The sequence below is a fragment of the Aythya fuligula genome, chromosome 15 (genome assembly GCF_009819795.1).
Source record: "Aythya fuligula isolate bAytFul2 chromosome 15, bAytFul2.pri, whole genome shotgun sequence".
In the NCBI taxonomy this organism is placed as follows: domain Eukaryota; kingdom Metazoa; phylum Chordata; class Aves; order Anseriformes; family Anatidae; genus Aythya; species Aythya fuligula.
This window is the reverse complement of record NC_045573.1, coordinates 1,777,377-1,844,561: the sequence shown is the minus strand read 5'-3', so window position 1 is coordinate 1,844,561 and position 67,185 is coordinate 1,777,377. Positions and strand designations below refer to the sequence as shown.

The following is a 67,185-nucleotide window of genomic DNA, read 5'->3' as shown; positions in this document are numbered from 1 at the left end:
ATGCAGCCTCTCCTATTCAGCCCTCTTGCTGCCTTCATAAAGAATAACAGCAGCAGTTGTTTTTCCCCTGGAGCACGGGCTGCTGTAAACCAACGGGAACCTTCTTGCTGAAAGGGGACAGAGCGGCCAGGATGCTGCCATGGCCATTTCCACAGCTGCCCTGTAGCCTGGGCAGATTGGCTTTCCCAAATCTGCATGGAAATCAACAAATTGTCCTGTAAAAATTATTTTCTTGATTTCTATTTTTCTAAGGAGACAGGCCCAGCTTGTAAACTTGGGACTGACATTTCCTCCTTCTCAAATGGGCAGCCGAGTCCAAGCTGTGGCACTGACATCTCACAGGGGTCTTCAGATTCTGCCCCTCTCCCTCCCTAAATACACGCTTGAAGCCTCCTTTCCTGGCTGTGGGAAGTGCATCCCAGGGGCTTACCAAAGCCGCCGTCTTGTGCAACCCCTCAGCAGCTGTCAGACAGCAGAAAACCATGCAAGGACATTTCTACTGATCGTCCAGCTGAGAAGGGACAAGAGCTGTGGGCCCAAGTGCCAGCACTGAGTCCTTCCCCCATCGTCCTGCTGCTGTGGTGGTTTCCAGTGACCATGAGTGATGCTGGGAGCAAGAACACCTTGTGACAATGTGTTGCCCTTGAACCTTGGGCTGGGAATTGTGGATTTTAAGGCATTTGAAATCTGTGTCTGAAATCTGTGACTCCTCTCATGCCCTAACCTTAGAGAAGGGACATTTTGGGGTGGGGTGGCCAAATGAGTGAACAAGAGCAGCTGTGTGGGACCTGCACCACTGCCTGGGGACAGCACCTAGGGTCCATGCCCAAAAATGCCCATCCCGGCTCCAGCTCCCACCAGCTGTCAGTGGGGTCAGTTGATGCCAATGTACCCATTGTCTGAGACAGCTGAAGGTCTGGTTCTTCATGCCCAGGTGAGCACCCAAACCTCTTCTTTTTTAAAATACACCCATTTCTATTTGTCTGGGGCTCCATGTCGCATGAAAGTGCACCCAAGGCTGCTCTGATTCTTGCCGCCTGCTTGCAAAGGGGCAACTGAGGGATGGCCAGCACCATCCCCAATAACGGGCTGCCAGTCCTGCCCTCCAGGCAGCCAGGGAGGAGGCAGAGGAGGCTCCAGCCCCACATGTCTCAGCTGTGCAGAGCACCGAAGACAAATGAACTGCAGGAAGCATTTCCTCTGCCGAAGGCTCGCGCTCGGGAGGTTTCTGTTCACAGCGTAGGTCAAGAGTTGAAAAACGAAGAAGAAAGGAAAACAGATAGGAAGATCCATCTTCCCCTGTAAAATCCCCAGAGCGGGGGGCACTGGGAAGTAATTTTTCACTGAGCTGAGAGCTGTTTCTGGCCCTTCAGCAGACGTTATTCTCTGCTCAGACCTCATGTTTTGGGACATCCTCCTGGGTGTGGGAAGAGCTGGCTCGGGGGTGAACACGGTGCCGGGAGCAGCTCAGGTCAGGCAAGGCAGGTCAGGTCCAGCCCCAAAACAGGCCTTATAAAACGTTCCTTGTAGTGCCTTGGGATGAGGGAGGAATTTTCCCTGCAGGAGGATTGTCCTGGGCTTGCCGGGTGAAATGCACTTTGCACCTTCCTCTTTGCACTACGCTGCTTTGGGATTCGGGGCAGTGGGGCCACAGCTCCACACGCGCTGGCAGCTCAGTTCCTCAGCATGCAAACATTTTACAACAGCTAGGGCTGAGAGGCAAGGAGAAATGAGGGGCTTGGATTTGCCAGCATTAATGCACAGGTTAAGAGGGACAGCTTTTAACGGGGAACAACCTCTGCAACAAGAGGAAGGAGAATTTCAGTACAGTTGAAGCAAATCTAAATAAAATTCCTTTCTGGAAGGAATTCAAGAAAATTATTTTCCTTCTGTGTTTCTGTCTCTCTTCTTCTGGCTTATAAAAACACCTTGGCTTGGATATTACATCAACTCTGCCTTTTATTAAAAACCCCTGCTCCAGTTGTGCAGATATCATGCTGTTACATGAAAGTAAAATTTTATGACCAGAAGCTGAAATTAGGAAGGAAACTTTTGTTGCTGTTGTCGTGGGCTGGATGCTGTGGGTAGTCACGGGGGCCTGTTTATTTTTGTTGTTCCTGAAAGGCAGCCAGCCCTGGGGCTCGGCACTCGGGGCTTTTTGGGGTGTTTGCTCCAAGCAGGTGCTGGCAGGGGGCAGCTGCGCCCTGGGCCATGCAAGGAGCTGGGTGCTGGCCTCCATCATGGCTTTTGTCACCTTCAAGTGAGCAGGGTTTTGTGTTTTTTTGCCATTTTTCACCTTAAAGGTGGTACTTCGGGTCGTCCATGAATTCCTCCCTCCCCTGATAAAAAAATAATATGTATATAAGGGCCAAAATAATGTTTTGAAGGTGAGGCCACTCCACCAGCCTGGTGGTGGCTCAGAGCTGGGGACCTTTGCGGCTTCATCTGCAGCACCCCGGGGATGAGAGGACACCTCGGGGGACTTCAGGCCTCAAGGACAATCCCTGAATGCGGCCAGCTGGGAATGGGGCTGGGCTGTCCGGAGACACCGTGGCGGGGATGGGGGCTGCAGGTCAGGCCCAGCGGCCCCTCCGTTTCCTTCCAGCCCCAACGTCTGCGCAGCCGACTGCTACCCTGGGAAGATTTACGGAGCAGCAGTAAGTATTTCACCAGCTCTTTATTAATAACGCGGCAATAAAAAAGGTGCAGCCTTTCTTCCCAAGGACTCGCAGAGCCCCTAATAATCCAAGGAGGGATTTGGCTCCCCCCGGTAGATGGCTCACCGGTGGGCATGCTTTACAGCCCCTTTGTTGGAGAGGGGCTGTCCCCCAGCATCAAAGTGCGAACTGAGGCTCGGTGATGGGCTACCCCATAAATCTCTCCTCCCTAATCCTTTCCTTTCTACCATTTGCAAACTGGGGGAGGTGGGGGTGGACTGGATGAGGCAGGCCGGTTTTAACCCTTTGTGCTTTTGGGGAATCTTCTCCTCCTGAGCAGAAGAACTGGGTGTGCGAGAGGGAGACTGGTGTGTAGCCACCTTGTAGCAGCAGGTAGTTGTGTTCTGCAATTAAACCCCAAATGACAGCTTAAAGAGCTCCTTTGGAAGTTTAATAAGCCCACCACTGTATATAAGAAATAAATCTGGCTGCATTACAATCATTTCCAACTACTTAAGCAATAAATGCAGAGCTCTGCTCCTATTCACCCATTACGTGGGTAGGGTTGCTTCACTCCTCGCTTGGTTTCCAGGTTTGGGATGCCAGAGGAGGACCCAGCCCCAAATTCGGAGACAAATCAATGCTGCAGAGACTACAGGCCTGTGGTAGGGAGGTGGGGCGATCCGGGGCTTTGGTTTGGGGCCACCTTGGATCTGGGGCCAAAACTAAACCCTTGTAGGCTCTGTGGAGGCGAGGAAACTGTCTGAGTCAAATCCCAAAATCTCCTTTTGCTTTGTGGCTGGTGATGTGTGGGGCTCTGGAAAGATGTGTGGCATCCTGGCTACTCAGCGCTGACCCTAGAGGCAGAGGATCTGGGTGAAGAGCAAGAGGAAGGATGGTGATTTTGGTCTGCGGGTGTTTGTGCAAATGGTGCCTTCAAGGGCAGGTTTTACAGGCGGGACTGTCACTGTCATGTTGTGACACCAAACCACTTCTTGGTGGCTTTCTGCCCTCCCCGTGCCCACTGGAGGAGGGATCAGGTATGAGGGCCATCGTTGGTCACCCGAGCCTCACGCAAAGTCTGCCGGCAGACCTTGTGCAGCCTTCAAGCTGCCACACGGAGCTTCCCAACCTCTCCTGGCCCTGTTAGCCAAAATCTGCCCATTGAGGGGCACCTCCGTGCCCAAGAGAAGTGGGAACCATCCCAGAGCAGGATGGAGCCACAAAGGGCTGCTGCAAGCACCTCATCACCTGCTCCCTGCAGCTGCCGATGTCTCCATCCTCCAGGCGCTGCGACGGTTGAAAAATGAACTCTGTGTCCGCTTTATCATAAAAGATCCCGGGCTTTTTAAGCCCAGCTTTATAAACAGTGATGAAAGGTCCTGCAACGGGCAGAGGTCTGCTTTTGAAATTGAACAAATTGTCGTTTTATGGTTCCCGTGTGGTGGGGGGGCTGTAAATCTCCCAGCATTTAACGCATCTGTTCTTTTCCAACCACGCTACCAGCATCTCGAGGAGGAGAGGGAGAAATATCTGACATTTCCTGACATCGGCTGCTCTCTCGGCCCCCGGGAGCTCCTCGGGAAAGTTTTTAAAGTAATATTTATGGATGATCATGGTGAATCAGGGCCTGAAAGGTACAGAGACAGGACTGGTGTTCATTAACATTTGGAAACTGTGCACTGAGGATTTCCCTGCGGAGGGGCAAAAGGAATGGAGTGAAAGTGAAATAGCTTTCGAGGTAATCCAGGTCTTTCTGAAAATTATTGTTGTTGGTAAAAATCAGAACCGTATTTTGGATGAAGGAAAAAAAATACATTTTGGGGATGGTTTTCCTTAAAATCCTTTTCTTTCTAAAAGTCCATAATGAGTTCCTTAGCAAAGACATTTGTTCTTACTGATATATGGATACACAGTTGGTCTTGGTCTTTGTTCATACTCATCTCCATATTAAAACAACAGTATATCTGCTCCAGCTAATTACCTGGGAATAGCTTCCATTTGATATTTTTTGATATCCCTCGTTGCCACAAACCATTTAGTTCCCACTTGATAAAAACGTCCTTAAAGCGTTGCTCTCACGCTGGCTTTCACGTGATGTTCTCCGAGGTGAACTTCCACGCCTCAGTAAATAACAGATCTTTGACGGAGACTTGTAAAATCCCTCGGCGGTTACTCAGCATTAATTACTGGGGTTTTATGAACAGGAAAACTATGCACCGGAGGACGGCCGGTTTGGTAGAGCGCGAGTAGAATCAGGTCCGGGGGTTTTGGCTTTCAGTGCGTTTTCCTAAGGGCAACAGCGGTGCCCTTGTAAGTCAGTTAAAAGCCTCCCCACAGCCCTGACTGATAACACGGAGTCCCTAGAGGTGAGCCAACGTTTGTCCTTAATGTATTTATGTAAAGTATCTTTGGAAGGATTTATTCAAATGAATGCAGGGAGGAGATAAGGCCACACGTGTCCTTTGAGCTAGCTGTTTCTTTCAGCACAATGCCTTGGGGCTTATCTGAGTGTACCTAAGATCAGAATTAGCCAGAGAGGGAGAAAATTAGGGGATATTGGCAAAACAACATACAGATTGCTCCGTAATCCCCAGGGTTTGAATTTCTTGGGACTCCTGCTGTGTCCCTGCACATCCTGATCCCAGCAAGGACCACATCCCACCTCTGCAGCACACCGAGTGGTGGCATCTCTGGTGGTCCTGTGTGGGGCCATCGGCAGCCCTGCAAGCACAATCCTCCAGCTACGAACTGCTCCTGGCTCTCTGCTCAGCTCCATGAGCTTGACACAAGGTGAGGAGCTCAGCCTGGGCATCCCACACCTCTCTCTGGGGACACTGGAGCCCCGGGGAGGTGACGGGGAAGCAGAGGAGGGATGCTGTGCCTGGTGCATGGAGCTGCAGCTGCTCTGCCCCATCCCCTGGGAGCAGGGTGGGTTTGGGGTATGAAGCCACGATGAGTTCAGCAGCAGCACGACGGCTCCCAGCACCCAGCCGACCCTTGCAAAACGCCACCGAGCCGCCACTCATAGCCCAGTGCTGGATTGTTACCACAGGCAGCAAAAAATGGTGGTGTTTTTTTTTTGTTTTGTTTTTTTGCTTTTCAGTGACTTCATGAATCCAAGACACTGCCAATTCTCTATCATCCGCGGCATTTAAAATGTCAACACCTCCCTCCCAAATGGAAATGGAGTTAAAGGTCCTGTGCTAGCCTGTGCCCCTTGCTCTGCTCCTCCTGAAGGACTTCATAGCAAGCAGCCAAATCCTGCCCCTCTCTGTCTCTGCTGAGCTGAATTGTGCTTGCACAGTGCTGGGACCTTGCTAAATTGCAACCAAGTTCGGGCTGCAGCAAGCTGCCCCCTGCCTGTCCATCCCCAGGGTATTTGACCCCATGGTAGGTGCCGCAGCTCATTGCTTCCATGTCTTCTTCCTTCCATGTCTTCCCAGCATCTCCCTCTTAAAAAGAAGCCTCCATCTCTCCCCCTTGCTTCCTTTTTGCTGAGACTCTGCTTGGAACTTGCGTAAAGCTTGCCCAAAAATAACACTGGCCGCTCTCCCAGCTGTGGGCGTCGTGACTTCTGTGCAGGGAAGGCTGCGCTCTCATTCGCTTCGTGGCAGATTTCGGTCAGCTTTGGCCCCCCTCCATCCTTGCTGGTACCAAATTTACAAGGTTCCTCCTTCCAAGCCTTTCACTCTTCTCCTGGGCTTACCTTTGCCTCGCTGAGGCCTCGTCTCTGGGAAGCCGCAGTGTTTTCTTGGCGCGGCCACCTGCGAAACGTGGCACAGACAAACCAATAAAACCAGCCAATAAACCCCGCGACGCTTCTTTCCTCTGCTGCAAGTGGCCAAGGCAGCGCCGCTTCCTTTGGGATGACATTACAGCGCAGCAGAGAGGATGAGACTCGGATCCTTTCCTATTTGGTTCCTGGCCATTGGATAATTTTTCCACCAGTGCAAGAAGGTGAATTATTTTAAAGGGAAAATAGTTACAGAGACAACTGCTGCGGGTGCTGGCGGGTCAGCCTGGGGTCCCTGCTCTGGTACTAGCCTCTTGGGCAGTGGTTGCTCATCAAAACTGGAGTGAGAGCCACAGGCCTGATGCCCAGCTGATGCTAATTAGTCAAACTCTTATCATTTTAATGAGCTCAACATGCAAAGATCACCTGCGCTGGTAGCTCACTTACATGCTCCTGGCAAGAAGCACAGTAAAGAGAAGAAGGGTGCTTTGTCTCTCTCAGAAATCCTTCCTCCTTCTCAAAGTGGCCAGCCAGTGCCTTTTGGGGTGGGGGGAAGCCTGCTGCTGGCCTCAGCCCTGCTGGGGACAGGGGACATCCCCCGAGGGATGCAGGCAGAGGCAGCAGGGGACCAGCCCTGTGCCCTGGTCCAGCCCTTGGCTCTGCCCTGCATTCATTTAAAATGCTGTGAAGTGAGAGGGATGGGGTGGGGAATGCTGTAGAAAACTTGTTCGGAGCCTTTGTTGGATAAATCCCCATGGAATTTAACTTAAAGGAGCTGACACCAGTATGAACCATGCCAGCACCACCAGCTCTTGAACACATCCTACCAACTGCCCGCAGGGCTCTTGCTTTCTTATTTAAAGCGAAGACTAAAAGCAGCTACAACTGTTTAAAACCTCTGTGCAAAAAGAACACTTTTTTCATCTTTTCACTGCAGTAGGAAATAGCATCTGCTAGAAGAATCTGGGACGGGCAGCACACGGAGCCTCGTCTGCCGGCCCCGCAGGCTGCAGAGAGCCAGGGCAGAGGGAGAAGGGAAATAAAGATTTCCAGGAAAGGGAAGAAGACAACCCTGTGTTTACAAGTGTGTACCTGTGCTTAAGCAAAGTCCCCAAAATGCTACTGGAACGCAACATCAGGCTGCTTTGTAGTAAAGTGAGCTCCGTGAGGTTGTGCGTCTGCTCGTGAGCCTCAGCTGACGAGTGACAGCTCTGAAGAGGCAGGAAAGTGGTCAGGAGTAAGCATGAAGCATGTAAGATTGCAGAATTCAAAAGGATAAACATTATTTGATACCTTATTTATAGGGCACCACAGGGGAAAGGTAAAGGTTTCAGAAAAGAAAGAAGCACTTTAATTTTATCTGGAGATTTTCCAACAATAAAATCTAATCCATCATTCTCTCAGTGTGACTGCTCTTAATGAAAATTTAGAGGCTGTGACTGAAATTTAGAATTCACAGGGGATACTATTAGGAAGATGTCTAGCAGCTATGCAAAACCTGTTATATCATAGCCCCTGCCAAAGGCCGGGGGAAGAGTGGGGTGTGAAGCGGACAGCTTTGAATTTGGCGTGCCGAGGCCAAGCGACGCCGAGCCTTCCTCGCCGGGTGGCAAGGGGACTGCCGGGGCTGGCAGGGCTCATCCCGGGGCTCAGCACACCGGGGCTCAGCAGCCAGGCCTTGTTTCCTATTTATGACTTGGTCTGAGACCCTCCAGGTTCGTTTTGTGCCGCGCAGCCTGGCTTGGTGGTGGTTATTTCAGACGTGCAGTGCCCGGGAAGCATGAGGACAGAGCATGGAAGTAGCCCGAGGGGAAGGCTGGCCGTCTCTAATCGTTCCCAATCCTCTGCACTTTATTTTTAATCAAAGCAGATCACTAGGCTGTTTCCAATAGTTTTTAATGGGCAAAAAGGAGCTTCGATTATAAAGACAATAAGGGTAAATTATTTAAGGGCCTGGATGTACATCATGAATCAGTTTAATACCAAAGTCACTGCCAATTACCCAACTGATTCAAAATGAGACTCCATCACAAAATGTTAAATCACAGGATAAATCTGTCCTAGGAAGGGCTTTAGTAATCAAAATTCTCTCAAAGCAGAAAAACCTTTTCTAAAAGCAGGGGGAAAAAAGGGTTACAGCTTAAGCCAGACATTATATAGTAATGCCAGATGTTAAACAGTTGACTTAAATTATTGGCAGCTATCAAATGCAAGATACTAATACTACTGGTTGCAGAGCTATGCCACCAAGTTTGCAATCTGTGGAATGGGCTTAAATATTCCTTTAATTTTCTGCCTATGGATAATAAGCAATTTGGATTAGCTTCCGCAGAATAATAACCTCCTAATTCTCAGCAGATGAGTCTAAGCCTTCTGCAACATCAAAAAACCAAGGCTGTGCTTAATATGTAACCTTTAATAGCATATGTTTTTAAATTATATGACTCCACTGGACACGTGTAATTAAGCCCAAGAAATGCCTATAACCACTCTGCTTGCCTTGCAGACAGGAGAAGGCACCTACGTTGTCCCAAATGCGGAACAAAACTAAAAATCTGTTCATGGATTGGGACTCAAAGGAAAATGCTGATCTGCACCCCAAATTGGCCATTAAAACACCCATGTGTGCAGTCCCATACATCCTGGGCATCCTGCAGCAGCCCCCACCGTGGCGTCCATCCCTAGCTGAAGGGATGGGGTCCTGGGGATGGCCTCGTCCCCCGTGCTGCTCAGGCTCGCATCCTTGTCCCGTGTTTTGTTCTCACCCTGCACTGGGCTCCGGGATGCATTACAAATAAATGAAGCAGCCATAGCCAGACCTGTTTTCCAGCCGTTTGCTCATCGGTGTGCGTTGTGCAAATTATAAAAGCTCCCCAGCATGGCCGCAAGCCTACACGTCCCGTGAGCTTTTGTTTTGTCTTAATTCGTTCTTTTTCTTTCCTTCCCTGAAAAAGAGCTGCAGGCACTTGTGAGCTGGGCACGCTCCTGGTGCTGCACCACGGGAAGGTCCCCGCGGGGGGCTGGAGGTGGGTGGGGGGGCGGCGAGGAAAGGGTCAAAACATCCTCCTGGCTGCGAGCAAAGGAGGAATGTTGGCAGGGGAAGCCTTGCCACAGGAATAAGAGGTTGTCCTGGCTGTTCGGATTACTCCACATGGGGTGAGTAAAACTGTCGGTCGGACTGAAGCGTCTGATATACAAAGGGGAATAAAAACTCATTAAAGGTCTAAAAGGAAACTCTATTAAAATACCAAATATAAAACGGAGGAGACTCGATCACCCCAGTGCTAGAGAAGTGTCAGAGCTTGAACGAACCTGGCTTTTTTTTTTTTTTTCCCTGAAAGCAGAGGAAATGTGTTTTGTGGAAAGCCAGGTGGGATGAGGGGCAGGTAGGGTGTCAAAGAGCACTGATAATATTTCAGGGTCTCGCTAGGAGCCTGGAATACGAAGGGGGTTTATTCAGTTTTCGGCAGGGAAGAGAGTGCTAGCAGATTTTTGAAGGCTTTCCAATGCAGTTCATGTTCATCTGTTTCTTAAATCGCGAGCTGCTGGCTGCCGTGGAGGGGAGCATCTCCACCTCCTCTGTCCCCACCCCGCCGCCGGCACCGACTCAGCGCCGGTGCGTCCCTGTGGTCCCCCTGCCCTGGTCCGCTGGGGTCCCCCCAAAAGTCAACAAACCAGACCGCTTTTACAGGGCCCGAAATACCCCGGGAGCGGTCCTTCTCACGGCATCTCGTTTCTGCTTTATTTGATCTTGGGGAAGGGAAGAAATTACGATGGGAAGGAGCTAACCGAACCGTTTTCTTCCAAGCATGAAAACACCAGGTCAGCCTGTGAGTGCTGGAAGCAAGGGAGCCCGGCTTCCAACACATTCATTCCTCGTGCCTGATGGGCTTAAAAATCAAACAGTGTTAGGGCTGTCCCCCTTTGTAGGGGACACCACTCTGCTGGCTTCTCCTGTGTGGGGAGACCGGTGGCACACAGGCATGGATGCTACCAAGGCTTCTCCACGGATGGGGAATTTTGTCCCACCTCTTCCCAGATTTGAAGGTTTTGGATCACGGTTGAATTCAGGAAAGGCATAAACAGAGGGTTCCTCTCTCTCACACACACATATCTCTTATCACAACATTTTTGGGACTTCTACCTGCCATCTATTTGGTTGAAATCGGCACCAGAGTTCAGTAATTACCAGGGCTGCACTCATACGTGGGCTGTCACCACACAAATCTTATTTCCTCACAAAACCAGGGTTCAAGGAAAAGCTTGGTCTGGTTTAGACAGAGGTACAGAGCAGCTAACGTGTGTTTCCCTTGCTCTGGTACCATTCTTTTTCTCCTGCACCGTGAGGCTTGTTTTTCTTTTCAGCGCTCCCTCTTGGATCCTGGCTTTTGGAGAGCAAGGATGGCTCCCTCCCACCTCGGTGACTTCTGGACACGAAGAGGGCCCGTCATTCACTCAGGCACACATTATAACCACGTAAGCCTCGTTTCCGTACGAAACCCGAGCAGCGCTGCTGCCACACAACAGACGACACTTCGTCAGCCCATTGCAATGCGCTCGGAGGCACTTCAAAGATCAAGGGGAGGGGGGGACCGCCTTCAAGTCACCGCGGAAAGTTTGCCCGTAACAGAGGCGACGGCTCTGCCGAGACGCCAAAGGTAGCTGGAAATGACCACAAGCCTTTTCCAAGCAGCTCCGTTAGGAGAATCTCTTTCACAGCTCTAGCACTGAACATCCTTTTTGGGGCCAACGAGCGCGAGGCAGGAGTCAGCTCGCGGTGCCGGCAAGGATCTGCGGCACCTTGCTTGGGCGCAGCAGGCTGATGGATTAGCACTCGCCCGAGGGGAATTGTAGGTTTCAATCCTCTGAGCCTTTTCCAGCCGACTGATCTATCCCAAGCCTTTCATCGGATACAAATGGGCCTTTGACTTTCAACAGAATGAAGCAGCAGTAAATATAAATGGGACGTGAATATATATATATATATTTGGAATGGATGTTTTAATGGTCTGTTTGCTCTACAGCTCTGCTGTTGCGGTCAGAGAGGAATTCCACCTCTACTTCAGGAGCCGGTGGTAGAAATCCATTCCCCTAGTCCCCAGCAGCCCACTCCCACTGAGCTGAAGTCTTCTGCATCTTCAGTTAAACCTCGACCTGGTCCAGACTGCTCCATTCCTCCCTTAAGGTTTCACTTCCCAGCCTGCTGCTAATTGTTGCCTATATTCCACTTCTTTATTTTGAGGCTACCAGTTATCCCCAAATATACACCTATATAAATCTTTATTCCCATTCCAGGCACTGACAAACACAAGCCCACTGACAAACACAAGCAGAACAAGGTTCCTGCTGCCTTTGCACAGAAAGGGCAGGGGCAAGTGCACAGCAAAGGAGTCAGTGCTCTGAAGGGATGGGGAAGCTGCTTCTCTCATGTGCAACAATAAGAAGAGAATATGGTTGCATTTCCAGGTGTGTTGGAATTGAAATGCACTGAATACCAGCCTAAATCAGGGGTATTATACAGTCCTGTCGCTGTGGCTGTGGGAGTTCACCAGATGCTTTCTCATTGTTCTGCCTTGGCACAGGATGGAGAGTTGAGTCTGGCTTATGGGCTCAAGGAGCAGGAGAACTGTCTCTTCACCCAAAACACAAAAGTCACTGACCTATGGGATGAAGACCATAAAGCAGAAGCCTGTGGTGTCAGTCCCAGACCTCAAGCTTTGCTAGGTCTGGGCATGAAACGCTGCGTGGCAGAGCAGACTGAGCTGAGGCGATACAAAATTTAACCAACATACTTTACACCCACACCACTAAAAATAGGACGCCGACGCCAACTCTTCATCTGGAAAGAGAGGAAACACCAGTGTTGCTGTGTTTTGGATGAAACACAGCGCTGAGTCCTGACCATATTTGGCCATAAGATCATCTCCCAGGACTTCTGCATGAGAGCGGAGTTTTCAAAAAAATTCTGCTGGCCAAGTGCCAGTTCTGCCTTTATTATTTCTCCTTGCTATCTCAATACTTCATTTCATCACCTAAATTGCTGTGTTGAGTTACTTTGGGCTGCTAAAATGCTGTCATGCTACAGAGGCAACTATGTGAAGGAAATGATGGCTCCGCAGAAAGTGCTCCACGCAGCTGAAATTGGGCCACCTATTTAGGTGTCGGGTTTAAATTTTTCATTGTAAGCACAGAAACTTGAAACACTTTGCCCAAATGTGTTGAAAGCTATGAAGACGTTAAAGATTATCCATAGAATAAATATTCATTTGCAGGAAGGCATTTTTAATGCATTAATATTTCAAGCAGCATGTTGAAACATGTGCAGCCTCTTACAGAAAAAAGGTAATCATATTCCAAGTGTTGTTTCAATAGTTTTTATTATTAACAATACCAGAAAAGTACCACATTTTTATGAATTAACAGCAGTTTCAGCTTAAATTAAAATACTTCCTAGGTTTTCCTTGTACTATTAACTACTAGTAATGAAAAATTTCCATTCCATGGGTATTAGTCCTCAAATGCTCTCCTAACAGGTTCTGTAATACTTTCCGTTTGCTGATAATTTTTAACCAACAGTACTGTTATGGTTGTCCTGAAAACATGAAAAGTGTCCTTATTTCATTCATAATTACCCTATCTGCTTTTTCCCATAGAAAAGGCAATTAATTTGCCAACAGCTTATGAATATATTGCAGCTTTACATCTTCAGCTTCCCATGTATCAGAATTTCCACTTTTGAGGCACTTTCGGTCCCACCGGCTGATGCTTGCCGGGGCCTCAGTGTGGAGCTCTGGTACCATCTAGTGTTCCTGGGAAATCCCAAACATCTGCTGGATGTGGGCATCTTGCTCATCACCTGCTGGGTTTGCAGCAGGAGAAATCTGCCCTGGGATTTTTACAGAAAAAAAATATATATATACATTTTGGTGATGCCCAAAGCAGCAAAGCTCCGTGAGCAGCTGCCGTGGTGGTGGATGCTGGGCCTGGCTGGAAGGGACTGGACTTTTTCACTGTGTGTGTGGTGTTTGGGGCCACATCTGTGGGGTTCAGTCACGGAGACCCCCAAAAGGAGACACCACGGCTGTCTTCAAATATAAAGTAAGTAAATTAGATCCCAAAGGAGGCTGTCGTGAGGTGTGAGAGGCGGCCTCCCCCTTCCCTCAGACAACACCTCGCACACCACAGGGCCCTGCAGGATCACACCCTGCCACGATTCCTGTCCCCCCCTATTTGCTGTGAAGGACGAGAGGTTTATTAGGGGTTTATTCCACCAGGGGTCCAGCCATGCCCCTAGGCGTGAGGGACACACACACCCCCCCTTGCCCACACCAAAGATGGCGGCCCCTCATTGCCCTCCCAGCCACTTTCAGTCTGCTGTGAGGGCGGAAGTAGCGCGGGCGGCTTCAGGGCGGGCCGCCCCCATAGTGTCGCCGCCTCGGAAGCGGTTGGGGGTTCAAAGAGTGGCGGGGCCCGGCGGGACGCTGAGGAGCGCGGTGGGGACCGGGGGGGGGGGGGACCCGGGGCCGGGCCGTGAGTTGGGGGCGGCCTGCGGGGCCTGGGGGCGGTGAGTGGCGGTGGTCTCGCCAAAGGGGGGCAGCTCCCGCCCTCCTGTGCCCTGTATTTTGTCCCTCCCTTCCTCCTCGTTGAGGTTTGGGTGGAAAAGTGGAGGTTTTGGGGGCTGTTGGTTGTGGTGAGGGCTGGGTGGTGCCGTCCCTAGGGCGGTTCGGAGGGGTTGGGGGCTTTGGGGGAGGCGTTTTGGGGTGTTTCTGAGGGCAGTGGGGGCGAGCTTTGTGTCCTGCTTGCTGCCCAGCAGCGTGGTGCTTCCTTCGGGCTTTGGCAACCATGGGGTCCTCAAAGGGGGAAGAGGAGCAGGGTGTGATCCTCATCAGCGACGACGAAACTGAGAGCACGCTTGGGACATCGGTTCTGTTGGTGGACCCGTCAGGTAAGCACTGGGCTCCTGCTCACCTGTGAAAGTTCTCCTCACAAGACAAATCTGTGAAAGCCTCTCCTACCTCTCTTTGGATGGTGTGTGCAAGTCTCTTGTCCCCTTCCTGTGTGCCATTTGCACCATATGAAATCATAAGAAAACGTGCATCTTAAAGTCTTTCAAAGAATAACTGTTAGTAGCTGATGACTTTGTTATCAAGTTGTAGTTACCTTTCTACTCATTTAGACTTTTTTTCTCTTTTATACAGAAAAGACCGCTGTGGAAGAGGAGAAAACTGAAGAGGTTGTAGACGAGGAATGTGACCTCATGGTTACGTTCTGTAAACAAGCAAATGTGATGCCCCACGCCAGATATGACTGTACAATACACCCGTTTGAGTATGTTTGCTGATGTGGAGGACGATATGGGGCTTTCCTTCCCTACATTTAAGCCACCTTGTCAAGTAACCTTGTTAACCTTGTTAGCATTTGAACAGCTAACAAGCAGAGAGAGTTGGATAAGGGCACAACCAGCTCTGTAAGTAATGGTCTGTTTTTTAACTGTGCAGGAGAATGGAATGTGATACGTGCTCGCCCCTTGGAAAAAATGCTGATTTTTGCAGTCAGTGCTACTGCTACATTTGTGATAAACTAGCTTCTGAGGTAAGGAAGAACTGTAGTTAAAAAAAAAAAAAAAAGCACAACTTCGAGTAAACTGAATTCCTGAAGTCTTTAAAAGACATCACTCTTATGCGCATTAAAACAATAAACAAAACTTAGAATTTGATTATTTTAACATTTCCTCTTCTAAATGTTCATCTCAGTCAGCTTCACAGTGCTACTAACACATGGCCAGTGTCTGTATTTATTTCTAGTAGTCCAGTAAGTTGTTGGAGTAGATATTCATTTGATAAAAAACAAATGTACCTCCTCTTTTCCTTGGGCACATGGTGTATTTCATGGAATTGCACTAAATCGGACTGTTTCTCACTGCCCTAGGCAAAGGTCAAACTTTAGATATTCCTAACCAAAGTGCAGGGGGCGAAGTAGGGGGAGCATTGTTTTGTTTGTTTGTTTCTCTGGTGTGACTCTTTTTGTTTTGTTTTAGGGGGAGGGATCTTTTGTGTATCTCTGTCCTTCTAGTCCTTCACTGAGTTGGAGGAACAACTTTTTGTCTGCTTAACTTGAGAGGAGAAAAAAAAAAACTTTTCCCTGTCTTTCCCTTTTCATGAAATAGTGCCAGAATTGGACGACCTCTTCCCTCTGTCACTGCAACGCACATAACAAAAGCAAATTCTGGAAGGAACAGCGTGATTTTGCCTTGGCTGGTGTTCTTGTAATGTTCAAATTGGAGCTCACAGAAATAGATGCAGACCTTCGGCATGGTGGTAAGCACAGTGCACTTACACTGTCTTGGGAGACCTGTGGCTGGCTGTGTTTGCTCAGTCTGTGGCTCGATGATACTTAAAATCTATGAGGACTGCTTGTCTGGACTGCAGCTGTCCTTGCAAAGGCCTGGTGAATTATTTAGGTAGCAACTTTTCTCTGCTATCCCCTTCCTGGGCTGTTTGTGGAACAGACAGATCTGCAGGTCTGGTTTTTTGCTTCCTACTTTTCTCCCCCTGGAAGAAGCACCAAAGCATGCCTGGCCATTAAGATTGCATGCAAGGCATTTGACAAACATTTCGCACAGGGTACCTATGAATGTCTTGCTGTTTGTTTTAGTTTTGAAGAAAATGGATGCACTAACAGTTTTACGTCTCTGCCTGCCCTCTTAGGAAATCTTCTAATAAATTTTATCCAGGAACTTTCTGTGGAATATAATAAGTATTTGATTGGAGAAAAAATACCTCCCATACAACATGAATGCTTTTGTCTCCCAAAGTTACCTCCTGGCCAGTGCAGTGTCTGCAGGTCACGCAACCCGGAGGTTGTATACAAGTAAGTGCCACCACAACTAGCAGTACGTGTTGGTCAGTGCAGGTTTGCTTTCCTTTAGTTACATGCTAGTTAGAGTCATGGCACCTGAGATAGCGGGAACTTAACTGAGGGAACCTAACTGGTCAGCTGTCAATTAAACTACATCCAAGTTCAATTCAAAAACTCCTTTAAGTATATTTTTAAATATGTCTCTTTCTCTATGAGAAGACAGTTGCTAATATTCCTCATAACAATTTGGGAAAGCATGAAACTAAAGTCAATATTTTAGTAATTTCTTAGGATTGTGTTCTTACTCAGTGGTATATGCCTTTAAAACACTGAAATTAATCCTTTGCAAATACCATGTCATAGATTCTCAAGGAAAGGCAAGTTAGTTTCCTTTCCAACTGTAGGATGGTCATAATTGCCATGTGTTTACAAAGTGTCGTTCCAGACACTTTATCTTATGGACTGCTTAACTTTCTTAGGTATTCTGGAGTTTTTGCACTGGTAACAAGATTTTTAAATCAGGCAGAAAGAGAGAATCCTAAAGCTACTGCTGTCATGCTTCTGGGAGCAGCTAAAGAGCTGGCCCTTCATAAAGACCCTGCTTTGTAAGTATCCGGTTCCATATCTAGTGTGTAATCTCTGTTTGCTCCTCAAAAGGAGGAGATTAAGTGAGAGAGTTCTGGTTTTCCGTTTATTAAGGGTAGGAACAGTGTAAAGGTCATAGCCCTGGTTGCAGCACAGTGATGGGAAAATGAGTATGCATGAGGAAGAAATGAGCCTGACTGCAGGGAGGGATTCTGGGGGACAGAGAATGATAAAGGTTGCATGTGGGAGGAAGAAGTTGCATGGGATTGAGCCATGAGGGAGAGAGGTGATCTCTGATGACGGAACTTGAGATGGGAACTGGAAGCAGAGAGGGTAACAGACAGCAGATGGTGGCAGGTGGGAATCAGTTCTAAGGGAGAAGATAAAGGGCAGGGGAACCTTCCTGAACGAAATGTGTGCAAGCTGCATTATGTGAAGAAACATCTGCTTCTGAACTGGAAGGGAGGACGTGATGCTTTTCAGGTAGTAAGTCTTAGAGCTGTCCCATAAGTCTGGTGGAAACTGACCTGTTTCACTGGGAGGACTGAACAATAAATAAACAGCACAGTGTTTAAAGTCTGTTTTTTATTTTCATGTTTATAGTATGGCTGGTTCATACTTGATTGCTGTCTGGCTCGAGCAAGGTCCCGGAACTTTGCTTAACAGAATCTAAATATTTTGGAGCTAGAATTGAAGGCTTCTTAAAAAGCAGCAGTAAATGTGGTGTGGATTAGTTCAACGGGCCAGAAACAGCAGCTTCTCTGCAGTTATTTTTGAGGAGTTATCAAGGTTGGAACCATTGTTTGGGTAGGTCTCCCTGTACACTTACTGTGAGTCCCACAGCGTTCACAGTAGTCACATAGGATGTGGTTTGGCCCTCTTGTGGGCTGATATACAGCCCTGTGCAAGCACAGATGTGCTTAAAATGATCTAATACAACATGTTAGAAGGTTAGGTACTGCTTTCCTGCCCCTGTGACTGTTCCAGAGGGGTTGTGCGTTAGTTGGTTAGGTAATGCTGAAAAACAGCTCTAGGATGTTTTACACTTCGATCACTTGTTTTATCAATTATTAGCATGATAGGTCCCAATGCTTTTTAAGAAAAGTGTTGTCTCAAACAGTTGTGTACAGAGAAGGTAAAAATGCAGGAAAAACAAAACAAAAAAAAAAAATTAATGCTTTTCTTTCCCTCCCTCTCTCTGTGCCCCCCTTAGAAGCTGGCAGAACCATGGTCATATTGATTCGCTAAAGCTTGCTGTCCCTTATTTGTTGCAAAGGTAAGACTTATCACATAGTGCTGAGATGACAATAAGATGGTTGCTAGCTGCAAGCATTCTGCTTGCACTTGAGGTTTGAGTGCGTGCTTTAGCTCTTAAAAGCCTTAAGTGAACGTGCACACATTTAAAATAAAGGTATGGAGTCTTATGGTTCTGTAGCACTGGGGAACAGGACCTAAATGTACAATGTCAGGCACTGGTTTGTTTAAGCAGGGTATGGAGAGCGAGCTGCATGTGTGAAGACTGCAGATGTGTAGGGACAGACAGAAGAGCATAGAAAACTACACGTACCAGTCAGCCTAATAAGCAGGGACCTCAGCATGCTTTGTTATTCTATGATTGTATGCAGCAAATCAGGGTTTTTAGCATCTTTGCATCTTAGTCCCTTTCTGTGAAGGTCAAGAGCAGTATCGGCCTTGCTTAGAGCCACGTAAGGACTCAACCCTTCTTTGTTGCCTCAGAGGAGACTACCTTGATAGTGAACTCAAAGCCAAGAAGATGGATTACTTTTAAACTGTAACCTAGGAGTGTTCTGTAGGGCCAGACCAAAAGATGGTGTTGGGTAGCTACTTGTGGTTAGTAAGCCAAAGAGTAAATAGCATCTGTTCAGAATCAAAACAGCAGCCTTGTAGTCCTCCACTGGGATGGAGTAGTCGGGGACGTAACATAGTGAAGTTCCCCCAGAGGTTAATGAATGAGGACATCTCGCTCACTTGGCTTAATTCATTTCTCATTTTAGCTTTTCACCTTTAACCTGAAATTCACTTGCAACAGAAGGTTAATGAATTAAGAATTAACTTTTTTTTAGGAGCGCTCAAAAACAATTAATATTCTCACCTCTATGACAGGTATAACCTAAATCCTGTATCAGTTTTCATTTTAAATGACTATTCCTGAATTTATTAATTTTTTACCTTAAAAGAACAGTAAAAGAATTTTCTTTGCCTCCCTCCCCCAGTTTCAAACGAATCAAGCTCTTCTTTGTGTCAGTGTGTTATCTTCAGTTTTCAGTTTAGACAAAAATGGTTTCACAAGCTTTGAAGCTGCCAGGAGCTTAGGTTGATCAGCTTCCTTATCGAGCTTACAGGACGTTGCTGCAGTATTTCTTGCACACTCACTGGGGATCTTCTTTAAAGCATAAGACCACAGAACACATGCTTGCACTGATGTTTACAATTAATAACATAAGAGCAATATCCATATTCACTGCAAAGCACAAACTTACAGATCCAAACTGTCTGACATTTAACTGAAGAAATCTATATGTACTCTCTGTAGTTTTCCATGTTGTTTTTTTAATTTAAATAGCAATTTTATTTAACATTAACATTTTGTTTTTCGATTTAAAACAGGATCACAACACAACTTCAGAGGATGCTAGTGTTGTGTGACTTCCCAAAAAATTTATATGAGAAATTTATTCATTTTTTCCAGTCCATTTCACTTCCGTGTCACTGTTTTGGCTTCTCAAATAGGTACGTTCTTTGCTTGTTGTTTACAAAGTATATTTTCATACAGTTGGCTTATTTGAAAACAGCTGTATAGAGTGGTTCTTTCATTGATGTGCTGGAGATACGCACATTTTATTGGAAGGTTTCAGTATTAGCTACTTCCTATCCTGTCCTTACCGTAGTAAGATATTATTTGATGCTATTGCTAAGTGCATATTGATAATTTTGTGTTTCTGTCCCTCAAATTGAACGGTAAACTTCAAATGTTTTATTAATAAGTCTTCACATTACTTAAGGGAAATACATTGTGACGCACTAAAAAAAAATACACTTAACATTTCTTTCTGTGCTTCTAGCTTGAACGTTGTGCCGTGGGATCATGTCTTACTCACCACTGTTCTAAAAGGCCAGAATACCACTGGACAAAGAACACAGAAAGGAAGAAAAATATTTCTGTGGGAAGCGCTTCCTGTCATACAGGCCCGAGTGGAGAAATTAGTAGACAAAATGAAGTGAGATTGGTTTAGTCTTGTTTTGTGTTTTTTTTTTTTTCATACTATAAATTCAACTTTGTTATTAACTGCAATGTAGTCTTTTCCTAACATTTGTAGAAGTTTTTGCATTATGGGGAAACATACCAAAAAATATGTATATATTTGAAGCTGCTCATTCCTATTACTTATCAACAAAGTCATTACTTTTTGGAGTTGTTCATAATAGAATCAAGCCATTTTAACGCTTCAGACCTGAAAGGAATGTTGAAGTGGAAAACTTCATTGTTTCTATAATCTCACTAGGTTTTAGACTTTGATATTTAAAATGTGTTCTGTTTGTCAAAGGCTGACTAGATAGAAGACATTAAAAAAAAAAAAAAAAAAAAAAGTGTGTTCTGGTCTCTGAGTCTTCTGAAGCTTCTATTCAAAAGAATATAATCCACTTAAAGACACTCCTGTTCCCAGCCTCCTGTTCTATTTTCCTAGAGTACAGAGATGATCTTTGGATAGCTCCTTAATTCAGATATCTGCTGTGTTCCAAAGTGTCTTTATGGAACTTATTTCCAACAGTCTCTCTTTCTGCCAGTTGTATTTCTAACCTATTTTTGCAATATCTCTTATGTGGGAGGAACTACTGTTTTGCTTCATGAATTGAAATATTTGACATGTACACAGCTTAACACTTCCTTTCTTTTCCTACCCACTTGTTTTTTCTCTACCCAGCTATAAAGAAGTTGTTCGCTACCTGAGAGCTGTGAAATGCAACGATACCAAAGGGTAAATAGCTCTTCTTGTTTCTTTTCCTTAGGTTTGTGTCCCAGTCTGTCCTTTTGTTCAATGTCTTAATAAAATGACAGAATGAAAAGTGGGATTTTGGCAGCTGTTTACCAAGTGAAAATAATACTGTACTGCAGCTAAATTCTGCCTTATTGGATGTAATTTACTAGCTTTCAAACCTAATCAGGTATATACATAAGCAGTGTAAAACTTCCAGTGAACAAAAATAAAGTATGCATTTACTTCTTCTTTCCAGGTTAAGAGACCTTCGAGATAAAATCCCATTCTATTTGTGTAAAACTGGAGACTTCCTTGATGCGGCACATTCTCTGTTGTTTCCCGTCAATAGCCTTGCATGCTGCACTGCCTGTCGGCTAACGCCTTTTCAGTTTGAGGTCTACCTGAAGATGTTCAGAACAGGCAGTGTCCCCACTGGAAAGGATATTCAAGACCCTGCGCCCTGGATTACAACTGGCAAGTGTAACTTCTTGCTTTCAAACGTTTAGAATCTTAATTACAGCTTTTAATGACATTCTGAAGTCTAAACTTCATTCAGTTTTTTACAGTTTTCTAGGATAGCATGTAGGTTCTGCATAGAAGAACTACAGAAAAATATTCTAAAAAATAGCTGCAGATGCTTGTTTTTTTTTCCTTTCGGTTTCTGTAGAAACCTGTCTGCAACTAAACTATTATCTTGGTTTTATCCATACTCTGTAGTTATTCAGGCAATAAAAAAGAGTCTTGGATTTTTCTTCTTGCAGGGTCTCCATTGAAGGATGCTGTTCTAATTAAGCAGGCACTCAAACTCCTTTACAGCAATCTGTCACTATATAGGAATGTGAGTCTGTATTAAAACTCTTTCTATGCCCCATTGAGTCGTTTTGTACGTTATCAGTTTTGTCCAGTTACTTCTCCAATGAAAGGATTTACTGTCAGGACCCTTTTCTCTGAATGGTTCACACCTTTGTGAGACTTTTGCTTTACTTGTGGGGTTTTTGATCATTTAAAAAGTCTTGTTTGGGGGAGGGGAGGAAACAAACTCTTTTCTCCGATAATAGTTCTGCGCTCTGTCACAAAACGTGTCAAGTTTTGTAAACGGTCCATTGATTTAGCTGGAACCTTTCTGACAAAATTATGACAAATCTTGTATGTATGCAGCTCTTGTAAATTTACTGAGTTTTGCAGTATGCCATGGTAGTGATAATCAAATTTACCATATATATATGTTCTTACAACCCCACTGTAAATAATCATAGCAGTAATGATCACACCAGCAGCAGGTCTGTTGATGGGTCATAGAATAGAAATAAAACAGGTGAAAAAAGCCTCACTTTACTATAGGTGAGGCAAAATAGGTGGGCTGTTTTGCAACCTGATAAATGAGATTGGGGAAACCCCAAGCATTAACATGTAATTTGGGTGTAGTTTTGCCTGGGTGTTCCATTAGAGAGAGTAAGAAGAGTGAATGCAAGTCAGCATGTCAAGGGGACTTACTCTGATTGCTAAAGTTTGCTAAACATGGGTTTGACTGTAAAACAAATGCTCTGCTGTGTTTCAGCCTAAATGCTGGAGTTCCCTCATCATGATTTTGGGTAGTAGCCGTTTGTTAGAAAAAAGTGGGCACCTACATCCTCTGTCACTGAAGGAGCCACCGCTTGACTTCCAAGAGGTAACTGAAATAGGGCTTTGAGATGGAAGTACTGTTGTCTCTGCTTTATACAAGACATAATTGGATGTGGGCATTGCCTAATCCTTTTAAATACTAAGGTTAATGTTACACTACCTCATCAAATATTCTTATGGTATGTGCCAAATGTAATACTTTGCAAAAATTGTGAATAGGGAATAGATTAACTCTTCTTGCAGCTCAATGCTGAACACTAATTCTATATTGTTCAATGTTGAGATGAATCAGACAATAGCAAAATGGATAGGAAAGCCATTTAAGAAAAACGTGTTCAAAGAGTCCTAAGGGACAGTATCTGGGTGTTTTCTTGACAAGAACAGAAATAAGTGTCTGCTAAGCATAACAGGTTAAAATGATGCGTCTAGTTAATGCTATAGAGCCTCACCTTTCCGTGTGTATGCTGTTGAACAGTCAACTGCATCTGTAAAAATGCTGAAAATAACTGAAAGCACTTTAAAGGAGATCGTATTGGGCAGTTTGTAAAGTAGGTAGGCATCCTCTTTGACTTGTGATTCGTTACTTCTTTTGCAGGGGGTGCTGGCTGCCAGTGGCAGTCTCTTGCAGGAACTGAAGGCAAAAGTTAATGTTTCTTTACCACCTGCTATTTTCTCTCCTCAAGTAAGTGTGCATCTGGCAATAAGGAAATTGACAACTTGGTTTATAGCTCTCAAAGATACTGCAGTTATATTATTATGAAAAGCTGTTAAGAGAGGGCTTGAAGATTTTTGGGAAATGGCATAAGACTGTTGTTCTTCACATAGTCTGAAGGTTAGAGCAGAAATCTTGGATTGTAAGGCAATGATTAGGGCCTGTTTTGGTCTGACTCTAAGAAAATCTTCAATCCAGGAGAAGTTTAAATTCATTGCTGTCCAAATTTATGCATCTACAAAGTGAGGGCTGGTAATTCCTGATTCTGTATTAACCTCGCACATAGAATAATCTTGTGTCATTTGATTGAAATTAGAAGCTATCCTTTGATACTAACAGTGTGTTTGTCTCAAAACTCAGAATAGCAGTTTCACAATTTGCTTTGAACAATGGTTTCAGGTGTGAAGCATGACTTGAAACGGGTTATTTTATTAAATACAATCACCTATCTAAGGAGCAATCTTACTCTGTTTCACCTCTCTTGAGGAAACTGCATTTAGGTTATTCTCCAAGTATGTTACTCTTGGGCCAGAGTTTTTCTCCCCTTAATTCTTCCACTTCTGCTTTACTGTGATGGTATGAGACTTCATGTTTCTGTGAGGACTTTGAAAGCCCCAGGCAAAACATGCTATAGAAACAGAAATACTTGTTTTGTTCTCCATCTTTTGGTCACTGTAAGATTCTTCTGGATGTCATGTCTATCATCTAGCCTGTGTGCTTGGAATGGTAGTGACTTAGTGCTGATTTGATTGGATGTGATATGCGAGTAGTGAGAAAGTGGACTTACAAATACATGTCTCTTCTTGTGGATATCTCTTCCTGCAGTTACAGCATGAGGCTTGTCTTATTCTCGCAGTGCAAGCAGTACAACAGATGCTTTTCTGTGATCTCCCATACTTGACTTCCTTCCTAGAGATAGCCCTGGCTTTTGGGGTGAGTCCTAGATATTGACTTCTATTCTAAGAGATTAAAGCAGCTTAAATATAAAATCTGTGTAACACCAACCTGGTGTTGTTCCCCTTAAGCTTTTTTGACCTTTAATTTCTTTTGTGTATTTGTGTTTTTTCTAAGAAATGATAGACAACTAAGTTAAATCAGTGCCCTTATTTTGTCTTTTCCTAGAGTAACTTCTGGGCTCTGAGGCTGTTACTGGATCATCTTTCCTATCAGGAGCATGTTCTCCATGGCACTGTCAATCTGATTTTGAGAGATCTGAGTCGGCAGAAAGTAACAATGCTAAAACTGTGAGTAAACACTTGCTTCCTGAAATCTGTTTATAAAAATCTTAACAGCAGTCTCGAAGCAGTAGCATTTAGCAAAGATATAATCCTTAGCTCTTTGAAAATAAGATGCTAGGAATCAATGGGAAACAAGAGACAATAGAACACTTACATAAATGATGCATCTGTTTTGAATATTGTGCACGATCCTGATTCCTTTTCTCAAGGTATAGAATGACCTCTGTGAGAGGAATTGGTTAACTTGACTCAGCCATCTGAGCCTGGGGTTATGATAATGGTCTACAAAATCATGCTTTCTATGCTAAAGGTGACCAGGGAATAATTGTTCACAGATCAAGAACCAGGGGGCTTAAAGGAAATCTGACGTGGCAAAACAAGGTGGATTAAGGTTGTATCACTTGGAGGTGTGAATTTGGATGATGGAGAATGCTGTGGAAACAAAGTATATACAGACTGAAAAGCAATTAAGCAAATTGCTGTAAGACTCAATTACGACCAGCGTGGAAATAGCACTCCAGACCTAAGGAGGTGGTTCTTGAGCTGTTGACGATACGAGTGTACTTAGACAACAATTAATTTCCATCAGATCTGTATGAGCTAGCACTATTCCTTATCTGTTCCTTTAAACAAAAGGTATCTAGGGCATCTTCTGTGTATCTGGTTTGCAGAAGGCCAAAATAAATATTGCGGTTGTTGCGAAGGGAGGATACTGAGCTAGACGGGCCATTGACCTCACCCAGTGCAGCCGTTCACATAGCAATAAAGCTTTGTAGTATTTCTTACACAGTAATGCTTATTGGCCAAGTAAAGGTACGTGTGGAATAGCTGCAGCAATCTGAGGTCTCTTTCCCTGATGGGGACCCCTATCATAGTGAAATAGTTCCAGCTGGAAAAAGAATGCCTGGTCACGGTATTGCTATGCCTACCTAATAGATACATTGTTAATCAGAAGGTTTTAAGTGGAAATTGTGATTTTTGCATTCCTACAATGAGATGCTACTACTTATAAAGCAGATTGAAGTATGAGAAAGTAGCATCAAGAGAAAAGCAACGCAGGTATTGCCATTTGTCGTTATTGTTGAACAGATATGTTCTGTTTCTTGGTCTTACGTTGTTTAGGTGGCAAAACCTTGGTCCCCAGTATGTGGGTGAATTCCTTTGCCTGTTCCTGACTTGCAGACATAAGAAGATGCAATCTATCGGTCTGTTCGCTCTGAATATAGTTACAGAAAACCTGCATATGTAAGTGTTAATCTTTATCATAGCCAAACAGCAAATCATTATACATTGCAACAGTGCTGGTAGCTTTCTCTTAATTAACAAGTTTAATGCAAAATTAATTACTGTTTTATATACTTCCTTATTATTAGCAGCGGTAAAGATATTGGATGTGATAGTTTGAGTGGATTTGGAATTGTTCTATGTTCCTGTTCAACTAAATGGCCTTCTAACTTGCCAGTGCCCTATGTTGTGTCTGCTCTGTGCAACCCTAACCAGTCAAGTTCTGTTAGTTTAATGTCATTGTCATCTCACTTTGTTCTATTTAGGTTTATAAAAACAACAAAAACCTTAGTTGGAATTTAGACACTGGACTCTAGGGAGGTATAATGCTGCATAAAACTTCATTTAGAGGAAATAGTTCAAATTAGCTCAAAATGTATATTGTTGTATATCTGCCAGAGTACAGTGGGTTTACAGATGTCAACGTTTCTTTTAAACTTGTAAAAGGTGTTTCACATGGTGGTGAGGGAGTAAATCCCTATTAAAAACTAGACTCAGGAACATCTGGGCACTGTAATGCAAACTGATGACAGGATTAAGTTTGTGCTTGTCGGTCTTATCCTGTGTTTTTTTGTTTTTGTTTAAAAAAAAAAAAAAAAAAAGAAGATTTGATCAGCAGCACAAAGCTGCTGGAGTGGAAAACAGCTCTGAAAATGTCTGAGTACTATGTTTAGATTACAAATGATGATAAAACACTGATAAGTCCCTATGGAGACCACTAGATATTCCTAAATATAATCCTTGCTCTCCTGGGTTGTGCGGGAAAGCATTAACTTCTATCACCTTACATCTTATGTGTTGACATAATAGTTTTAAAAAGAAATGACTCGATGCTTATATACCAGAAGGCAGAATAACTGCCTGCTCTGACACTTTTAATTCACACGTAGCAGATGGCAGCAAAATAATGTTGAGAATTCACTTTTTAGTAGCTCTCAAGTAAAAATCATGAACATGTGAGTTAACTTACCTTGTAAAATGCTTTTTTCCCCCCTCTTTCAAGCCTTTGTATGTATCTTAGGAAATAAAATTCCTAACTTCACTCAGTTGTTAAATATAACTTAGCTCATATAAAAACTTGCGGTTCTAATAAATGCCTCTTCTTATCTCAGATTTTGTGAGGTTTTACAGTACGCTCTAGCGGTAATCCAAGAGAACTTGATTAGATCCTTTTTGTTATGGTCTATCTTTGTCTTTTTTTTACTGTACATCTGATGCGGGAGTCCTCTCTATTTGGAAGTTGAACTGAATTGTTAGTGTGGCTGAAATTGTGGTAGGTCTGTCCCTACAGAAAATGGATTAAGAATTATATATTTGGATCTGTTTTTCAGGTGTCCATGGGCAAAGCACCTTTGCAGATTCTTTCACAATGTAGTAAGTATCTCTGTATCTTAGAATTAACAATAAAGCGTATAAATGACAAATAAATCATTGATATATGGTATATTTGATATGTGATAATTGATAAATATTTGAAATATTTAGTAATGTCATTTATTGTGAAGTTGACAAATTACTGATGTATGTTATCTTCTTTGTCTACACAGGGATTAAGGTATCTGCCCCTTGGCACTGCAGCTCATCGTGAAGTCTCAAAGTTCATAAGCATTATTGAAAAACTATAACTTGCCAAAACTTTCAAGCATTTTTCAACTTGTATTCCCTGGACATACCTCTTGCTGGGTTCTTTGTTTTCTGTTTTGTCATCTCTTCCTTCACTTAAAAACACTCACCTAAGAGCTGAACAGACAAAACCAAAAATTTTAGATTTAGGTGGTGAATAGTGGCTGTATTTCAGCAGATATGTTCTGGAAATGTCCTTTTTTGAGACATGTGTATTAAGCCCTCATTTAAAGAGGCAAGAGCTGTATGTTGTAGGAAAAGCTGGCCTACAGAGAGATGCTGATCTGAGGCGGCGGATGCAAGAGGTATGAGGAGAGAAACACGGACAAAAAAAAAAAACACCAGAAGTTTTTGCTTTTGAGTTGCACAATTGTGTAGTTGTGTTCTGGGTGAGAAAGCTGCAGCAGAGCAACTGCTAAGAGAACAGTTAGAAAACCTCCAATGAGCAAAATTGCCTCTCCACTAGTGTACAACAGCATATGTTAATGCTGTTTGCACTCCTTGGTTTTCTTCAGTGCATAATTATAAAAATAAACCACTCTTCAGTTAGTGTGGTTCAGCCTCAAGCTTTCTTATTTGCTGCAAGAAATCAGAATCAAAAAAGCCATAGCCTGTTTTTTGTACTTAAAAAAATCTATATATATAGTTTTTGAGGTTTTCTAATTGGGGGGCTTTTTTATATTCTACAGTAGCTGACAAACTGGTGCTGATGGCTGTCTTTTTTTGAAGTCTGACTACAAGTTTTCTTAAAACTTCTTTGAACTGTGAAGGTAGAAATGGAAATATTTCTAGCCTTTTTGTACTGTTCTTTGCCCCCCGCCTGATACCTGTCTGCACTGTTTTGGCAGTTGGGACAAAGTTGTTATACTGTATTTTGTTATCCAAAGTGAGTTACGTTATTCAAGTCTTCCACAGAAAATTACATGCATCTAAAATTACTTGAGGTTTAATAAAACTTTTTGTAGAAATTACATCATGTTTTCAGTTCTGTGAGTTTTTGTTCCTTTGTTTTGCTTGTAAGCAGTTGCTGTGCCTTTACCTTGTGCTGTCAGGGGTCAGTGAAGTCCCCTGCTGCAGGTGAACGTGGTTCTGTTGGATGGCGGCAGGGGTGGCCATGTGGTGTTCTCTTCTGGCTTGGGCCTGTGTGGCATGGTCTTTCATCCTGGTTTCTAAGAGAGGTGGGTTTTTTTGCTTATTTTTAGTGCTGTGATCTTTCTCAGCCCATCTACATGAGTAGAAGGCCTCCATTCCTCGTGTAACAGAGATGGGGAAGGAGACTGCAATCACTAAGCTTATTTGTAGCCCAGACACCTTGCGTGAGGACTCTCTGCAGCGCCCTGCTCTACAAGCCTTCCTTTCCAGCCTGCAGTGGGGCTGGGCAGCCTGTGTGGCGTTGCTCATGCTTTGTTTCACTTCTCTGCAGATGTAAAAAGACAAGGGCAAAGCCAAGTAAGCCATTGCAGCTTGAAATGTGTGGGCTCCTCGGTGCCATCCTTTTGGTGCCTGGAGCAGGGCCAGGCAGGGGAGGGAGTGGGAGCAGGTGAGGGCAGCGCTTCCTTACCCTGCACAGTCTGCATTTACCATCACAGGGAAGGGCAGGAACTGCTTCCACTGCAGTAAGTAAATAGCATGTCTATTCATTATTTATCTGCAGCTGAATTTTAATGAATTAGAGCAGCAATGAGTAAAGCCCTTATAGCGAGGATTATACTACAGATAATGATATAATCTTTTATGTATGAGAAAATGACTTTCTCTGCAGATTAGCACTTGACTTTGTAATAACTGTACCTGTCTATCCAAGCCGTGCCCAATCAACCACAGCAGAAAACATCTTCCTGGTACCCTGAGACTGACTAGTGTAACCTCAAAGGTAAATTGAAGGCATTTTTTTTCCCTGCTTTGCTCCAGGTATAATTGAGATGAACAGAGCTCATTAAAAATTGAAATCTATACTTCAGAGTAGAAAATATGCATCTAAAGCTCTCTGATCCAGATATTGTATTTTAGCAAACAGAACTCTGCTGTTTTAGCAAGAGTACATACAGCTGAAACTGCCAAACACTAAGTAGAACACTTGCAAGTAAGTACATGCATTGAAGATAAAACTTTGTCTGGAACTAATGAAATTGTTTGAGATTCGTAATGTCTGGAAAGGGAATGCCATCGTTCAGCCCAGGAGCATAAGGTGCACGTGTGCTTGGTTGTGATCAGCAGACCTCCATTGAGTTTGTCAGAGTAAGATTTCTAAAATACAGGGCTAATAAACTAATTGTTTAAAAACTTGTCCTCTAGTGTAATACTTAAGGGGAGGAAAAAAAATTATCTTGTGCCCTCCCTAACCTTGTGTGGCTCTTACTTCTGCTCTGGGCCAGTGGTGCTGCAACTCATAAGATCCCACAGCATGGTTGGGATATTTCTAGATCTGAACAGAAAATACCAACTGGGACCCCATCACCTCAAGCCTGACATGAATAACTTCACACTCAGGGTGGATTTGTATGAGAAAAGGGCAAATAGGTGAGTTCATGGCCAAGGAGACAGTGGAGCAGTGTGGGTGAGGGCACAGGACCACCCCCACATGCATTGCCTCGTCCCCCCTCTGCTTCCCAGCCTTGTCTCTGCTCAGTGGGCTGGGAGAGAGCTGCTGCTGTTTCTGCCAAGGACACTAATTAACCTGCTAAATGATTTTATCCCTTCAGAGTGTGTACCAGAGAACTGAGTTATCTAAAATACCGTTCCACTGAGAGCCTTAATTAGCAGCGTGTGCTGAGGGCAGACCCCTGCTTTCTGGGGGGTGGATGGGGGCTGGTGCCTTGCTGCTGTTGTGGGGCCTCGCTCTCAAATGCTGTGCTCGGCATGTGCTGTCCTCCCCTGGGTGCTGGTGCAGCACCCAACTGTGCTCGACAGGCACAGATCCCCTCTCCCCAGTCCCAGAAGAAGCCAAAACCAGCTGGCAGCTAAATCTGCCATGCTCCATGTCAAATGTCCTTGCCCACTCTTGCATACCCCACAGCAAGCTGCCTTGCACACCCCGATGTTCAGAAAGCATCCTGGTGCTGGTCCATCTAGCACTGATCTAGCATCTCGTGAGATAGATCCCATCCCTGCTGGCTCCTAGTATGAGAGCACAAAGCTGCCCCTTACCTTCCTGCACCCAAGACACGTTTCTCCAGCCTCCAAACCCTATCTGAGATAAGGGGTTCATGATATTTTCTCCTTTCTTACCCCTCACCCAGGCTGTGCTGGGGGTGGGCTGTGTCCCCTGCGTGCGGGCTCCTTCCCACCAGTGCTGGTGCTGCCCACAGATGGCACCGATGACGAAGGGGTGAAGTCACTGCTCGGCCACCTCGGGACACCACCGAGGAGTAGCTTTCTCCCAGCTGCCTGCCAGACCAAAAATACTCCATTTTAATAACTGGACTAAGCAAAGTTTTTTTTTTAAAAAAAAAAAAAAAAGCAGCTTGTTGCTGGCTGCCAGATTAACAGATGGCTACAATCATTAATATTGCAAAACTTCAGGAGTTCATAATTCTTTAATCTACAAAGCCAGGCAGGGTTGCTAATGCGAGCCCTGCAATCTGCTGCGCGGGGTGGGCACGGCGGGGGCTGCGCAGCTGGGTCCTCAGTGGGTCCTCAGGGATTTGGCACGCGGGGCACTTGTCCTGCTCCCAGCCCAAAGCCTGCCAAGAAAAGGTACCAGGGTGGCCGTGGCTATAGGAGGGGATGAGCTTCAGGGCCCCCTCAGCTTTGGGATGGTGTCGATGGCTCCGAAATTCGCTGGGCACTGCCTGTGCCATCCCTGGCAGCTCTGCCCGGCCCCGCTCAGCCGGCGCTGCAGTCAGATTGTGGAAAATCCACAGAAATCCAATAACCCGTCTCCAGTGTCATTTTATCGCTAAACCCCAGCCTTTCCCATAATTGTTTGGAGGCAGCGCTGGGAGATTACGACTGATGTCAACAGCGAGATAATCTGCGGGCCAGCGCGCCGTATCGCTGACCTCCTTCAGGCGGATGGTGCCATGTGGAAAAGTCCAGGCGGTGGCGACCCAAGGAGGCCACCACCACGGAGCCGTTTGCAGACACCCAGGATGCTGCTGTGGGCAGCATCCTCTCCTGGGGCAGGGCAGGGGAGCGGTGAGCCCATTAGGAGGCCGGGGAGGCCGTTAGTGCTATCGATCTTCGGTGGAGGCTGCCCGCGGAGCCTGGAGATGGGCGCCAACAGAGTGCAGGGAGCAGCAAAGCTTTTGGGATGGGGCACCCAGGTGGCTGCAGGGGCTTCTGCGCTGCCAGAGGCATCCGAGGTGCAGTCTTTGTGTAAGAGATAGAGAGAGCAGCAAAGAATAAAGTTCTTATCATGAGGATTACGCCATAGATAATGATACGGTCTTTTACGTATGAGAAAATGTCTTTCTCTGAAGATTTGCACTTGGTTTTATAATAACTGTGCCCAATACTACGTAATAAGTCACTATCAATAGCAGGGATTAGAATCTGTGCCCAATCAACCAAGCATCTTCTATAACATATAGTACATGTTAATTATAATATAATTTATGTTTTATTATATTTATATCATTTTATATGCTAAATGACCTACTATATTTCTAGGGTATATATTTCATATTTTATTATTCACAGAATCACAGAAACATAGGGGTTGGAAGGGACTGCAAGAGATCATTGTATATATACAAGAGATTATTTTATATATTTTTTTTAATTATTATTAATTTTTTTTCACCTCCCTTTCCTCAGGCACTCAGGCCAATGCAGGGCATTTGCTCCCTGAGCCTTCAGCACACAGGGAACCCCCCCAGTTTGGCAACACCAGGCTCATCGCTTTGGGGTGGAATTGGGCAGACTTTTTTTTTTTTAATGGTTGCTTAATATGGATGGTTTGTTGTTTTGTTTTGCTTTGTTTTTTGTTTTTTGTGTTTTTCCTTTGCGGTTTTGCTTTTACTTCAATGATGGTGATTTTAATCAGTTAACAACACTTAGTGTGGCTTTATCTTTTTCCTCCCTGTAAGTTACACTAATTGCTGCTTTTTAATGCTCTTGTTGTTCAACATGTGCTTCCCCTGACCTTCACCCTGGCCAAATATTTAGTTTCCAACTTCTCAGCTTTTGCAATTTTTTTATTATTATTATTATTTTTAATTTTCTTATTTTTTCTTTTTTTCTTTTTCCTTTTTCCTTTTTTTCTTTTTAGTAAGCCATTCCCATGTGCACCCCTGCAAATCCCTGCCTCCTGGCCCTGCCAGCACCAGGAAAGTGGCAAGATAAAGTGGGAAGATGCAAGAAAACCAGGGGCAGCACACAGCCACCAGCCAGGAGAAAGCAATGGCGTGGGGCTGGGGTCTGCATCTGGCAGGGGTCCTTGCTGATGACACCCAGGAAGGCTTTGCAAGGATTCAGGCAGGGATGCAGGCAGGGATGTGGGCAGAGATGCAGGGAGGGATGTGGGCAGGGATGCAGGCACAGATACGTGCACAGATAGGAGCAGGGACACGGGCAGGGATGCAGACACTCCCTGGGGTGCTGCTATGTCCCAGCACTCATCCCACTCGTGTCCCCCCGGGGCCCATCCAGCCCTTACAGCGCAGCCAAGGCCGGGGTAGCCGCGTTTCGGCAGCACGGCCGCCGCAGCCCCGGTCCCAGCACGCTGCCTTCGTCCCGGAGCTCACGTTCAGCGGAGCCAAATCCCCCGGGAGCAGCAGGGGGGGAGGACGCTCTCATTATCCGGCTCTTGCCGTGTCGGAGGCAGCTGGACGGGCCGTGCATTAATAGATTACACAGAGGATTTGGGCTTGCTGACAGCGAGGGCAGCGCTAGCGGGAGGCGAGGCCAGCGCAGCTTGCCGAGCCGGCGGGGACGGACGCAGCCCCCGCTCCTGCTAACACCTTTTCCAGCCGAGGTAGGTGGAGAGCTCGGCCGTGGCCGTGGCACTGGGATGCTGCTGGGATGGCCGGAGTGGGGCTGGGGATGCTTCTCCGCCGGGAGAGCCGCCGGAGGGAGCGGGAGCAGCGGGGAGGCCGGACCGCGGGCGCACAGGGATGCTGGGCGCTGGGTGCTCACCCTCCTCCCGGCCGTGCTGATTATTTTCACTGTGGATGCTCTACAGAAGCACGGAGCTGCTGAGCCCTGCCCTGCGCGGGGCTGAGGATGGCTCAGGATGCGGGGTGTCCCCCGTTTGGCCACCCCGGTGCAAAGTGATGCTGCTGGGTGGGCCCGGTGCTGCTCTGTGCTGGACAGAGCATGGCCCCGGGCTTTGCTGGGGTCATGGGTGGCCACGGGCAGGAGGAGATGTCCTCTTGTGCCACCCGTCCCTGGGACAGTATGGGGAGCTGGGGATCACGCGGCTGTGGTCACAGCTTGTGCCCAATTGGGTGCTGTGCCTCAGTTTCCCCACCATGTCCCCACTATTCGCCGTGTTGCTGCGGGGTGCTCGGTGCTTTGCTCCCCTCACCCCCCCACCAGCCATCCCTGGGGCCACAGGGCCTCCTTCCCTGGTGGATGGTGCCACTCGGTGCTGCCCATGGGGGCTACTGCAGCTGGGGGTGAGGCTGGGAGAGAGGGATCTCACCCCAGCCCCAAATACTGGCTTAGGGGCTGCAATACATCCCCAACAAACACCCCACTGAGCCTCCTCCAGGGCTGTGCAGGGCCAAAATCCCTCCTGCCCCTCGCTCAGGGCCACAGCCAGGCAGGAAAATGCTGCCCCCACCCCACCCCGGAGAGCCTCTGGTTTGTTATTTGCACACACCAACAGCCAAATCACAGTCAAATCCAGCCTGGCTCTCCGGGCAGGCTTTGCATGTGCCCACGGGCTCAGGGTGGGTACAAGAGCGCGGCACTGGGCACTCACCTCCGTGCCCGGCCGTGCCACCGAGGTAAGCAAAACCTCCCAAAATCTCTCGGAGCCACAGGTCTGCAATGGGTGGGATCAGGAATGTCCCCAGGAGCTCAGGGAGCACGGGGATGGGGCAGGGGGCAGCCGGGGACACAGCACGGACACCCTGCCTTTCAGCCCCCACCGCCGCCGCGCCGAGCCCCCACCGAGACCAGGTGCCATGGACGAGTGGGACCTGCCGCAGTGGAAGAAGGAGGTGGAGAGCCTCAAGTACCAGCTGGCCTACAAGCGGGAGATGTCCTCCAAGACGATACCTGAGTGAGTGAGCATGGCTGGGAGTGACTGTGGGGCTTTCTCCCCCTACCCCCTCCAAATCTCCTCCCTGAACGAGCTCAGAAATCGTCACCCCGCGGTTACCCAAGCCCCAGCTGCTGAAGGCTCCCCAGACCCCCCCGCAGGTGTCCATAACGCCCCGTGCCCACTCCTCTCAAGATGCCCAAGTGGCCAGGACGTGGTGGCAGCTGAGAGACCTCTGGGACTCCCCAGGAGCCCCCCAGTGCTTTGGGCTCAGCCACCACCTTGTGCCCTGTCCTGTACCTTTCCTGTAATGGGGCGGTGGGTGCGAGGGTGGACACCCAGAGGCTGTAAAGCACAGCTGGAAATGAAACGTGTAACGTGGTCATGAAGAGGTATTTCTGCATGGCTCGCACCTTGCTGCTGCCTGCCATGAAGGGGCACAGGACATCCCCACGGCCTCGCTCTTACACAGTGAGGGGGGGAGAGGAAAAGGGCGACCTGAGCACGGTTCACAGGGCAGTGCCGAGGCCAGCAGCACACGGCAGCCACAGGCACTGGGGACAGGAGGCAGCTGATGAGGTCTCAGCAAGCTGGGGGCCCCCAGCATGGTGCTCCCACAGCAAAACTTTGCCCCAGGCCCACCATGTGCAGGCCTCGATTCGGTGCGGAGCAAATCCAGAGGGGTTTGTGCACTGCAGCCCCAAAAACCCAGGCTGTATAACATCCCCCCGACCCCTCCCACAGGTTCGTGAAGTGGATCGAGGACGGTATCCCAGAAGATCCCTTCCTGAACCCGGAGCTGATGAAGAACAACCCCTGGGTGGAGAAGGGGAAGTGCAGCATCCTCTGAGGGCCGCGGGCCGCCAGCAGCTGCCGGGCGCCCGGCCTACCGCTGAATGTACACTTTTTTATTAGGTAGCTTCCGAATACGACTAACTGAAAAACCCTACCCTCATCTTGTCTTATTATTTTTAGTAGTAGAAGCGTTTCTTTTTTATACGGGCTGCCTGGGAAAACAGACACGGGGTGGGCAGGGTGGCCGAGAGGCATGGGGCGAAGCAGAGGCGTGAAGGTGTCTCTGGGGCTGGTACAGACTGCCACATACCTCTGCCCCCCTTCTGTAAACATGACTGATTTTTCAACTTGTAAAGGAAAAAAAAAAAAACTTTTATAAAACATTTACAATGATTTTACTCTTTTGTATCTTGTAGGCTATGCAGTTTTGCAGCACAACAGGCAAAACATGGCAACTAAGGGTTTATAAATGAAATAAACAGAGCAATATTGCAAGATTTTATTAATTTTTATATTTTATTTTTTTTAAACAAAACAACTGGTTATTAAAAAAATATCAGCACCATCTGCACATACTCCATGCAAGGGTGAGACAGCTAAAAGCTAGCTTATCCTTTCGCTCCCCTCTCCAGTAGCTCCTGGGTTCCCTCTGGTCCCTGCTAGAGCAGGTCCTTGATGTAGAGGTTCCTCCTGACGGCGTTTGAAACCCCTTCGTTGAATCGGAACCAGACGTCGCTGTTGCCCACGGCCTTTCCCATCTGTCTCTCGATTGAATCTTGCTCGGAGGGCTGAGCGGCTGCAGGGCAGGGACGGGGGGGGAAGATCAGGGGTAAGGAACGTGGAGGAACTCCCCCCCTTTATTCATGAGCCCCACTGATGCTGAGAGGGGAGCTCACACCGTGCACAGGAGTGTTTGCAGACACACAAGACTCAGCTCCCACAGACATGTGCAGGACCCCAAACCCCTGCTCCCCAGCTCAGTTCATTTCCCAGTTTCCCTTCCCACCCCACCAGCATTCCCCAGGGCTGGGGATAGGGCTTAGGGACAGAACACCCCTTTGGGCACCCGTGGGTGTGGGGTCCAAGCACTGCAAATACAGGGACCCCCAGCAGCACCTGTGGGCACCCCATCCCCCTGCCACCTACCCGGGGCTGTGGACACCCTCTGCCGCAGAATCGGCCGCCCGAAGAAGTCGGTCTCAGGCTGTGGAAAACAAACAAGGTGGGGGTCAGCACAGCCCTGCTGGTGCCTGCTCCAACCCCCAGCGCAGGAGCAGGAAGCCACCGAGCAGGAGCTGAATGCAAATCCCGCAGAAAGGGCGAGTGGCCTTGGTAAAATGCAAACAACATTCAAAATCAGTAGGAAAAGACAAATGTTAGGGGTTGCTGTGCTAAACGGGGCTTTGCTGAGGGCTGAAGTCTGAAGTTCAGCCCAGGACAAGGGGCGGTGGCACGGGACCAGGAGAGCCCCATGGTGTCCAGTTGGTCCCTGGTGCTGCTCCGGCTGCTCCCCATTGACCTCCCCAGCTGCAGCCAGATGGGGTTTGGGTGCTTCAATACAGATGTACATGGGCTGTGCTGAAGGCACTGCCACATCTCCCGTCCCCACAGATGGGGCCTTCAGGGGATGTGCTGCAGGCTCCCCCTCCCCAGGCACTGATGTCCCCAGGTGCAGGGAACAGAGCAGCCGCGGGGGTTTCATGGCCAGATGGCTGCAGCAGAAACACCCCAGGGACACATCGCAGGGCCCACTGATGGGTAAAGGCCCCTCCGACCTTACTGCTGATAACTGTCCCCCCCCCCTCACCTTGTCCTCCACCACTGCCCTCCTCACGATGTGCTCCAGGCGCTGCTGGTGGTTTTGGGGTGCTGCTGGCCCTGTGTCCTTTCTCTCATCCGGCTCATCGGGGCCTCTTGCTGGCTCCTGTTGGGGGGAATACCCCTGAGCACATCCCCTCAGGGCTACTCCTGGGTGTCCAGACCAGGGAGGAAGCCCACAGCTGAGGACCTCTGCCTTTCTCCAACACACAAACACCCAAGTGTTCCCATCTGGGAAACGCAGGAGGATTTCTAAGGGTTTTGTTACAGATATAGTCATCTTCAGGCTGTAGTCTGGGGTCTATTTGCTGCCTATTTGGATAACAATACTTTGTTATACATGTTTTTCACCATGTTGTCTCCCAGCAGCAGCTCCAGATTAGCCCAACGCAGTGCTTTGGGCATGCTGTGTGCGCTGCCTCTTTGCCTGGGACTTTGTGGTTGGCACCGCGTAAACAAGAAGCCTTCAGAGATGTTTTTACACCATCTCCCTGCCACAAGTATCCCCTGAGGAACTGCCTCTGCTGCAAGAAGGGGCTCCCAGGGACCAATTATCCCCCTGGCACCAGGGCAAGGCAGTCAGCAGTTACACAACCCCCACCAGGGCCGTTTCTCAGCCTCCACATTTGCCCACTTCCACCTCCTCCTGCCTCATGCCCACTGCTCCGTGCAGCAGAGGGTTTTGGCAGTGGGCTCTGCTCCTCCTGGGGTGCTCTGGCATCCTTGGGAAGATCAAAGTGAAGCAACAGGATCATACAGATAGGAAAGAGCAGGTTGGCTCCTTCACTGATGTGTATCAGTCACAGCCAGGTCAACTAAAATTCCCATCCCTAGCTAGGTGAAGGGTTTAAAGCTCATACTTAGAGTATTTCCAGAATTCATGCAAGAAGATGAGCTGTTTGGGCTTGGATGTGCTGCCCTGCGCCTGCTGTCAGCCCAAGGCAGATGTGCAGGGGCAGGGGGGGGCAGGCTGTGGGGACCCATGGGGTTAATCCTGGATTTCCACAGGCAGAGCAAAAGCCATCAGCGTGCTCGTGCCTCTGCTGCCATCAGCAGGCAGAGGCGGCTGGTAGGGGCAGGGATGGTGGGCAGGGGCATTGGGTAACCCCAGAGAGTGGGGCAGGGGGACACAGACAAGACGTCCTCCCAGGCCCTCTCCAGCTGCAGTTGGACCCCATAGCAGGGTCTGTGCATGCACTGACAACCACCTCCTGCTTTGGGAAGACCCCGTCCCCACACCAACCCTAAGGACTTCATTCATCCCCATCACCCAGCTGCACCCCAGGCGATGGACACACCACTAAGGGCCCCCTGAAAGCCCACCCTCCCCTGCTCTCCCCCTCCGTACCTCGCTGAGGTTTCGTGCCTGCAGCAGAGCCTCCATCCTCCTCATCTTTTCCAGCTCGATCTCCCTGGCGATGAGCTGCTTGGCCTGGTAGGTCAGCTGCTTGCGAGCCGGCAGGTCCGGGAACCGGCAGACATCCTCCACGTTCCTTCAGCAGCAGCAGCCAGGTGCACGGGGGCAAGGAGGAGAGAAAATAAATCCATCACCATGCACGGTGAGACCTGCAGCACTGCCAGCCCTGTCCCCTTTCTGTCCCACCCCGGGGCATGTTCCCCACCGCTGCCCTCCCAGTGGGCACCGGCAGCGTTAGAAGATGCCCAGGTGGTGCTGGACGTGCAGCCCCAGGCTGCCCTGGTACAGCGCAGCTGAGTGACAATCCCCAGGAGATTACACGCTTCTTAATCTTGGTTTGAGTGCAAGAACAGGAAATTACACAGGTTTGTGAAAAACAGGCTACCCTGAAAAAGCCCAAGCCACAGGGTCGCAGCTGAGGCACAGGAGGCAGCAGGGCCCTTGCCACAAAGCAGGGGGGCCTCAGGCAGCCCCCCCAGGGGATGCAACCGTGAGCAGGCATTTGGGCAAACCACAGCAGCTGGGCTCTGAACAGGGCTGGCACGCCAGTTAAGGCTTTTTCAGCACAGTTGAAGCCCAGCCTGAGCACCGAGCAGCCGTCTGGTTTCCTTCGTCTGCCATTTAGACCGTTCTGTGCTTTATTCACATTCAGTATTGTTTCCCTTCAAATAATGGGAACGCACTCGCATGTCAGATGGATTTGCAGCTGTTTAGAAGTCAGCTGTCAAATCTACTGTTTAAAAAAGTCATTTTTCTTCCTGTGTTTCCTCACACGGTCCCTCAGCTGCCTTTAAAGAGCAGCAGCAGTGACAAGGCAGCGCCAGAACAGGCTGCTGCGGGAAAAGCAAAGAGTGCAGACACCGAGCTTCCCTGTAAAACCCAGCTCCTGTCCTTCCAGGTACTGCCATCTCCAAAACCACTCTGGCTGTACATTGCAAGAGAAAACAGCTCGTGACAGCTCAAGAGAAAACAAAAGGTTTTGCTGTTAAAACAGCTCTGTTTGATAGATGCACTGGGATGTTTTTTAGGGGTGCCAGCAGGACACGGCACCTCCCTGCAGCACCAAGCATTGCCGCAGCAGGGGCTGGGGACAGCTCAGACCTCAGAAGCAGAGCACAGCACACCAGGTGCTGCTCCACGCTGCTCCAGCTCCCTGCCGGTGGCTTTTCGGAGCAGCCAGGCTCAGGGGGCAGGAGAGCGATGCCTCACCACAACCCGAGCAGGTCCCCCAGGCGTTTCCGTGGAAAAAAAATAAAATGCTTCGCTGTAATTAGATACAGTGGCTTGATTTAACAGAGGCTAATTTCTGTAATTAACTTTGTACCAGGAAGACATTAGCTTTGCTCCTAGCTCTGCTCGGGTCTGTATTATTTCACCAAAGCCTCGGGAGCATTTACAGCTCAGAAGATCCCTAAAGCACAGCCAAGACTCAGGTCCAGGAATGGCATGCTACTGATACACCAGTTCATCAGATAAAACCAGGACAGCGCACTCATTTTCTCATCCCGGTACAGCACCCACGAGCTCCTGCCTGGCAGAAAGAGGACCGGGCAGAGGAACAGCAGTCCCTCGAGACTTACGGGTCAAGCTTGTAGACGTACTGGCCCTCGGGCAGGCGCTCCTGGTGGTAGGTGAGGTTGTAGGCCAGCATGGTGCTGATGAGGTCGGCGAGCTGCTGCTTCTCCTTGAGGCTGTAGAGCTGCGTGTTCACCTGGGGAGGACAGCGGGGCCCACCGGGGAGGTGAGCAAGGGGAAAGCACAACTCTAGATATCTAGAGCAGCTTCTCAACACGAAAATAACCCAAAGCAGGCTTCTTGTCTCAATATGAGAACAGATAGCAAATGCCCATGAGGATACGACTAGGGAGGAGAAAAGTTTGGTCTCCTATTAGGGACACCCTGTGCTTCAGGGCAGGGGAGCCTCCTGCATCAGCCCCAAGGGTGAATGTGCCGAAGGAGCAGGAGAACCAGAACCAGGCCTCCAAAATCCTCACTTGTGCCAAGCCCCCAGCCCCGGCTCCGGTAGGTGCACCCACAGCCAGGTGTCTGAGTGCCACGTCCCCTCTGACTTCTGCATCGGGTGCAATTCCAAACCAACCCTGAACTGGGGACGTAGAGGTCTGGGACATCAGCTCAGCCCACGCCAGGGCAGGGCAGTGCAGGGGACATGTCCCAGTCCCCCTGGGAGCCACTCAGGGAGGGGACCCAGCACCCAGGACCCTGCCACCAGAACCAGAACAGCCAGAAGGGAACATCGGGCACTCACCGGCCGGAGCTTCGGGGTGAGGATGTCCAGCAGCAGGCAGAGCACCTCCAAGATGAGGGACTGCTGCCCGGTGCGGCTGCGAGCGCTGGGCGTTATCCCTGAGACCATGGACACAATGAGGTTCTGCATGTGGTTCTGCTTGGCCAGGGCCTGGGAAGAGACAGGGCCAGGACAGTTCAGCCCCAGCCACGAGCACAGGTGTCCCCATAAGCAATGGGGCCAAAGCCCTGTGGCCACCGTGCCCGCCCGGGGCTTGCCTCGTGCTGGCTGCTGGGGTAAGCGAGCCGGGGGATGCTGGTGGCTGCGAAGAGCAGGTGGAAGGCCACGGGCAGGAAGGGCAGGTAGCGCATCAGCTGGAAGCTCTGCCCGTGCAGCACGGCCCTGCCCAGCATGTCGGAGAAGCCCAGCCACTCCAGGGCCAAGCACACCGAGCTCAGACTGGAGTCCCGCAGCTTCATGTTCAGGAAGTTGTCGTACAGACCCTGCAGGCCGGGTGAGAGCAGGGTTAAAGACAGGCAGTGGTCACATCTGAGGATTTTAAGCACCATCCCGAGCTCGGCTCCAGCACTGCACTGCAGCCTGGCACTGAAAGGAGCACGGACAGGAGCTCACACCCCTGGCTCTCCCCTCCAGGCTGCTCTACCTGGGCGAGCTTCTCCTGCTCCCCCGAGGAGCTGGCGAGGTGCAGGACGCGGTGGAAGCGGTGGGAGGAGGCGTTGAGGCCGGCCTTCACGCCAAGGTGGGACAAGTCATCCTCATCTGCCAGCAGCTGGTTTGGCAGCGTGGGGTCCATCCCTATCCTGTGCCTGCAGACAGCAGCAAGGACAGGGCTCGGGGGGCCTGGGCCACGCACAGAAAGTGCAGTGCTGGGTGGACCAGCAAGGAGGATTTGGACCCTTTTAAACCAGACTGAAGGCAACACCAGTATCAAATTAATGGGCACTAAAAAGAGCATCTAGAGTACACAGATTTTCTGAAACTAAGCCTGGTCTCCAGCATGGTTCGGGTTTCTCCACTGCCAGTCCTGCAGGCAGGGCCCACAAAGCAGCATGTGCCAGACAGACCTAACAAATTCCCCGTTTACCTTTGAACCCGTGGGAGCTGGAAGATCTCTTGCCAGATGGAGAAGAGCCCCTTGTTTTGGTCCTTCAAGCCGATCTTCATCGTCTGCACCATCTGCACGTTCAGCTCCTTCTGGCCTCGGCCGTGCAGGAACTGCAACACAAGCAGGGGGCTGCGTGCTGCGTAGGGGGAGAGGGGCAACGGGAGGAGAAAGGGGGTGCCAGCCACAGCTCTGCGGTGCTGGGAGCAACCCGACACAAAGACACCTCATTCTCCCTCACGCTGTAGCGGAATCGAGGTTAAAAACACCAGGGACAGGACTGACACTTTAGGGACCTGCCTGGAATACAATCTTTCCCTTTATCCCCACCTGAATCCAGAGCAGGTCAAGCAAAGCAGCAAGCCTTCACCCCCCCTGGGACCTTCCCGCTGCTACAAATACCTGCAAGGTGTTTATGCACGAGCGGATGTCGTTCTCTGTCTTCTCGCAGAGTGCCAGCAGCGCTCCTGTGTCCGCCCTCATGCCCTGCAGGAGGGCGATCTGCAGGGGAGGGAGGTGAGAGGGGCCCTGGCCACGCAGCCACCGCGTGGGGACAGGAGCCTGGGGCTGTGCACACCTCGCCGAGCCGCTGGGCCAGCCGGGATGGGGCCGTGCGGGGGAAGCTGAGCAGGAAAGCTTGCTGCCGTAGCGGTCTGAGGGCAGGCACGAACCTGGAAAAAAGAAGCAGAGGGTGTCCGAGGGTGTCCGAGCCACCCCAACAGAAGAAATCCAGCCATTAACGTGACCCTCCAAAGAAATGCGGTGTTTAAAGCGCTGCACGTGGCTGCACGCGCCAACCCTACCATTCTGTTCAGCCTTGAGAAGAGAAGACTGAGAGGGGATCTTATCAATGCTTACAAATATCTGAAGTGTGGGAGACAGAGGGATTTGGCCAACCTCTTTTCAGTGGTTTGTGGGGACAACGGCCACAAAATGGAGCATGGGAAGTTCCGCGGCATCATGAGAAAGAACTTCTTCACAGTGAGGGTGACGGAGTGCCGGGACAGGCTGCCCAGGGAGGCTGTGGGGTCTCCTCTGGAGATATTTTAAAGCCTGTCTGGATGCCTACCTGGGCAGCCTGCTCTAGGGAACCTGCTTTGGCAGTGGGGTTGGACCCGATGATCTCTGGAGATCCCTTCCAACCCCTACAATCCTGTGATTCTGTGCACATCCACACCCAGCCGAAACTCACACCAGCACCCGTCACCTCGTTCACGGCAGGGGTTTCAGCTCCCCACCCGTCCCCTTTCCCACCCCGAGGACGAGCAGCACTCACTGGTCGTTGCAGATGCAGACGATGGGCCTCAGCAGCAGACCGCCCTCGCGCCGCCTCCGCCGGCCCGGCGCCGCCTCGCCCTCCGCCTCCTTGCTGTTGATGATGTTCAGCAGCACGCTGATGGACGCCTTGGGGAAAATTAAGGCACAAAAGGGAACGAAAGCTTGCCGTTTAGAAGCAAGAAACAGGTAATAAAATAGAGCAGAGGATGAGCTGCTAACGGGGCTAAGAATTAAGCAAAAAGTGGCCAGGTTCAGGCTGGGCAGCAGCTGAGGGCTTACGGTGGGCGCGCCGTCTATCTCATCGATGATCAGGCAGTTGGGCTTCTCGTCGGCGCCCAGCACTGACTTCATCTGGGTGGCAGCTTCGATGCGGGTCTTGAAAACCTCCGGGCTGCGGTCGTCGCTGCAGGAGAAGGCCACGGGGGAAGGCTCAGCACAGCACCACCGCCAGCGGCTTTCGGGGCCGGGCAGAGGCGAGGCTCACCTGGCGTTCATCTCCACCACGTTGTACCCCGCGTGCTTCGCGATGACGTGGGCCAGCGTGGTCTTCCCTAGGCCGGGTGGGCCACAGAGCAGGGCCACCTGTAGCACAGAGGGGACACTCAGCCCCTGCAAGCCCCTGTGCTGGCACCTGGAGGGGCACTGGGAGCAGGGAAGGTCAGGGAAAGTCACTGAGGGAAGGGGAATGTAACGGGAGCTGCTGGAGACAACAGTCATGCTGGCTTGCAGCTGGACCTCTCAAGCATTTTGTAAATGTATAGGATGACAGAAAATGGAGAATAAAACCCCTTCCAGAATCACACTCCCAAGAACCAACTTTCACACTTTTAGCATATATATTTTTGTTTCCCTAGTTTTTATATCCTTTCACTGGATATGCTGAAGCTGGTAAAACAGCCTGGGTAGTTATCTCTGTTCCTTTTACTGTTTCAGCACCATTTTTCTCTTCCAGAGGCAGAAACTCTTGCTCAAAGACATGACATGTAAACTCCTCACGAATTAAGTCCAGACCAACCTCTGATAAAAAGGGCACTTCTTTCCCCAACCAGATGACTTAATTTGGCTGGATTTGGCTGGATTGGTCTCTTCAAACCTGCTGCCCTCCCCTTGTTATCATATTACTTAAGCTGAAACAGCAGAAGAAATGAGGAAAAGACATATTTCTAAATGAGAAAGAGGGAATAGTTTTTTTCCTGGATCTCTACTAGAAAAGAAGAGAAAATGAAGACCCCGCTGCTCATCATGGTGGTGGGGTTAGGAAAGGAGGCTCACCACAGCCACGTCCTGTCCTGCTCACCTTGTATTTGGGTCTCTTGTGCTGGTCCAACTCAGCTTCCAGAATCTCCTCCGTGAGCTGGGCCTTCGTCTTCCACTTATTCTGCTGCTCCTTGGACTGTCTGAACGGGGGATGAGCCTCAGCGCTGGGCTTTGCCTTCTTCACGGGCTTCTCCCTCCCGAACACCACCGTGTCCCAGAGCTTGAGCCACTTCAGGAGGCAGCGATTTGTGTACTGGTGGCAGACAAGAGAGCGAGCAGTCAGAGTAGGATCTGATGAGCACACAGTAAGGACAGACACAGGGCTCTCCATCATGGCTTAACGTCTGTGTTATGAGCACAAGAAGCAAACCCAACAACCCACAGCATTAAAGAAGAGCTATGAGTGATAACCCCCTGAACCCCACTTATCCTAGGAGCTCACATCATCACTGAGCAGCTCCATGTAGCGCCGGGGAGTAAATTTGTCCACCCAGAGGCAGTGCAGTGAGGACTCCTCCTTGTCCGCTGCCTCCGCTGCCTCCTGAGGCTCCGTGGTGTTGGTGTCATCACAGGTCTCGAGGCAACTGTGAGGAAGGATTAACACGTCCCAGACCACGCAGGGAGCCAGGACAGGGCTGGGAACTAAACCCAGACTTCCCAGACTGCGGATACTGGGGGCAGGCTCATCTCCCACACACCCAGACCCACCGGAGCCTCGAAGGAGCCACATCTGAGCGCAGCAGACCAGGAGCTGCCCACACCTCACCTGTTTATTATCTCCGTCAAATGCTGCGACATCTCCAGAGCGCGCCTCCGACGCTTGGGGACAAACGGGGCGAGAGGTGGGGGTCAGAGACAGGCTGCTAACGGGGCAGCAAGGGGGAAAAGGCTGGCAGGGCAGGAAGGTGAGATACCTCTTCGTTCACTTGTTCCTTCAGGTAGGAGAAGGGGACCCCCAGCAAGTGGAGCGGCCTGCGTGCGTTCCAGCCCAAGGAGTCGGGGAGCTGTGAGAAGCAGAGGGCACGGTGATGCTCACAGTGATGCTCACAGTGATGCTCACGGTGATGCTCAGCACGGACGCTTTGTGCTTCATCAAAGCTCTGCTCCTGAGCCAAACGGAGGTCGCAGAAAGCAGCTGAGCTGAGGAAGCCTGGCCTCCAGACCCCCCTCACCTCCACTCCTGTCCTGGAGGGATCTTCCCTCACAGCCATGAAGACCCTGGTGCCTTCGGTGGACGTCACGTTGATGTAGTCCTCCAGGATGGGCGGCCGCCTGAGGACCCGCTTTGGGTTCTTGTTGGAGGGCGGCGTGGTCTGCAGGGGGGCCATGCCGCTCACCTCCAGGCGCTCCGAGCTGGACAACAGGCTCCGTTAGTTGGGGGTGAGACGAGGAGCGCTCAGAGCCCACCCAAGGGCAGGCCTGAAAGGCTCTCTGAGCAAAACACGGTGACAGAGGGGCAGCGATGAAGCTTCCAGGGGACCCAGCCAACCTGGCAGCCTGGGGAGCTCCCGGCACCTCCGGGCCAGGCATGAACGTGGCAGCGTCCTGCAGGACATCGGGAGCGCACTCATCGTCCGCGCCGAAGTTCAGCTTCTTCACGGCTTCCAGCCGCTGCCGCTTCGGCTTAGGAGCTGGGTGAGGTGGAGGCAGGAGAAAGCTGAGAGATGTGGCACGGACTAAAGCCCACCAGAGCAGGCTCGGGTGCAGCAGAGCCCCGCAGAGCCCCCAGAGCACCCCACAACCAGCATGGGCTCAGCAAAACCTACTGAGGGTCACGGGAGGCTCCGGGGCTGGGGAGAGCTGCGGGGATCCACGCAGGGCGCACTCCTGGCTTCTTTTCTTGGGGTTCCCCCTCCCAGCTGGCTCCGTCTCCTCCAGCGGCTGCCTCCTGCTCCGGAACTGGGAGATTTTGGGGCCGGCAGGCGGGGACGGGTAATCTGCGGGGCAGCGCGGAACGGGGCTGCTGGGGGCTGGCGGCCACCTCCGGCTCAGTCCGGGGCAAGCCCAGCGGGGCCACCCGGAGCTGGGATCCCAGCCCCACGTCTGGGAGGCGCCGGGGATGGCATCACATCTCCGGCACGGCCGGAGGGAGCCTCCCGAGCTCCGGTTCGTGCCCGCTGCCTCCTGACCCCGCCGCCAGGAGCCCGGCCCCGCAGTCGCAGCCCCCCGGAGCCGCTCCCCGCTCCCCGCCGCTCTCCTCCCGGGCACCGCGCGGCCCCGGCGCCGGCACCTTCCAGCTCGGCCAGCACCTCCAGCTCGGCGGAGAAGCGCTCGTAGAAATCGTCCCCGGATCCGTCCCCGGGGCTGTCCCCGAGCCCCTCCATGGGGTCCTCCAAGGGACCCTCCATGGCCCCGCCGCGCTGCGCCCCGAGCTTCCTCCCGCCGCGCCGCTCGCCGGCGCGGCCGCTGATTGGCTACGACGCGCCCCTCGGCCAGAGGTGGAGGCGCTGATTGGCTCTGCAGCGCGGCGAGGCTGGAGGAGGAGGCGCTGATTGGTTCCGGCGCGATCCGCGCTCGGCGCCGAGGTGACGCGCTGCGGCCGCTCCGCCCGGCCGGGCCGGGCCGCGCCGCAGGTGGGCCGGGAGGGGGCCGCGAGCGGGGCCGGGGCCGCGGGGAGCCGCGGGACCCCCGGGACCCCCTCCCCGGGCCGGGCGTGCGGGGCTGCGGCGGGCGAACGGCCCCGGGGCCGGCTCCCTGCCCCGCTGCTGTCCCCGCAGGGCGCTCGCCATGGAGCCGGGCACCATCGACAACCTGTGCATCCTGTACCAGAGCCCCGACTTCATCGTGGTCAACAAGCACTGGGACGTGCGCATCGATAGCAAGATGTGGTACGAGACCCTCACCCTGCAGGGCCAGCTCAAGCGCCGCTTCCCCGAGCTGGCCGACCCCGACACCTACTACGGCTTCAGGTGAGCGCCGGGCCCCGCGGGGGTTCGTGCGGCGGTGGTGGAGTTGCCGGGTGCTCCCCCCCTGCCCTCTGCCCCCCAGGTTTTGCCACCAGCTCGACTTCTCCACCAGCGGGGCCCTCTGCGTGGCGCTCAACAAGGCGGCGGCGGGGAGCGCCTACAAGTGCTTTAAGGACAGGCTGGTGACCAAAGCCTATCTCGCCCTGGTAAGTGCCTCCCGCCGGCTCCTGCTCCTGGGTGTCTCACCGTGCTCGCTGCTTGCTCCTCCCGGTGCTGCTGAGGAGCGAGGGTCGGTGCTGGGCTCGCCCCGTGGGCTGCCTCGTCTCCTTTCCCTGCAGGTGAGGGGCCACGTCGCCCAGAGCCGCATGACGATCCGATACGCCATCGGGAAGAACACCACCGAGGGCATGACCCACATGATGTGCATCGACGGCACCGAGGGTGAGCGCCCTGCCCGCGCTGCCCCCGCTGCCCTCACCCATGTGGCTGCGTGGAGCTGACCCCTGCGGATCTCATTGCAGGCTGCGAAAATCCCAAGCCCTGCCAGTCGGAGCTGATCGTGCTGGAGCATGGCTCGTACAGCGGAGACCCCGTGACCAAAGTGCTGCTGCAGCCGCTGACAGGTGGGAGCTGTGGGGCGGCTGCAGAGGTGGGGGCTCCGTGGGGGCTCACACTGCCTTAGGGCAGGGTGCTGAGGCCGGACGGGTCCTGCAGTGGGACCTGCGCTTGCAGCCACGTGGTGCAAGGTGAAGGCTAGAAAGGGCTAAGCAGAGCTGAGAGCTCATGGAGGATTTGAATTCTCTGGCTGGGGGGCACTAATGCCATTTGGGAGTTGGGTGATAACCTGTGTGCTTGCTCTGCTCCTGCTTTCCCCCCAGGGCGCACCCATCAGCTCCGCGTTCACTGCAGCGCCATTGGCCACCCCATCGTGGGGGACTTCACCTACAGCCACAAGAAGGACAGCAGCCCCTACAGGATGATGCTCCACGCCTACTACTTGCGCATCCCCACCGGCAAGGAGCTCATCGAGGTCTGCGCGCCCGACCCCTTTGTCACTGAGATGGACAGCAACTGGGTGCCCCACCACGTCGCCCACCGGCTGGACGACACCATCCAGGAGCTGAAGGACCAGGCGATGCAGAAGGGGGAAGCGGAGGAGAGCCAGAAAGCCGTGCTTGAGGACAGGGGAGAGGAGGTGCTGAGCGAAGCCAAGAGCCCGGAGACAGAGGAGCAGCGAGCCCGGTGCGAGCAGTGGCTGGCCGAGTGGGCTCTGGAGTGAGCACCAGCCACGTTCCTGCATTTCCAACCCACTGCTCCATTTCTGTCCCGATGGGTCCCAGAGCCCAGCGCTGACTCCGCATCCGCACTTTCCGTATGCCGTGGCATCCCTCACTTCTGGGGCTGGGGTTAGGCAGGTTTTAGCAGCAATTAGGATCGGTTTATTTTTTTAACATACCCATCACCCATCTGGCCACCGGACGCCCCTTTCCTAATTGTGTGCCTCGCAGCCGTCACTGCGTCACGCGCCAGCTTAGAGTGACCCCAGAGCATCACGGCCCCGTGCCGGGGCTGGGGCACGGCCGCTGGCTTTGCCGGGAAGGTGGGGGGCAGCTCCAGAGCCCACCCTTGCTGGGATCTGAAAGGCAGCCCACCAGGACGTACTGGCTGCAGCTGCGGGATCCGTGAGGTCTGCGCCCCCCGTTCCAGCCTCCTGCGGTCAGCGGCAGGGCCCCCAGTGCAGGGGACGAGCTGCCCGCCCCCTCCCCATCCCCTCGCTGCGTTTTTTTAAAGGCTTATTGAAGATGGATGAGTTGATACTAAGAGATTTTAAACTTTTTTCAGGTTTTTATGAGAAGAATCTAGTCTTTTAGCAGTTCTGAATACCGATGGTCCCAGAGATGCGCGTATTTTTAGTACTTCCCTTGTATTAAATTAGCCAGCGTCCCTCAGCTTTTTCTAGCAGATCCCACTATTCTTTCTACTAGCGTTTCCTTTCCTTAGCGCCCACCTTTTTCCTGGGTGTGGAGGTAACTCCTGGTGAGACAGATCAGAAGACAGAAGCTTCTTTCTGCTTTACCCTAACGAAGGGGAGCAGTTACCACGTTTTGGTCCTACTGCTCGACCGCCTGCCTGGCTGGCGGGTCGCTGCGGGGCTGTTGGCACTAGATGGTGCCGGAGGCAGGCCCTTTGCTTAGGCTGTTTGTTAGGGCTCTGGAGCAGGGAGAGGAGCGGATGAGGTGGCTGAAGTGAAAAGAAAAGCTGCAGGCAGCAGGAAGGAGCTCGTCTCTCACCTTGGCGCTCAGGTTTGCAGCATGCCAAGATTTGTTTCTGCACAAATGCCCTTGCTTCGCCGGCCAGCTTCATCCTGCTTTGCTCTCCAGTTTCCGCCCCACTTCTCTGCAGCCCTTGGAGAAAATGAAGAGAGCAGATCAGCATCAGTGGGATGAGGAGAGACAGCGCGTGGGCCACAGTGCCCGAAGGGACCGGAGCCACTGAAACGTGTTCCTGCGCCCCAGGCACCAAGCTGCACGTGCCACAGGTCCCACCAGCCCACGAGAAGCCCTGGTCCGTGTGCAATGCACCGTGTAAAATCTCATGCGATGCACCTACCCAGCGGGTGAGCAGAGCAGCCTAAAAACCCGTGTGGGGTCTTGCATTGTGCTTGGCTCTCGCCCTGCTCGGTGTGAAGCTGCTGGGGGTCAGGACGGGCGCACGCCTCCGGCACCGAGCGGGCACTGGGGGCTCAGGAGGTGCTGCTGCGGTGGCAGAGGGCTTGCTGGAGCCACCTCCTCCCTGCCAGGTACCATCCCCACCTCCAGGTGTGGCTGGGGAGGCAGCTGCAGGCGGGTCGGAAGGCTGCGGATTGATGACTTGAACTGTTTGCCAAAGAATTAGCGTCAGCGATGTGCCCAGCAGGGCCCAAAAGGTTACGGGTGAGGTTTGCTGCCTCGGAGCCAGGATGCGCCCGTCACACAGGTCCTGCGTGGGGACGTCCCCGCTGCCACTGGTGGCTGCAGGGACAGGGGCTGCTCTCGGCCGCGTGGGGACACGCTGTGCCCAGGCACACGGGGATGGTCACACAGACCATCACGGCCAGGGGCTGGCCTCAAACCCTCACCTGGGAGCACCGGAGGAGCCCCTGCGTCCCGCGCCATCTGTCGTGTGTTGCACTTCTACTCGATGTTGCAGGAACCGGAGAAATCTGTAGTTTCCTTCCCCAAAGATGGGGTCACCGGAGCCCTGCCCCTGCTCTCCCTCGTGCACCGGCGGGCAGTGCTGTCCGCACTCACTCCCACGGGGCATTTGCTGCATCGTGTCAACCCACTCGTGCATGTGCGGTGCGGGGAGGGGGTTGTGGTCGGGTGTGCGTGTTTCGTGACATTCTGTACCTCTGGGAGTAACCCTTATTTATTGTGTGTTTGTGGACATCACCATAGTAAACCGTCACCTGCAGGCACCGCAGTTCCCCCGTGGTCTCCTCCTTCACCCCGCGCTGCCAGGCGAGCCCAGGGGCTCTCAGGAATGAGCACGGACCGGCACAGCGGGGCCGGCCCCAGGGCTGCAACCCGGCCAACCTGTCCTACGAGCAGCACCCATTGTAGCGCGGGCACCGGCTTTCATCCTCACCCTGGTGAACCCCCCCCCTGGCCGAAACCAGCAGGATTATCCGTCCAAAAGCCCTCCTGGGAGGGCAGAGGGGCTTGGAGCAGCTCTGCCACCGCAAGGGATTCGGTAGCTCCCATGCAGGTGGTGAGGACACACGGGGAGGTTGGGGCAGGTGCTGCCTGACCCTTCCCCAGCCCAAACCTTGGGCCCCCTGTGCCACCCCACAGTGTTATCCCTAGGGATGGAGGCCCCAGGGATGGGAGCAGGGAGGGTTGGTTGTCCTCACTTGCACAGTTCTTCCCCGGGGACCTTTTCCATCTCAAATACCCCTGGTCCCACCCCATTTCATGCTGCGGGTCCCAGCCCTGGCACCGGCCTTGGCACTGGTTGAGCCCCCCATGTCCCAGAGGGTATGGAGGGGTTTGGGGCCCCGGGGGCCACCTGGGGCTCTGTCCCCTCCTGCACACACACCCAAGGGTGGGCTCAGCCCCCTCTGGCTCCTCTCCCTCCGCAGCCTCTGGCGGTGTTGTGCCAGAACCAGAGCTCTGTCACCCAACAAAAAGCACCTGACTGACAACACCGGCGGCCGGGGCTGTCCCAAACCAAACAGAGGTGGAAGAAAAGTTTCTCCGAACTGCTAAGAGTGCAGACCTCTGGCAAGGACGGGCGGGAGCAGCGCAGCCCCGCGCTGCTGGGCTCCGTAGGGGCCGTGGGGAGCGCTGCCTGCAGGCGTCGGTTTTCGGTGGCACTTTTACATCAGTTCATTCCTCGGCTTGGCGCAGCTGGAGAAACAAAAGATCCAAAGAGATTACGTGCAGCCTTCGGGTTGTGAGCCTTTAGGGTTGGAGATCTGGCCGCAGCGGGGAAGCAGCCGCCAGGAGCGGGGGCTCTCCTGCTGCCTCCTGACGCGGGAGGCTGGGGATGCAGCGACCCCGTCTCGCTGCCAAAAATGCAAAGGCTCCCAGCACACGGGGGTCCGTGGCCACCTCCCGTGATGGGTCCTGCACAGCCCCTGAGGTTTTTTCAGAGCCAGGTTTGATCCCCGAGCAGATCCTGTGTCCGTGGTGCCCTGCACAGGTGCCCACGGTGCCCTCGCCCCTGTTCCCCACCACCGCCTGCCAGGAAGGCTGGGGGGTGGCCGCATCCTGCCAGCAGCCCCACACAAGCAAGTTTCTGTAATTGCACCATTCCAGCAGCAGCTATTTTTATCACGGATCCTTTTGAAATAGAAACCAGAAACCTCTGCCAGCAGCTGCCCGAGCCCCTGCGCTGCGGGACCGGTTCACCAGCTCGGGGACGGGGGGACACGGGGGGCAGCGGGCGCTGCACGGCCCCGCAGCGAGCAGCCCCCAGCCCCGACAGCACCAGGGCAAGACCCCCACATCCCTCGAACAGGAGCCACAAGGAGGGGAGTGCAGCCCCTCTGCGAAGGCTGACATTCCCCAAAATGCACCCAGGGGCAGGGGGAGCTCCCACCTCGCTGGGACACACACCTGGACCCCGCCACTGCCCAGCTGCCGTCTCCTCCCGGGGCTCAGAGGTCACAGGCACTGCATTCGCTGTCTTGCGTCATCATTTCCCTCTGGCTTTTCATTGCATCTCCTTGGGAAGGCTTCGCTTCCTCTTTTTCTGCGTCTTTTTTCATGGCACGTGCCGGCTGGCATCACGAAGCACGACCAGAAATTCCAGGGAGAAAACTGTGAGAAAGGAAACAGAGATTGTCCACCGCCAGGGCAAGAGGAAAACAGTGAGGAAAAGGGGTTCTGAGCCTTTACCTGAGGACTGCTGTGTTCCGAACCCCAGCTGCCCTATAAAATATATCCCCAAGTGGCTCAGAGGGTTGTGGCTAACCCAGAGGACCTTTGTCTCCGTGAGGAGCACAGGAGCTGCCGGCCCAGAGGCATTAATTCATTAGCCCCAAAGTTCAAAGTGACCCTTTACATAAATTAAAAAAAAAAAAAAAGGGGGAAAGGAAAGAAAGCAACTTTACAAAACACTGTTGAGAAACTGCCTCCGTCACACCCCGTTTTTCAGAGCACCATCCCCACCCCGCAGGAGATAAGGGCTGCACCGCTCCCCGGCGCTGCTCATCCCTGGCGGCTGGCGCGGGGCAGGCGGGCTCCCGGTGCAGGTGGGGGCCTGAAACCCACGGCAGAGCAAAACTCCAAGGCCAGGAAGGTAATTCTCACGTCTGCTGATCCAGCTTTTGGAGCAGGGACTTATTTTCTGTAGGGGGGGCTCTCGGGGTCGGGATGCAGGGGGTGCAGCACCCGCTTGTGCTCCCCATGGGCTTCGTGCAGGGTGGCTGCCGCCTTGTGCTGGATTTCTCCCCCCCTGCACTGCTGTGGCCCCACGAGGAGCCAAGGGATCGAGGGGGACCCAGCTTGGGGTGCCAGCAAGGACATCTCCTTACGGAGTTCATTTCAATACCAGGCAGAGAAGGAGATCTGCCACCCACCATACAGGATTCAGAAACCTCCCGCGGCTGCACGAGGACCTGTGCGGGCAGCACCGGGGCTCAGCTCCAGCCCCAGCTCCGGACGGAGGCAACCAGCACCAGGACCCCCCCGACTGCAGCCCCCGCTCGGTGCCCACCTGCAGACGAAGCCCCCGGCGCAGGCAGGATGCTGCTGGCGGCCCCTGCCCTGGCCACCCTCGTCCTCAGCCTCCGTGAGTCACCGCCTGCCTCCGGGCTGCGCTCCCCGGGCTCTGCCATCAGCAGCCGTGGCTCTGCTCGGGGAGTTTTGGCCAGCCCGCAGCAGGCTCCGCATCAGGGCCCGGCGTTTACTGAACCTTGCTAAACTGAGAAAGGAAATCGTCCCGGCCTTTAAAGCTGGAGCTGCTGCAGAACAGCCCCTATCACCTCTGCATGTGCTCCTGCCTGTTTTATAACACCATCTCGCTTTGTTTTTTGCAGGATTTTCCACAGGTCTGGCACGAGCTGCGCTGGTAAGTCCCTGCGGGTTGCCTCAGGGGCTCCAAAGGCATGGCAGTGGCCCAAAAGCAGCAGAGCTGTCACCATGCCCTGGCCCCATCCCCATCCTGGCCGTGCCACGGCCCCACTGTGCTTGCTCACAGCTGCCCCACAACCTCCCCGTGCTGCTCCCAGTCCAAGGGAGGGAGTCCCAGGGGAGGCAGGGGGAGCCCAGCTGCTGAAGGGTTTGTCCCCAACCTTGGCATGGACTCTGGTGGCTTTTGCACCTGCGTGTGACCTGGAGCATCCCCAGGGCTGCAGCCTGCGGGCACAGCAGCCAGGCTGGGAACGCTGCCCAGCCTCGGCAGATTTGGGGCTCACTGCAGCTGATGTCTGCCTGTCCCCCCTCCCCAGGCTGCCCTGCTCTTCGGCACCGTCCTGACCGTCACCGAGCCCTTTGCTGGGTAAGTACCAGCCCCTGGCAGGGCTCGGCGAGCGCGGGGGGCTCAGGGTGCGGCCGGGGGCTCCTGGCTGGGGCGGCCGTCGCATTTCTCCCCGCGTGCGTCACCGCCGCAGTGACAGGGAACTTGGGCTGGAGAAGATTTAAAACCTGGTGCAGCCGGTTCTGGTACTGGGCTAGGATTTCAGCCCCATCGGCTTGTGTTGTAGCACAAACAGACAAAAAAAATGCCCTTCCCTTTACCGGGCTGGTACAAGCACAACAGGAGCCTCCTCCCCTGGGCCAAAATTCCGGGCTCTGCTGGTTTCTGCCTCACCCACAGCCCGGGGCACCCTGCTGCAGCTGGAGCCTGGCACTGCCCCGGGCTGCAGGGGACACTGCCTGTGGCTCTAGGGCATCTCCTTTGTCACGGCATCCCTTTTGTCAGGGCATCTCTTTTGTCACCGCATCTCCTTTTGTCATGGCACCTCTGCCCCTTTGCCCCACACAGCCCCAGACAAGGCAAAGGGGAATTTCCCGAAGGGTAGGGCAGGTTCACCCTCACCAGGGGGAGAGGGAAGGGAGGGACCCAAAAGAAGGGTGCGATGCAGCCGTACCTGCCCCCTGCAGCCTTCCAGCCTCGGTCCTGCAAGGATTCCAGTGCTCCCAGGCCCACCACCTGCCTGCTGCCACCGTCCTGGCACTCGCCCAGGAGATGCGGAACAAAAGCATGGAGCTGAGCAGCGCCCAGGTGGGCAGGGGGGGCTGTTGGGGTGGAGGGGGGCTCGCACCTCCTCGGCGTGGTTAATAAAAGCTTTTCTTTGCCCAGCTGTCCTGCCTGGCCCAGCTGCTCGCTGCCAACAACCTGACGGCCGACTTCAGTGGCTACCCGCCTGACCTGCTGCTCTTCTTCGAGTGAGTACCGAGGGTGTCCTGGTGCCCCTCGGGAGCTCCACACGGAGCAGGACATGATGAAAATCACTTGCTGCTGGTGGCACCCTCAGACCAACACGGGGCACTCCCAGCCCCGCAGACCCCCAGCCCCTCTCCAAGGCCAGGCAAAGCAGCATGGGCTATGTGGGGCTGGGAATGAGACCCCCAGCACGGGCCAACGCACAAGCTCACCCCTTTCCACTCATTGCTCAGAAGGGAGGCATGCCTTAAAACAACTCTCCAAAAAGGGGCAGCCTCTGTGCCCCCATTTCCAGCCCCCCCCCTTCCCACACTGCTGCCTCTTGCTCCCCGCAGCGTGGCCGAGGTGCGCGGCGAGACCTGCGAGGAGTTTTATTCCTTGGCTGCCCACGGGAACCTGGAGCTGCTGCCCCGGGGCTCAGCACAGCGCAGGGCAATCCTGCACGGGGCTCTGGCCTGCGTGGTGAGTGGGGCCGTGCCGTGGGCTCTGTGATGGGGATGGTGAGGGTCCCGCATGCCGGGCATGGGACGAGCACCACGTCCCTCTCCCAGGGCGCGAGCGGCTCCCGCCTGAGCCTCGAGCAGCTGGGCAGCCTCGGGGCGCTGGTGTGTGACATGGAGCCGGACACCATCACGTCCTCGGATCCTGGCATCCTGGAGAACCTGAAGCTGTGCCCAGCACTGATGGAGGCCCAGCGGGGTGCAGTCAATGCTGTGCTCCTCGGGGGTGGCACGGTGTATGGGTGAGGAGCCCCTACTTGCCGGGCAGTGAGCAGGAGGGCGGGCGGTGTACCTGTGAGGATGCTGGACCGTGCCTTCTGTTGGTTGCAGGGATCCTTCGGGCTGGGATTTGCACACTCTGCAAAGTTTGGGGCCGCTCGTGCTGGCTTTGAACCAGACCACGCTGAGCCTGGTGGCCAAGGTAAGCCGACCCCAAAGCGCCCATCCATCCATCGGGGCCAACCCACGGCCGCGGGACCCAGCACCCTCTGCCCTCCCCTGGCAGGCAACGAGGGAGGCGTTTGCCAGGAGCATCGCGGCCACCTACAGCAGCCAGGGGTGGTCCCAGCGGGAGAAGTCCCTGACCCTCCTGAGCGCCTTCGCAGCGGCCTCAGCAGCCTCTCACCCCCGGCTGAAGCGGAGCACAGACCGTGAGCCTTTCCCTTCCCTCTGGATCCTTTCAGTTGCTCAAAGCTCGTGGGGTGAAAAAGGCCCCTAGGGAGGGGGAGAGGATAGGCAGAAAGTGGAGAGTGCCCATAAAGGAACCAGGGAGATGGGGGAAATGTGGGAAATGTGGGAAATGTTCCTTCTGCATGCTGGGGGCTGCAGCGGGGGGCAGCGCTGTGGGACCCGTGCAGCTCGTGTGGCTGTGCTGTACCAGAGAGCTTTTAATTGACAAAGCAAATCGCATACGGCCTGCAGAAACATAAGCACGTTCTCCAGGAATAAGTTTAAAACTGACGAGTGAAAGTGAATAAGCCACAAGAGTGAGAGGGAGAACTGGGGGCGGGAAGCTGACTGCAGCCCTGCCCTACAAGGTGTTCAAGCAGCATTACTGCCATAACCTGCCCCTTCCACAGGACTTTTCTGGGGGCCGTAAGGTCCCATGATGAGATCAGGGCCAGGTGTAGGGGGAAAATGCTAACCCCTGAATTGTCCTCCCCACCTGCAGGCTGCATGTCCACACCCATCACCCCCAGCACCTTCTTTGACAACCTGGTCATTGACTATGAAACCCCCGAGCAGTTCTACCTCTGCCTGAGCGATCAGGCCCTGCAAAACAGCCTGGCACGTGTGCTGGGGCAGCCGCTCCCCAAAGAACATCTCCAGATGGTGAAGAAAAAGCTGCAGGAGGTGATGGATGAAGCAGGGCAGGGGCTGCTGCTTGGCCCCCCGGTTGGCACGGGTGGGACCGGGGTCTGGGCGCTGCTGGGAGCAGGAGGTGCTCACCGGTGGGCTGGTGCTTGGGGTGATGCCCCTTGGTGCCCTGCAAAGCACCAAGGAGTTTGGGGGCTGGGGATGGCGTGGGCAAGGCAGAGAGGCAGCAGGGTGGGGAAATAGGTGGTGAAATGAGCTGGGTGAAGAATGCGTGGCAGAGAGCAGAAGGGTGGTGGTGTGGTGGAAACAGGGGTTTCTCAGTGCTCATTAGGCTGCTGGAATTTGCCTCGGGATATGGAGAGCACCTCCTGTCTTAATATAGACAACGAGAGAAGCATCCCCCCTTCCCGACCCTCTTCTCTGACCCTCTGGCCGTACAGATGTACCCCGCGGGGATCCCGGATGAGCAGCTGAGGCTGCTGGGGTCGCTGTCCCGGCAGTTCACGGCGCAGGAGATCAGGCAGTGGCAGGTGACCTCCAGCGACACGCTCTGCGCCCTGCTCAACCCCCTGGATGGCACCTGGAGCACTGCCCAGGTACCTGTGCTTCTGGGGGACACGGGGGGACGGCTGGTGGCAGCAAAGGCAGTGCCCGAGCAAGGCATGGGAGGGGGTTTGCAGCTCGCACGCCTTCCCCCCAGAAGCATTTTCCTGCCCCGGACACACACAACCCTTGGTTGTGTTTTCCAGAAGCAGCAGCTCATCGCAAGGTACCTGGAGCTAGGGGGCAAATTAACCGGCCCCTTGCTTCGGAGAATCGGTGGGAGCTGCCTGTGTAGCCTGAGCGAGGAGCAGATCAAGGGAGTAACCCCAGAAGCAATCGGGTAAAGCACTCTGTAGGGGTATTTGCCGGTCCTGCGTGGTGCCTGGGATGGCGGGGGAGGAGGGCAGAGGGGCAGCGAGCTCCCACCTCCGTTCTGGCCCTGCCATGTCCCCGTGTCAGCTCCTGCCTGAGCCAAAGCACTTCTCCCCCCCAGCCACCCAAAGGGCTTTTGCTGTGGCTTGGCTGCTGCCCCCTGCCCTGCTCTGTGACCCTCCCTTTCCCCAGGAGCGCCGGAGAACTGGACATTTCCTCTTGCTCTCAGAGCAAAAAGGACCAGCTGTACAGAACAGCCCAGGAGGCCTTTGCTGGCCAGGCCTGCACCCAAGCCTATTACGACCAGATCCGGCCCTACCTGGGTAGGTGCTGGGTGCTCCAGCCTGTGCCTTCCTCCCCATGGCAAAGAGGCACGGGGATGCATGTATTTAGGCCCCCACATGCTTTCTTCAAGGTGGAGCTCCAGTAAAGGACCTGAAGGACTTGGCTAACGCTGGCATCACCATCAGCATCGACACTTTTCTTGCCCTAAATCCCAATGAACTGCAGGTACGCTCCTGGTGTGCTGCTGCCCTTTTCCCTGCTGAAGGGGAAGGGCCAGTCGAGGGCTGCGCTGTGGGGCTCCTGCAGGCCCATCAAATCGCCAAGGCTCTATTTTTCACCTTTTTGTTCTTTTGTAAGCTATCACTTGCTCTGCAGCCCCGTTAGAAAAGCACCTTGTGGCAGTGTCAGCTGTGGGGCTGACCAAAGGTGTCGTGTGCATATTGCAGAAACTCAGCGTCATGGACGTCAAAAACCTGCTCGGGACAGAAGTTCAAGAACTGAAGAAAGCAGAAAATCAGACCACCGTGCTTAGCTGGATCAAGAAACAGTGCCAGGAGGAGCTGGACCGGATCCTGGGAATCGGCCTGCACGGGGGGATGGAGGATCCCTGCCCCATGGGGACCACCCCCCCACCTCACCCCACCACCTCAGCCAGTAGCGCCCCCACAACCACCGCCCCCACCACCACCACCGCCCTCCTCACTTCCCCCAGCCCCATTGCCACGAGCAGCCGCCCTCCTACTATGCCAAACACCAGCCCCAAGACCCCCACCCCAAACACTGTCAGCCCGACCCTCCCTACCAGCACTGCCCCACGTGCTTCCACCCCCCGGCCCAGCACCACCGTGGGTCCCGCTGCCACCCCCACAGCCCGGCCCACTCCAGCCCCCAGCTCCATCGCCCCATGCCTCATCCACCAGTCGGCCACCCCAAACAAGACCACCACCACCCCAGCTGTCACCTTTCTCGCCACCATCCTTGCTGCCACCAACCCCAGTGCCACCTCTCCCAGCTCTGTCCCCCCCCCAGGTGCCACAGGCAGTGCCCCCCCCAGCACTGGTGTCACCAACCCCGCTGTTACCCGCGGCACCAGCACCCTGCTGGTGCCCAGTAACACCCCAGCACCCGAGGGCACCACCAGCCCAGTTCCTGCCACCCATTTCACCACCAGCCCGAGCACCCCCGGTGCTTCCAGTGCCCTTGTCCCAAAGTCAACCACTGCACCCGCTGCCATCACAGCCACAGAAATGAACCTTCCCCACAAGCCCACCCCAGTTCCCAACACCACTGTCTCCACCCAGAAGAGTGGCAGCTCCTCAACGGTCAAGACTACAACGTTTGCTTGCAAGACTGGTGCCCCTCCGGCACTTCTCGGACCCTCTTCCACCACCTCCAGCAGTGAGAACACCAAGAAAACACCCACAGGTGTGCCAGAGTCACCGAAACCAAACCCTGGTGGATACATCAATCTGCAACCCGAACCTGGTAAGGCGTGTTGAGAGTCAGGAAAGGCTTAGGCATTGAAACCGAGGCAGAAATCTTCACTGACCAGAGCAGCCGATCTGCCTTTTTCCTTGCCAGGTTCAATCCTGGCATGCTATTGTCCACAAGAAACCCCAGACAGTTGCTGGCACGCCAGGTAGCAATGTCTCCACAGGGCCTTATAGCCCCTGGGTCTGCAGCATTCTGCCTTCTGATCCTGCAAGTCCGGCAAGGTGCATCCTAGGATGTCTTGTAATGTTCTGAGCACACAGCAGCCCTCAGCCGCTCTGCAGAAAGCTGGAGAAATTGCAGCAATGCCAGTGCTCTGCTTTGTTTTTCACAGGGCAAGGATACAGGCCTTCCATATTTTAGCTGCACATGGTCTTCTTGAATAGGCATCACTGCAGAAGCCCTAAAATCTGAAGTCCTGTATCCTGATAGAGCTACTTCAGTAGTTTTATTGACTCAAACAGATTCACTCCTGTTTTACACTAGCAAAATTAAGAGAAGACTCAGTCCTCCTGACTGCTCATGGCAAGGTGGTGTTTGCAACTGGGGTGCAGGTCCAAGCCTGAAGGTGCAGGGTATGGCCAGTGTGACAAAAAGCAGAAAACTGTTGTCCTACACATGCAGTCCCCCAGGGTACCTGAACCCCAAAGCAATTCTACAGCCCTAACAGCTCACACGTGGTATCGATATGGACAATCCAGTTATTTCTCATCTGTGTTCTCTCTCCAGGATCAGGATCCAGGCTCTCCTCCTGCTTGGTGCACATACTGACCATAGCCGTGGGCTTATCACTGCTGCAAGGGCTTCTCTGACACTACACCACCACCTGTAGCACCATACTCAGTAGATCCCTCCTTTAGTTTTTCACCATCCTGCAAAATAATGGTGCTGGCGAGCTCCCTGCTGAAATGCAGAAACTCAGGAAAGTAAAAGAGTTGGTCTGTTTGCTTCCAGCAAGGAATTTGCTCATTACTTTTGAAGCTGGGAGGTGAAAGGAGGACAGATGATTTTCCATCCCAAAGCAGCCCAACAGATAATTACTACCTAGTTGCTCTGTATAGTACAAGTATCAGTAACATTGACTGAGCTGGCAATGCATTAATGCTGACAGCGGGTACAGTTCTGACAGCTTCACTCACACTGGGTGGCGTTTTACTTCTATGCAGTCCCACTGGGATCTGCTGACAGCAGTGGGAAAACTCAGGGATTCAAGTTACTGGCCACTGCAAGATAGGTAAAATATGGCCCAGGAACGCTGCCAGAAAGCTCGGCCAGAAATCCACTAAACTGCATTTAACTTGCTTCATGAATGTATGAGACTTTTGATCAGCGTTTGTTCAAACTACACCAGGCCTAATTAGAGGGAAGATTAACTGGAGATAGTTTGTCTTGATTACTGTTGCAATACTATATAATAAAGTATCAATCAACTTTTTCCCCTAATCAAATGTGTTCTTTGATGTGTTTAGTGCTTTGTGGTTTTTGTTTGGTTGGTTTTTGTTTTTGTTTTTTTTGTTTGTTTTTCCAGCTAACAAACCCGAACAGTTTCCACTTCTTTTGCTCTGGCTTCCTTCTATCTTCTCCTCTCATAGCTCTTCTGCAAGCAAGCATTTCTCCCTCCAGCTTGCAGACTTTCTTCCTCACCAATTCAATTCTTCACAGGCTGAGGAGACTCTCCCATGTTATTTATTGAGTGAGTCAAGGCACGAGGAAACAACTCAAGATTTCTATTTAAGGGATCAGGATTTGGGGAAATGTTGTTAAAAATGTAGGCTGCCTTACTTGGAATCCCACCCCCTTCCCTCCCAGCCTAGGTAGTGCCCCAGCACCACTGGATGCAGGCAATGAGGAAATGTCTCTTGCCACCCAGAGATCTGCAATGATGGACAGACCAGTCTCTCACATTCCTTTTCTGTAAACCGCAGACAATAAACATTTATAATGCCTTTGCAGGAAAAGAAAAAGGGATTTCAAGGGCTAGATTCTGACAAAGTACAGTTTGCACTAGGGCTTTTTCAGACAGAAATCCCCCATGAATGGAAAAAATATGCTGAAAGCCTTATACAAAATTCTTATGCCTGTCCCATGAGGAAGCTGAGAACAGACCCAGCCCTTAGATTTCAGCAGTCAGATTTTCAGATAGAAAACTATCACACCTGTCTGGACACTTAATTTGATCCAACACCTGCAGATACTACAGTGCAGGCAGTGCAAACGGAGAAAAGACAACAGACACTCATATTTTGCTTCTGGCATTTTTTACTTAGTTCCACCATTTCTTTACAACCAGCCGGAAAACTTTACTCCCACTCAGAGGTCCTGGCAGTGTCGAGAGATCAAGCTCTTTGAGAAATGTAATTGTTAACATGCAGAACAGCTGATTCGCTCACCCTTACACCCACCAGGGTTACACAATAAAATATTGATATTGGTTTTGTTGCAGCAGTATGGCTGGGTATTACCTGGGCTTGGTCTGTACAAAGGGAAAAAAAGATCCTGCTCTGAAGGGTCTGAAATCTTCCCTTCAGATGGAACACCTTTTTTTTTTTTTTTTTTTTTTTCCTATTGATTTGAAAGAGAAAAGCACCTAGCAATGAGCACCGGGCTACGTAGCAGTCGCCTGCTAGCACTGAGTCCCCCTTTGTCCCGCCGGCCTGCCTCAGAGCAGGTCACAGGCTGGTCCCCCTCATCTTGCTGCCTGCTGAGAGAAGGTTTTCAAGACAAGGCCATCGTCATCAGGAAACTGAGAAGCAGAGCAGGCAAGAGGTGGGCTGCCATAGCCACAGTGCCCAGAGCGGATGAGGATGGTGCTAGAGGAAAAAAGAGGGAGGCATCAGTGCAAAGAAACCAACAACTGAATCACTCCTCGTGGGGAGAAGATCCCTTTGTGCCACATCTGGGGAAGATCTTTGGCTTTCTGACTAGGGCTTTCTAACTGGTAAGCAGCCATCATCCTTGGCAGAACTGAATTTACTTCCCCCCCATGCTGGGAGGCGAAGGGAGCAGGTGAGCACTACCCAACGTTTTAGAGGGGCTGGGTGGCTGGGAAGTGACACGTGCCACTGGAAGGGGTCTGCAGTAGCCCAGACCAACGACACAGCTGAGAGCAGGACTAGAACTGCTTGGCAGTGCTGCCCAAAGCAACCATCTCAAGCAAGGTCCCTGATTCAGGGCCCGCGTCAGCTTGGTGCACACTCACTTCTCTTACAGACTACCAAAGGCACCCCATTTCCACAAGGCAGTGGTTTTCCTTCCTGTGGCCCCAAAATAAATATTTGAAGCGCGACGATCAGAGGCCCTAACATACTACGTACGCTGAAATTGAGGTGTGACGATGATTATGTAGCCTTCTTGCGTTCCCCCAGTGAGCCCAATGGCCAGTTTATCCAGTTCTGCCTGTTTCTGTCTTCGGACCCACTCCTGGATGGGAGACTTGTTCTGCCATTTCACCAGATCACGAATATTTCCCCCCAGCAAGCCCTTAACTTCAGCAGGCGTCAGGCTCTAGGAGAAATCAAACAGCAGGACTTACAGCTGTAAAGGCAGAAACGGCAACAATACCTCTGATCAAGGAACTGGTGAAGTTTATATTAGCCCAAGTGTTAAGAATGAGAAAGACAAACTTCCAGTGAGTAGTTTCAGTTGGAATAATCTTGCCTTAGGTTAGGAGAATAAACACAGTGATTCTTCAAAGCCTCTTTCTGTTGTCCTCTCATGACACATCCCCTTGACCCACATGAGGGCCCCAGTCCTTGCCCAGGTCAGTACGCTTTCTTCTAAAATTGATGATATTACTGCTAACGTTCTTGTTAGAAGATTTGTCACATAGCTGTGTACTGTAGCCTAGTGGAAGGCTCCTACTACTACTCTGAGAGCTTGGACTAAAGAAATTCCCCAGTGAGATTGGGTAAGCATCCATGTATGACTCCAAATCAAACCTCTTCAGAAGTTCCAGGTTGGTTCTCCACTTTCCACTAGTCAATTATCACTCTGAATGTGATGGAATGACTCCAGATTTACACCAATGGACAATGCAACCAGAAACAACCCCTTAGCATGGCATACACGCAGGGAGTCAAACAATTTCAACATTCAGCTCACCATCAAAGAGTCTGTTCTTAACTTTGCCAAAGTATCAACATTCATGTTCACATTGTCCTTGCTTAGGGCTTTGAGATCCGCACCAGGAGCACCACCTGTGACCGAAAAGAGAATGTTTTATTCCAAGCATGGAGATCAGCCCTCAAATTAGCAGTGATGTGTATCTGTATAGACTGGAGCTACAGTGATGTCTTCTAAATTTATTAGGCTGGGGGTGCTAATGGAGTAAGTTCCAACTGAAAAAAAAAAAAAAAAAAAAAAGGATGCTAGTTCATTTTGCTGCAGGGTTTTATGATGTTAGCCATTAAATCAGTCTGCATCAAAGCCAGACGCCAGATGGGAGGGAGAAGAAGAGTTTACTCAGGCTGTGAATAAATTCTTGGGTTAACAGGGAAAATCTGATTTTTTTGACATGGGGAATGGCTGTGAGATAAGCATTAAGCATGAGCAGCTGGATTTCCAGGGGTCCTAGCAGACTTTACACATTCCAGAGGCCCAGAGTCTGATTTTCCCTGTGACAGTTGGGCAATTGATTTGGGGAATTTTAAGTCAGGTACAGATTCTTTCAATAATATTTAAGGCCACCTACAAGTTGGAAAAGGATGTAGACCCTCCAGAACATCTAACGGTTTGGCTTTGAAAATTCCCAAATCTTAAGATGGTATTTGATCCCCACTCAGCTTCTGGCTAAGACCCCCCTCTTTCCCTGTAAAAGATTGTTCTTTTACATACCTAGATATGGTTCAATGTGCGTATAGTAAGAAGATAAATAGTGCTGGTCTGAGAAAGCACGTTTTGCTTTAGCATATAAGATGTCTTTCGTAAACTGTGGACAGGATGAAAAATTCAGAGAAACCAGTCTGTAGAAAAATGAATATTTAGGAAGAGTTTTTATTATTTTCAATGTTAATAATTTTTGAACTATTCTGAATATCTCTCTGGGCTTCTCTACACAGGACAGATTACCTCCTCTTCCATATAACCCCAGGTACTTCCCAGTAGATAGAAGAGGTATGGAGAGAAGCTAAATTAAAAAAAAATAATTACTCAGGCTACTGCTCAATGTGATGTCTTTTAAGTAATGATGGCTCTGATGGTGTAACGATAAGTTTGTGTGTTTGAAAAGATGTAGTTATTTAATTAATTTCATTTAGCAGTCTTTCAGAGGAAAGTAAATGCCATCAACTCTGTTTTGCCTTTAGATAAAAGCATGCTTGCAAACCATGTTTTTTGTTGTCACCAATATGGTTTAGTGGAGGACTTGTTAGTGTTAGGTCAGAGGTTGGACTCGATGATCTTGAGGTCTCTTCCAACCTAGACCATTCTGTGATTCTGTGAAAAAAATTTTGATTGCAAATTGGAGCCCTTCCTGGCAGAATGGAGAACAGCAGGCTTTTAAACCCAGACACAAAGCACGTACTGAGTTGCTTCCTAGATTTTCTTTCACTGAGTGTAGAGAAACTAAACTGAACTTGCTGATGCAGAAGTGTTTTTGCAAGCAGCCAAGAGCATCACAATATTTGACTCACTTCAAGGTGTTGGAGTCTATCCTATTCAGCGAGGTTGCATTTAGAAGGCAAAAGTGTTTTCCATTAATTGCTTTCAGTGCAGTGGCGTTCAAGGGATTTCCCAAGGTAACATAACGTTCAATCAGTGCAATAGCCTAGGAACACAATTATTTTTTTTCAGAAGTTAATTTTAGCCAGAATCTATGGTTTCATCTTCAAAATTAAAACAAATGCAATAATTACACAATAAAAACAAAACGTTTTAAATCTACTTGTTTGGACTTCAAAGATGGACCAACCATCTTGGAAACCACTAAGCTGGTTCTAAACCAGAAGTTCCCAAACAAGGAAGCAAACCTAGGCAGGAACCAAATTGAAATCCCCACCTGTTTATCTTTGGGCAGATTTTCTAGCAAGAAAGCCAGAGTGTTAGGTGAAGTTATCCTCCATCTTTTAATTTCCTCTGGGGTGGCAGAATCAAGGAAGGTGCCCAGTTTGGAGAGTAGACTGTCAGGATACCCATCAGGGTATGTCTGTGGAAAGACTGTTGTTATTGCTATGAATGCTCTTTGTCATGTCTATGCTCTTTGCAAGATTACTGTGGAAAAGCCTGAAAGGCCTGCAAGGAAGAAGAACCAAAGCCAGTGAGATTACTTGAGCACATCTGTCATGCATTTTTCTGTATGATAGTTCAGGCAAGCAGGCCCCAGGGAGGGAACAAAACCTGCAGCAATGCAAATTGACTCAACAGAGACATGAGTGGAGTTATACCTTGAAGTGGTGAAGACTAACCAAACACTGGACCAGCAGCACAGTCAGCAGATCAGAAGTGATTATTCCCCTCCATTTGGCTCTTGTGAGACCCCATCTAGGTACTACATCCAGTTTTGGACTCCCTGATACACTAAAGACTTTGACAAAGTCTAGCAAACACTAGGAAGTCTAGCAGAGGTCCATGCTGGAGCGGCGGGGCGGAGGAAGCTGGGTATTTCAATCTGAACAAGAGAAAGCTAGGAGAGGATTTAATTATCATCTTCAACTACTTACTGGGAAATTATAGGGAGAATGGTACCACAGTCTTCTCAGAGGTGTGTGGTGAAATGACAAGGGTCAACAAGCAATGAAAATTCTGAATAGGTATTAAGAAAAATCTATTTTCACAGTAAAGGTGGTCAAACATTGGAAGAGGAGTGCAGAGAGATGGTGGAGTTTCAGTCCCTGGAGACACTGAAACTCAACTGAACAAGTCCCTGAGCAATCTTATCAATGGATAATTTGGCATCCTTCAGCCTGGCATTACCTGATCCAGATTCTCCTTTATCACAGCCAATTGCTCTTTACTGAAGGCATAGTTCAGGATTTGAGAGAGGTGATTCTCCAGAGAGACATTCTTCAGGCAAGCACGTAACTCTTCAGGTGTATACATAAGAGGCATCAGCTCATCGTTAAGAACTGTGTCTGTTATCTTCTTGTCATCTGGGCAACCTGTTGAAGAAAGTATTAAATATACTAACACCACTGCCCCTTGTTAAATCCTTTTGCTTCAAGCTTTGAGTGCTCTCCATAAAGATGGAGGTAGACAGGTATGCAGTCATTGCTCCATACTCCTCCTGGGCAACCTACCACCAACTATTTCATAGCTCAACTCAGACAAATTCAGGGAGTCCCACAGGCACTGGGGTCAACCCCAATACCAGGGGGTATGTTATGGATCAGAGAAGGTTCCCATACCACTAGCACGCTTGTGCCTAGCAGGCAGGAGTTCTTCAACAACGGTGGCCAGCTGTTCCCTTGACAAAGGCGAATCATGTGCAAAGTTTTTCAGCCAAAGAGTTAAAGCATTCTGCAAAGAAAAAGTTTCATCAGGAAGATTTTCCAATCTTGGGTATATCA

General features: G+C 51.2%; 6 protein-coding genes across 8 annotated transcripts in view; 4 read left to right on the top strand and 2 right to left on the bottom strand.

Annotated features, from left to right (window-relative positions):
* Positions 1–13,850: 13,850 nt before the first annotated feature.
* LOC116495490 lies at positions 13,851–28,253 on the top strand. Of its 3 annotated transcripts, XM_032197996.1 has the most exons (20): positions 13,851–13,886; positions 14,207–14,338; positions 14,592–14,721; positions 14,892–14,985; positions 15,560–15,710; positions 16,101–16,263; positions 16,731–16,856; positions 18,050–18,112; positions 19,465–19,587; positions 19,920–20,075; positions 20,781–20,834; positions 21,091–21,308; positions 21,596–21,672; positions 22,393–22,503; positions 23,053–23,139; positions 23,995–24,102; positions 24,292–24,413; positions 25,530–25,652; positions 27,023–27,065; positions 27,239–28,253. In XM_032197996.1, the coding sequence occupies exons 2-20, from the start codon at positions 14,236–14,238 to the stop codon at positions 27,314–27,316; spliced, it is 2,130 nt and encodes a 709-aa protein (XP_032053887.1). In that variant the 5' UTR covers positions 13,851–13,886; positions 14,207–14,235; the 3' UTR covers positions 27,317–28,253. The 3 variants fall into 3 exon arrangements, with proteins under 3 accessions (XP_032053887.1, XP_032053890.1, XP_032053889.1); XM_032197998.1 differs by lacking the exon at positions 13,851–13,886 and having other exon boundaries at positions 14,178–14,338; XM_032197999.1 differs by lacking the exons at positions 25,530–25,652; positions 27,023–27,065; positions 27,239–28,253 and having other exon boundaries at positions 24,026–24,102; positions 24,292–24,359.
* A 4,745-nt stretch (positions 28,254–32,998) lies between these two features.
* Positions 32,999–35,761, top strand: GNG13 (G protein subunit gamma 13). The gene is made up of 3 exons (XM_032197580.1): positions 32,999–33,231; positions 34,345–34,485; positions 35,209–35,761. Exons 2-3 carry the CDS (start codon positions 34,388–34,390, stop codon positions 35,312–35,314), a joined length of 204 nt encoding a protein of 67 aa, XP_032053471.1. The 5' UTR covers positions 32,999–33,231; positions 34,345–34,387; the 3' UTR covers positions 35,315–35,761.
* A 42-nt stretch (positions 35,762–35,803) lies between these two features.
* On the bottom strand, positions 35,804–46,745 carry CHTF18 (chromosome transmission fidelity factor 18). Its single transcript, XM_032197746.1, has 22 exons — positions 46,628–46,745; positions 46,164–46,334; positions 45,878–46,028; positions 45,570–45,750; positions 45,312–45,401; positions 45,164–45,216; positions 44,840–44,981; positions 44,438–44,650; positions 43,625–43,722; positions 43,420–43,543; positions 43,139–43,266; positions 42,440–42,533; positions 42,265–42,363; positions 41,845–41,975; positions 41,404–41,566; positions 41,018–41,242; positions 40,761–40,910; positions 40,075–40,205; positions 38,426–38,570; positions 37,067–37,183; positions 36,406–36,463; positions 35,804–36,055 (listed from the first exon to the last, which is right to left on the bottom strand). The coding sequence occupies exons 1-22, from the start codon at positions 46,743–46,745 to the stop codon at positions 35,919–35,921; spliced, it is 2,919 nt and encodes a 972-aa protein (XP_032053637.1). The 3' UTR covers positions 35,804–35,918.
* A 339-nt stretch (positions 46,746–47,084) lies between these two features.
* Positions 47,085–50,765, top strand: RPUSD1 (RNA pseudouridine synthase domain containing 1). The gene is made up of 5 exons (XM_032198033.1): positions 47,085–47,306; positions 47,386–47,509; positions 47,642–47,744; positions 47,825–47,926; positions 48,182–50,765. Exons 1-5 carry the CDS (start codon positions 47,125–47,127, stop codon positions 48,580–48,582), a joined length of 912 nt encoding a protein of 303 aa, XP_032053924.1. The 5' UTR covers positions 47,085–47,124; the 3' UTR covers positions 48,583–50,765.
* Positions 50,766–55,672: 4,907 nt separating this feature from the next.
* On the top strand, positions 55,673–60,495 carry LOC116495326 (mesothelin-like protein). Its single transcript, XM_032197744.1, has 10 exons — positions 55,673–55,917; positions 56,006–56,096; positions 56,181–56,329; positions 56,806–57,028; positions 57,433–57,588; positions 57,742–57,875; positions 58,100–58,230; positions 58,323–58,417; positions 58,639–59,677; positions 60,413–60,495. The coding sequence occupies exons 1-10, from the start codon at positions 55,673–55,675 to the stop codon at positions 60,493–60,495; spliced, it is 2,346 nt and encodes a 781-aa protein (XP_032053635.1).
* A 1,903-nt stretch (positions 60,496–62,398) lies between these two features.
* The window catches only part of MSLN (mesothelin), an 18,076-nt gene continuing 13,289 nt past the window's right edge, over positions 62,399–67,185 (bottom strand). The window contains exons 14-21 of the mRNA XM_032197743.1: positions 67,024–67,135; positions 66,593–66,777; positions 65,679–65,825; positions 65,314–65,447; positions 64,517–64,644; positions 63,785–63,879; positions 62,998–63,187; positions 62,399–62,493 (exon numbers count right to left, since the gene is read on the bottom strand). Coding sequence (XP_032053634.1) covers positions 62,399–62,493; positions 62,998–63,187; positions 63,785–63,879; positions 64,517–64,644; positions 65,314–65,447; positions 65,679–65,825; positions 66,593–66,777; positions 67,024–67,135 — 1,086 coding nt within the window. The remainder of the gene's footprint in view (positions 62,494–62,997; positions 63,188–63,784; positions 63,880–64,516; positions 64,645–65,313; positions 65,448–65,678; positions 65,826–66,592; positions 66,778–67,023; positions 67,136–67,185) is intronic.

Excerpts from the sequence above, each read along its gene's own strand:
- LOC116495490 (XM_032197996.1), top strand. The coding sequence starts at position 14,236 with ATGGGGTCCTCAAAGGGGGAAGAGGAGCAGGGTGTGATCCTCATCAGC. Across the intron at positions 20,076-20,780 it reads AAATTAGTAGACAAAATGAA|CTATAAAGAAGTTGTTCGCT; the intron begins GTGAGATTGGTT and ends TTCTCTACCCAG. Across the intron at positions 23,140-23,994 it reads CTGCTATTTTCTCTCCTCAA|TTACAGCATGAGGCTTGTCT; the intron begins GTAAGTGTGCAT and ends CTCTTCCTGCAG.
- GNG13 (XM_032197580.1), top strand. The coding sequence starts at position 34,388 with ATGGACGAGTGGGACCTGCCGCAGTGGAAGAAGGAGGTGGAGAGCCTC. Across the intron at positions 34,486-35,208 it reads TCCTCCAAGACGATACCTGA|GTTCGTGAAGTGGATCGAGG; the intron begins GTGAGTGAGCAT and ends CCCCTCCCACAG.
- CHTF18 (XM_032197746.1), bottom strand. The coding sequence starts at position 46,745 with ATGGAGGGTCCCTTGGAGGACCCCATGGAGGGGCTCGGGGACAGCCCC. Across the intron at positions 42,364-42,439 it reads TGGCCCAGCGGCTCGGCGAG|ATCGCCCTCCTGCAGGGCAT; the intron begins GTGTGCACAGCC and ends CCTCCCCTGCAG. Across the intron at positions 41,976-42,264 it reads CGTGCATAAACACCTTGCAG|TTCCTGCACGGCCGAGGCCA; the intron begins GTATTTGTAGCA and ends CTTGTGTTGCAG.
- RPUSD1 (XM_032198033.1), top strand. The coding sequence starts at position 47,125 with ATGGAGCCGGGCACCATCGACAACCTGTGCATCCTGTACCAGAGCCCC. Across the intron at positions 47,307-47,385 it reads GACACCTACTACGGCTTCAG|GTTTTGCCACCAGCTCGACT; the intron begins GTGAGCGCCGGG and ends TCTGCCCCCCAG. Across the intron at positions 47,927-48,181 it reads GCTGCTGCAGCCGCTGACAG|GGCGCACCCATCAGCTCCGC; the intron begins GTGGGAGCTGTG and ends CTTTCCCCCCAG.
- LOC116495326 (XM_032197744.1), top strand. The coding sequence starts at position 55,673 with ATGGTGAGGGTCCCGCATGCCGGGCATGGGACGAGCACCACGTCCCTC. Across the intron at positions 57,589-57,741 it reads GCACCTGGAGCACTGCCCAG|AAGCAGCAGCTCATCGCAAG; the intron begins GTACCTGTGCTT and ends TGTGTTTTCCAG. Across the intron at positions 58,418-58,638 it reads TAAATCCCAATGAACTGCAG|AAACTCAGCGTCATGGACGT; the intron begins GTACGCTCCTGG and ends TGCATATTGCAG.